Source organism: Bidens hawaiensis, unplaced genomic scaffold (assembly GCF_021521415.1).
Source record: "Bidens hawaiensis isolate Kalapana, Puna unplaced genomic scaffold, B.hawaiensis_p1.1 tig00032505_1, whole genome shotgun sequence".
Classification (NCBI taxonomy): domain Eukaryota; kingdom Viridiplantae; phylum Streptophyta; class Magnoliopsida; order Asterales; family Asteraceae; genus Bidens; species Bidens hawaiensis.
Genome location: NW_027495555.1, coordinates 145945 through 218033, shown reverse-complemented (window position 1 = coordinate 218033; position 72089 = coordinate 145945). Strand labels below are relative to the sequence as shown.

Here is a 72089-nt window from a genome sequence, read left to right as displayed (position 1 = left end):
AAACAAATAACATGACGTCTCTTCAGTTGATATGACAATGACACCATAAAGTATAAAGAAAATGACCCCATATGGTTTTGGTTTTATTAATAAAGTTTTAACTGTTTAATATAATATGTTGCTTTGAAGCAGAACAATCTATATATGCTCCGAATAATTTTATTTTGTTTTCTAGCACAAAACCTATACTTTGATTAATTTTCCATGTTACATTTGTGACATCTCAAATATACCGAAAATCCAATCAAATACTTTTCAATACTCAAGGTTGTATATTGTCCAACTTTTTAATTAATAAAGGTGTTAGACTAAAAATTATTAGTACGCTTGCAAACATAATAAACCAAAGCAGTTGATTAGCTGGGTTTACTACTTTACTATACCGATCAAACTATTATGAACATGATCGTTTTTTCATACATCGTTTTTTAGTAAACATGCATCTCTTTTTGCTGTAAACACCAGTTTATATATAAGAGTAAATGAAAGCTTTTTTGTCCTTTCTTTCTAGGGTTTATGAAAACCAGTAATCTTTTCGAATGGTTTGGTTCAATTGATTTGACAGTTTTAGCCTGTTATTTTTTTTTTCAACCATATAGATGCAAGGTAAACACGCATCTTCCCATCCTTTGCAATAAGCCATTCACCAGTTAGGGTGGTGTGAGCGTGTAACATATGCGGCGCATATGCTATGCCACGTATATGTTTGCTTATATATATAGTTTTCTTGTTTCTTGTATTTTGAAATGTCATTCTAATGTAATAAGATTTTCTTTCCCTATTTTTTTTTGTGTCGTTCTTTAACGTTTACATAGGGAAGATAGCCAATTATAACCAGTGTTTTTAAAAACTGGTTCAAACGGATTTCGCACAGCAGGCCGGTATTTTGAGCACGACATTTTTGGCCGGTTTGCTAGAACATCGTACTAGCGATTTTTTTTTAATTCTAAAATACCGGTTTTTACCGGCAAACCGGTTTTAAGTCCGAGAAAATTTTTACGGTTTGCGGCTTATATTTTTTCAAAATTACTGTTAACCAAACAATTAGCATTCAATCGTGTAAACTTTAAAACTATTTTTTTAAATTGAGTGTTTTTGCATTACTTTTTTTAATATGAATTAATTTTTGGATTATTTTTTGTAATAGAATCAATTACTTTTGGGTTAGTTTTGGACTGAATTTGCATTTATAGAAAATTATAAGGTAAACTATTCAACTGGTCCGGTTTAACTGGTTTGTACCATTTTTTAGCCTAATCTGATACAATGAAAATACCGATTTTAAAACATTTATATAGGGAATGATATGCCATAAGCAATTTATTTTTTAGATATATTATTTATTTATAATTAATATGATAAGATTAAACTTGTTAAACTGTAAGCCAAATCATATAAAAGCCAAATCATATAAAGAAGTAACTTATGTAATTAAACGGGCCAATAATTATTAGACTATTACTATTAGTGTACTCGCTAACTTGTTTTGATTTGACTGTTTCCTTTGGTTGTAAGTAATTCCACATCACATATTCCCACCCAAAAACATGTAAGTTTTTCAAGAATGTAGTTCTAGAAAAAGAGAAGTTGGTTAAACTTAGTTAGCGGGCTAAAAGGTTGTATTAATAGAATTGTCAAAATGTATATAATATTAAACCAGCAGAACACGACACGACATGTTTAAACATGACTAGTTTATTTTGAACACGACATTTTTAACTAATCATGCATGTGATTTTCTTATATAGTAAAAGCACTTCAATAACACGATTCACTAAACATGATTAAAGAACAATAAAACACAGATTACAGTTAACATGATTAAATAAGAGTGTAACAACTCAAGTTTATAAATATTAAGAAAAACTTTCGGCTATAAGAGTATTCTCAACTCATTCCTTACCATATATTTATATATATATATATATATATATATCATATGGAGTAATTACATTAAAAATAACTGTATTTTTTCTCTTATTTTTAATTAAATAATATTTTTATACTTTTATCATTATATTTTCTCTCTCTTCCATTCTTAACCACTTTAACAAACATTAAAAAATATACTTTTAAGAAAAAAATCCCAAATTTAACCTTTTCATATAACATTTTCTCTGCTGTTCTACTCACAATCACTAATAATCCCTACCATATAATTTGCAAATATCTCTTACACTAGTTTTTATCCCTCGTATTACGGGGGTTGTGTTTTTTTTTCGTGTCTAATATTTATATTTTTTGGATTTTAATTTTATTTATTGTAAGAAAGCTAATAATATACTTAAGGTTTGATGATGAAAGGGGTTTCACAAATAATGAGATGTTATAAACCATATAAAAGCTATGGGTTATTTTTAATATCTTTTCCTTAAAAAAATGGATATTAATTTTTAGTATATCCCTATATTATAAGATTCTCATATCATGATATTATTTTTTAATATAATGAGATGTTATAACGCGTTTAAGGTTATATGGTTTTAGTGAGACCAACACCCGTGAATTCGGGTCAAATGCATGAGAAATCTTCATTTACAAATAAAATAATCTGGTGACTTGAGAAAATGTAAGAAGCAACCAGAGATCTTTTAAGGATTTCATATATATATATATATACACACACACACTAGGTTAGCTACCTGTATAGCACACGGGTTATAATAAATACATTCATTTAGATAATAGCACAATTTAAATACAAAAAATATGTTCAAAAATATAAAGATATATTATATAATAGAATAAATTACACATTACACAATATGAAAATAATAGGTGTTAGAAAATTCATTAATTTCTAAATATATCTTTGTACACAGTATTGTAGTTTTATATGTAACTTTACTTTATATATTAGACTTAATAGTTTTACATTAATTCTGTTTATAACTCTGGATAATACAACACATAATTGTCATGAGTTAAAATAAATTGTCTCAAAAACAAACCAACCTTCTATAAAGATTAACCTTAGCTTTTATTAATTTTCAATTCAAAACAAAAATAAAGTGAAAATTTCATCATTTGAAATTAACCATTTTATCTAAAGGTATATGTTTTTTTTAAGAATAAAAGTGTGAGTTCCAATATTACTTTCGGATATGATTTTGGCTTATATAACACGGTTATCATATTGTATTTTCGCATGTAGTTTAGTTTCATTGCATAGACCAATTTTCTAGTTAATATTTTAAGCAACATTACTTCAACGTTGACTTTCAGGACTAATCAATAACTTGACATCCTTAGATTTTGAGGTCATTTAAAGCATCAGGAAACTAATAATTTATTGTAACGTATCATTTTATGACTGATAGAACATGGACAACGAACGCTTGCTAATTTCTTGAACGACCTCATTTTTCGGTGCAAGTATAACTCGCTCACTAAAGAAATCTGTGTTTTTAAAATATTCAATAATAGAAGAATACGCAAAGTCAATTTATCATATGATTTATAGTGTGCTAATGTCTAACATGTGTATTCCAAAAATAAGTTGTTTTATCCACCTGAAAAACCAAAATATATAGTCTAGTATTTATATTTTTATGGATTTTTAAGATGATTAACTTAACATAAATAATGGGTTAATTAAATAGTTAATTAAAAAAAGAAGTTGTAAATGGCTTTTTTTCAAAGCAACCCACAGACCGAACTCATTTTAATCGTAAATTGTTTTGACTTGAACAATATTTGATATTTAACCGGTTAAAGAAACTCACTTGTTTAAGTTAACACAAACACTAAGAATACATCAATAGTGAATTTGTCTTTTCAGGGTTTAAAAGAAAAAGACTTGTAATTTAGTAAATAATCATATATATTTTATAAGTTAAAGTTTGTTGAAATTTAATTTTAAAATTAGTCTTGCCTCTTCATCCAATAATATCATTTCTTATAAAACCTTAATTAATATAATATATTTAAAACCTTCATATTTGGAATCATTATTCAATATCAACGTGAAAATTGGTTACTTATAAAAAAAAGCTAAAACTAATAACTAATATAATATATTTTTATAAAACAAAATAACACATTTATGTTGGTATTAAATTGTTTAAATCAGGAAAAAAAATATTAAAATAAGGAAATGAAAGATTAAAAAGTTAAAAATGAAATACAAAATATATTAATAAAAAAGAATTATCAAAAAGTGAAAATGAAAGATTAAAAGGTAAAAAATGAAATACAAAATTATTAATAAGAAAGAGAATTGTCAAAGTATTTAATATGAGAGAGATGAGGGAAAATTTTGTAAGGGTTAATTTGGTGATGACATGTGTCACTTAATAAGTTTTATTTATTACATAGTATAGATAAGATTTAGATTCTTAGTTCTATAGTTTTTCTTAAATAATATTTTTTTTTTTAAAATGGATATTAATTTTTAGTATATCCTTATTTTATAGGATTTTTTATATCAAATATTTGATAAGATTAATTTTTAACATATGAGATGTTATAACCCGTTTAACGGCTATCTCGGTTTGGTGAGACCCATACCCATGAATTTGGGTCAAGTGAACGAGAAGCCTTCATTTAAGAATAAAGTCAAAATGCATAAACGGAGTTCAAAATGCATAAACGGAGGTCAAAACGCATAGTCGGAGGCCAGAACGCATAAACAGAGGCATAACGAATAAAGGGTGGTCAAAACGCATAAACGGAGGTCAAAATGCATAAATATAGGCAAAACGCATACACGAAGGTTAAAACGCATAAACGAATTTCAAAACGCATAAACAAAGGTAAAAACGCGTAAACAAAGGTCAAAACGCATAAACACAACTTAAAACGCATTAATGAATTTCAAAATGCATAAACAGAGGTCAAAACGCATAGTTGGAGGCAAAATGCATAAGCCAGAACGCATAAACAGAGGCAAAACGCATAAAGGGTGGTTAAAATGCATAAACGAAGGTCAATACGGATAAACGGAGGCAAAATGCATAAACAGAGGTCAAAACGCATAAACACAGGTCAAAACCCATAAACGGAGTTCAAAACGCATAAACGAAGTTCAAAACGCGTAAACGGAGGTCAAAACATATAGTCGGAAGCCAAAACGCATAGTCGGAGGCCAAAACGCATAAACAAAGGCAAAACGCATAAAGGGCGGTCAAAACGCATAGTCGAAGGCCAGAACATATAAACAGAGACAAAACGCATAAAGGGTGGTCAAAAATCATAAAGGAAAAAGTTTCTTTCGTATTACGGGGTAATTTTATATTACTCGTTTCTAATATCTCTACTATATATAAAGAGTGAGTGAAGGACCTCTTAAATTTTAAGAGGCCCAATTAATTATGCAATATGTACAATTGTAAATGCTTATATTTTTCAAAATTCGAGGGTATTTTTGTCTTTACTCAACACTCACTAACCGTAGCTTTTCATTATAATTCAATAGTTACAATAATTACCCTTCTATAGTTAAAATTATTACCCTTAAACTTTAGATAACATTTGTAATATCTAAGAATAGTTACACATCTAACCTTCATCTTTATCCAAACACTTGACAAATTTATTTATGTTTTTGTTTCCGTCTATATCTTTAAATATATTATGTTTTAAAAAAACTTAACATACCATTACAACGTGCTAATTTTTGTCGACGTTTAGGTATAAAAAAATCTTCCAAACCAATATGTAGATTATAATGTACAAGTTAATAAAGCACTAATGTACAAGTTAGATATGCAACTATAAACCTATAAATAAATTTACATTCTCTAACTATAGTTACAATAACTACCCTTAAACTTTATTATTATTATTATTATTATTAAGCTTGTTGGGACCTAAGCTGTCTTTTTCGTTTTTATAATGGGTTAAAGTAATTACTAAAAATACTGTATATCGTTTTGTTAAAGTTTACAAAATCATTCTTATGTTAATAATATATGGAATACCGTAATGCAATTCAAACTTTCAATGACATTAATAAAAAAATGTTATGGTTTCACTGATAATAATGAGATAATTAAAACTATGGAACAAGATTATACAAATTACATTACTAAATCTGTTATTATTGATTGATATTAAATAACATAATTAAAATTATATGAAAAGTATATAATAAATATTTTATATTGCTTTCTATATTTTCTTTTTGCTGTTTTAATCATCTTGGTTGTTTCGAGCTCGAGCCGAGCTAGCTCGACATGTATTCTAGTCGAGCTTTGCTCGGCTCGGCTAATTGACAACCCAACATACATGTATCAACCGAATCAATTCAACAATTAACGTAATAAACTTTTGTAAAACATTAAACGACTAAGAAAACTATTATAAGTATAGGAAAATTGTTAATCTATAAAGGGAGATAAAAACGAATAGTGTGAGAAGTATTTGTGACCTCGAAAGAAACCTATAAAAAATTTCAAGAAAAATATTAAAAAAATAATAACTCAAAATATAAATAAAAAACCATAAAAAAAACCTATATAACATAACGCTGAGAAAAATATAACACAATGTTGATTAACATAACACAATATTAAAAAAATACATTATCAATAAAAAGACACAATCAACGATGAAAATAAATAAAAAACACAATGATATTTTTTTCAACATTTTTTTTGAGAATAAGGAAGACGAGAGGAACATTTTTGTTTTTTTTCGCTTTTATTTAAATTTTGAGTGATGAGTTTATTTTATTATATTCTTTATTCTGTTTCTTTCTTTCTCTAATTTTTATTATATTTTTGAGGATTTTTTATGAGCCCAATTTCTTTGCATCTTTCTTAATGTTATGTCATTTTTATAGAATAACTTGAACATGTAGCGATAAATAGTATACATTATATCATGAGAGGATTGATAAACTAACATAAACAAGTATCAAATTGCAAATTGTTACCGCCGCAGCATCGCGCGGGTTTCATACTACATACTTGATTTTTATTTTATGTATATATATTTGATTTTTATTTTATGTTTATTTCACAAATAAATTAGATGTTATAACCCGGTTTAAAAGTTATATGAGTTTGGTAAAACCCCATGACCCGCTTCTTATTTTAATATAAAATTGTTTTTTAGTTATAAATCATATCTTAAATATATATATATGGGAGGGTTATTTTGAGAACCATGGTGAGTTTTAAGAACTTTAAGAACTCAATTCTAGACCACACATTTAATTAAATGATATGAAACATGTGGTTGAGATTAAATGTAATTAAAAAATGAAGCATGAGAGAGAATAAGTATTTTTGATAATTACACAAGTTAAACGTTAGTTACACACATGTGTAAAAAGTCGATTCAGTGTGTAAAAAAATACCGTAATTTTTTGTACATCACTTACACTTACGTATTACACATGTGTAAAAAAATTTCGGAAAAAAAAATTGTTACGTTGAGTTCTTTCGAGTTCTTAAAACTCAAAGTGGTTCTCAAAAGAAATCAATCCTATATATATATATATATATATATCAATTTTTAGTATATCCCTATTTTATAGGATTTTCTTTTCAAATATTTTGTGAGATTAATTTTAATTTAATGAGATGCTATAACTCGTTTAAGGACTCTCTAGGTTTGGTAAGACTCATACCCGTGAATTCGGGTCAAATGCATGAGAAACCTTCATTTAAAAATCAAACAATCTGGTGACTTCCATAAAAGGGGAGAGCAACCACATCACGACCCGAATGATTTTTGAGCTTTCGTTTATATATATTATAGATATTTTTAGGGAACAAGAAAATGCTCTAAATATTATGGGTGACCAATAACCAAATCGTTAACTTACGAAACCGAACTTATATAACTGAAAACCGAATTAACAAACAAAGGGTGTTACAACGGAAAAAAAAGGTCGCATTTCATATTTCATGTAAAAAATGTCACTTGTGAAAGTGACCATTTCCAACTCCACATTGTTTGCATCTACCTTGTCTTCTCCCTCTCTCTTGAAATGTGTATTTGCTACCCCACCTTTCTTATCATTTTCACACAAAATAAACCACCTTGCTACCTTGTTTTGATTTTAAAATAGGGTTTTTATAATTCAAAGTATTTATTTTCAATTTCTTTTGTTATTATAAGCAAGAAAAGATATTTTTCCATTGCTTATGATGTGTTTTAATGATTTATTAAGTAATATAAGTTTAATAGCAAAATAAAAATGATAGAGGTAACATAACATGGTACATATAAAGAATGGGGCTATATAACTCGATGACCATGCTAAAAAAAGTAATGTTTTTGTGCATTTATTGAGTTTTAGTTATGATAGTTATATGTGAAATTTATAAATAGTTTTGATCTAGTACGTTACAATATGTTTGATAAGGTTTTACTTTTTTAAACGGCTGATAAGGGCTCAAGTCTAGAAAGTGCTAAGAAAATACGTACTTCGTAATTTAAGAACAGAGTTAGAAAATGTATGAGTTGCTATTTAATTTTAAGAAAACTTTTGAAAAGCCAAAGTTTCTATATTAGTTCAAGATTAACCGTATAAAATATTAATTACTAGAAAATCTTACAAAATCAACCAATGCATTTTTTAAAAACTAGACTTTGCAATTCAAAATGAGGTAGCGATACGTATAGCTTATTGCTCACTTGTTTTTTGTCTTGATATAATTAATACTTTTCAGTTTAAATATAATTGAAAAACCCCTTTTTTAATGCAATCAATGCTGCATTATACTATAAGTTCCACCTCAAACTAGATCTTATATATAAATATATAAATTGATTAATAGTTAAATCTTGAATAATTAAAAAATGCAAGAAAAGAACTATTTTTCTAATTCTTAAACCAATTTATACATTATTAATTCAAGAACTGATCAAAAGCAAGAATTTAACCTTAAGAACAAATCCAAATCAACAATAATTTAAATCAACCAAACCATTTTTTTAATTTTCAATTCAGTTGAATTGTGATTGTTGTTCTAACCATGGCCAAAATGCAGATTGATCTTCCATACCAACAAACATATTGCACAAGCTTTCGTCTTTATTAACATTAACCAGTTGATCAAGTTTAAGGGAGTTGAGGTGATTATGATTATGATGATCATGAACATATTCATGTCTTGATGATGAGTTTTGGAAGATCTGATTAGTGATTTGATGTGGCTCATGATGGTGATGATGTTGGGACGATATCGCGCTATCTTTTATGGGTGCTCTTGAAATGTTTAGTTTGATCTCGGAACTGTTTTCGCTTTTGTTGCTACAAGATCCTTCTGTTTCTTTGATGTTGAGGTTGAATGGTTCGGTTGGCTCCTTGTTCTTGAGTGCCATTATCTATAATTTTACAATCATTTTGATTAAATTCAAACATGAAAATGTTGATTTTGTGAGGGTTGATTTTTTTGCAACATTATAGTCATGTTGTAAAGTGACAAAAATAAGTTTCTAAAATTTGTGGAAATGAATTAATATATACATTTACAAAACATAATATATATAATGGCAAATAATTAAGGTCTTAGATCTATGAAAGGTGACACAATATAGAGCTAACTACAATAAATTAAATGTTAGCAAGATCTTAGGAGATATACACATTTAATTTTGTCCAAGAGAACCTCAAAAAGCACCCCTAAAGTTTAATAATATCATTTAGTTTACTCCACTATTTGTCTATGTTGAAATAAAAGGCAAACGTTTAACAAGCTGTGATATTAGTTTTTTTCAATAGCAAAAGTAGGTATTTAAAAAGCATATTCCTAGATTGATGTTGAGGTCACATAATATTAATTACTATGCAGGACTCGACTAAGTAGCTCCACAGCTAGAACGGTCATCAAATCGACCTACTTAATCTTCCATGATGTGAAGATCACTTGTGAAAATTCACAATTAAAAGTGTGAGAAGTAGAATTTTTAAGATCTAACAATATACCTTTTTAAGCACTATATTGCATATATACCATTTTATGTTTATAATTCCACATTTTGAGTGTGTGAATATATGCTTAAACTTACAACAAGAAGAATTGAAGTAATTACCTCAACATGAAGTTTGTGATTTTGAGATACAAGGGAATCATTTTGAGCTTTGATAGCTTCAAACTGCTTCTTGAGCACATCATAATCCTTTTCCAATTGTTTGGTTTTCCATCTAGCCCTTCTGTTTTGAAACCAAATGGCAATCTGTCTCGGTTGCAACCCGAGTGCCTTCGCAAGCTGCGTTTTCCTCTCTGGATCAAGTTTATTCCCCAAAGCAAAGTTTCTTTCAAGTGTCTTCACTTGTTCCATGTTTAGCCTTTTCTTTCTCTCTCCCCCAAGCAATCCATCATCCGATCCTTCGTCTTCGCGGTTGTTGGTTTCTTGATCGCATATTTCGGTTGCATATGAAGACATTGATCTTTTGTCTAGGAATGAGGCAACTGTATATATATTAATCAAGATGGTAGGTAAATGAGTTAACACATTTGGGTGGTGTCATCAAAAACATTTGTGCCATGGAGTTAAAAGAGAGAACTTTTTCAAAAACATATAAATATTGACATTAGAACATTAATTGGTGTTATAGAATTTTATAAGATCTATAGTGAGGATAAATTACCATGAAAGTCCTGAGTTGTGTTGCATGGTTGGAGAATTGGAGAAAGAAAGTAAGGGGTATGATGGTCATCTTCATGAGAAGCTTGTAGCATGAAGTTAGTAGGGAAGAAGGCCATTCCACCATTTTGGTTCACAACTAACTCTTCATGATTTTGCTTTAAGAGAGATCTAATAAGAGGTGTGTGTGTGTGAGGAGAGAGTGAGAGAGAATTATATATGCAAATATATTTCTTAAAGTTGGTATTTAAAGGAAAGTATCATATGAGGAAAGAGCTAGTATTTTTGTTGTGGTGCATACTCATAGCTTGTAAATGTAGCATATAACATGTTTTAGGATTTTTATGATCATTTATATCCATCATCTATTTAATAATCTAAACCTTCAAATCCTAGCTTAATTACAAATTAGTACTAATTAATTATATAGCAATAAATATGGAGATGTCAATCATTTTAAATGATGTGATCACGTGTAATGTGCACATACATGTGGACAAGAGAGAAAAAGAGAGATGCAAATAAAGCTAGATTAGGAAAACTAATTTTTAACCATTTAAAGAAATGACATGCAAATAATATTGGTAACATTTCTTTTTTCTATATTTGTTTGTTGATTTAATAGTTATTTCTTTTTTAAAAGCTCATAGGTTCTATAAAAGAAGACATAAGAGGTTCATATAACATTTTTGAAAATGAAAGAATTCTCAATATCCATTTTGACCAACTAACATAACAAGTTGTATCTCTATTGCTAGGCCATTAAAACGAGTAACCGATAATATTGTCTATAATGAGAAATTTCCTTCTTTTTTCCCGTGAGAAAACATTTTTCTATATCTTCAAATGATCCACCGAATTGTAAGAATAATGCCATGAATAAGCTTTCTCTTCTTGCCAGAAACAAAGACTGAATCAAGCCATTGGTTTAATATTTATGTTCTAGAAAAAGTCTGAATCGACGATAAATCTAGCCATATGGTAATAGCAACCCACACACTAGATGTAATCTCACAATCACCAAATAGACTAACACTGGACACGTTCATTTCAGAATTAATAATATGTTGAAAACTATAAAACCATCTAAAACACAATATATATTATATACTTTGAATTTTCTTAAGCTTTTTTATAGTTTAATTTGAATGAAGTACAAGTTTGTATTATTTGGAGAGGAAAGGAATCGGATTCTCCTGGCAATAGTGGTTGTACATTTTAGATACTTGCATGAGAATGGTGGATTTGAGACTTAGAAGAAGAGCTTATTTTTATGGTCAAACCATATGGGCGAAGACAAAATGGTCCATAAAAAATTTAAATAAAAATCAAATTATACATTTAACTAAGCAATCTAAGTAATAAAACTAATTCTCGAGTGCGTAATATGCGTTAGATGCTAGTCGTGTCACACCCCAACCGAGTGTTTCCACCGGTGCATTGACACAATTCAAGGTTGTTCACATCGATGTCCAAAGATTCCACGTGTTGTTTTATCATGGTTCTGTTCGGTTAATATTTATTAGTGAAAACTAAAAGTCAACGTCTATTTTAATAGGTATAACTAGTCAACTATCCAATTTATATATATTTATTAAAATATGACCCGTCAACTAATGATACATGTTGAGATTCAACTCAAGATCTTTAGGTCATTATATATTGATGTCAAAATTTTAGTTGCATAATGACACTCTTTATCTCGATCCATATCTCTTACTCACGTTTTTGAGTTGGAAATTAAAGATTTTAATTAATTAAGGTTGGAAACGATAATTTGTTTTCTAATTAAGAAAAGTGTCGGTGACCACGGAAAAGACACGTCATCGAGTAATTTCGTAATATCCATCATTGTTTCATTGGTGGCGTTTCTAACTGAAGCAAAAGCGATTGCACAAACAATATATAGAAAAAAGGGTAACGAACTCTTCACATTTAGAAAGTACGGTAACCTAAATACAATAAAGTTATCGTTTAAAAAAAATGAATGAACCATTACAATAGATGCCCTTTTTATAGAATTTCAAATTTTGGTAGGCTCTTCAAAATTTTTAAAATTACAAATTGACTTAAATTCAAAATCAAAACCATAAAAAGACCCTCAAATTATGATAGTTAATAATTTACGTATTTTAAGATAAAAAATAAAAATATTGATTCACACTAAAATTGAGGGAAAATCTTGATTAGCGCAATAGGAGCTTTGAATCATCGAGACTTTTACATTCGGTATTTATGGGCAACATTGTCGTCTCCAAGAAATTATATACCTCGGCCAAGTCAAGGCAAAAGGGCCCGTAGACCCTTACGAGTAGAGAAATATATAAGCTAATTTTTTAAACGACATTAACATTATAACAATAAATATAGTAATAAACTCAAATACAATAATAGTTAACGGTTAACCGATGACTCGTGAAGCTCTTCTAGTATTTTTTACCAAATAAATTTTGGTTTCTGCCCAATAACCTAAACTTTACCAAATTGATTGTGAATAAAAAAAAAAGTTAGAACCCAATAATTTTAAGATGATCAAAATCCAGTTATATTATATAAGGTTAATTTTTTTTAAAAAAATTATACATATATAAAATATTTAGATAAAATTTTTGGCTCTCAAATTAAAAGTTCCTGGGCCGAGGGTGCGGCTCGCACACCTTAAGAGCTGACCCTGATCGACATCCAATAAATATACGATAACTTTTCAAGCTTCCAAACTTTTGGGGTTTATTACAATGTATTAACAAAAGTACATATATATAAATTAAGCATTTAACATTATTATTCTAATAAAAACTTATCTTTATTTTGGTTCAAGACTACGAGATGAAAAAAAGAAAGTCCTTTAGAAGCCTAATAATTGAGGTGTTTAGTTTAATATTCATCAATGGGCCCAATTATAGGTTTCTTGAAATATCATGAAGTTGCCATTTCAACTAATTGTAGACCACAAGAACCCACCACAGAACTTGTTTGTTATTTAGTGAGGGTAACATGACACAAAAATAATCAAATTAGTTTGTTGTTGTGAAGGTTGGAAATGGGCCGGGATATTTGTCGAGTAACTACCGGTTAGTTATCGGCTTATTACCTGTCAGGTATTTGTCAAGTAAAACAATGTCTCATGACCCATGGTGGTGCGAAGTGACCAAAAAACACGGGGATGGGTGAAGCCGTGAAGGTGGGTTGTGGTTAATAGTAATGGAGGCTAGGGTTTTGTGGAGTTGAAAGACGAAGTAGTGGTGTAGGACCCACATTTTTTATATATTATTTCATCATTAAAAAACTCAATCAACAATAAAAACTAACGGAGTTAGTGCTTCAACGTTTTTATGCTACTTTTCATTTGCCTAAGCCTTCTTGGTTCCTATTTTTATGGCTTGAATGAGTTAAAGACTGTTACCTAGTTAAACAGATTAGCTACTGCAATATGGGTGTGTTAATACTAGTTCTAATAGTAAAAGCATTACTAGTTAAATTAGGACATTGATTTTTAATATTGAAGGTTTAACAGTGTAATTCTATAAATATTGAATAATTAAAAATACCTTTAAAAGAATTAATTTCCCAAAAATGTTCAAAGTATAATATAAATGAAAGTAATTACATTAAAAAAGATAATTTTTGATAGGAATATTTTTGAGTATGTTAAAAAAATTTCTTTTTTTTAAATGGAATTTTCTTGCTTCTTATTTATTTCTAATTATGATCTATAAATATAGGCCTTCTTAGTTTCAGAATGAATATACTTATATGATAAACAATCATATCTATAGTTTTTTTTAAAAAAATTTCTTGATTAATAGTATTGGATAATCAGAGAATTACTATTTTCTCTCTATGATATGGGAAACACTAGAGGTGCACAAAAAACCCGAACCCGGAACAAGACCCGAAATAAATACCCGGAACCGGTTTTTCTAATACCCGACCCTACCTATAGGGTACGGATAGGGTATGCATTTTGGCACTAAAACCCGAACCCGAACCGGACCCGATTTGTACCCGTTAATACCGAAAACCCGATTTGTACCCGGTAATACCAGAACCCGGAACCGGGGTTTTCCAATACCCGAAACCGGGTATTTCAAATACCCGAAAAATACCTTAAAAATACCCGAATAATACCCCTAAAAATTGTAAACTTTTAAAAAATCCAATCTATACAAAAAAAATACCAGAAAAAAGCCCGAACAATCCCGTAAATAGGGTTTTTTCAATACCCGGTTTTAGAATACCCGGTGCTATACCCGACCCGAACCCGATGCATAGGGTATGATTTTTAGAGACAATACCCGACCCGATTATTACCAATACCCGGTTCTATACCCGAACCCGGGTATTTAAAAAACCCGATTTGTGCACCTCTAAGAAATACTATTGAGGCACTGGGCCCAAGAGACTGACCATTTAGTAACTTAGTATTACACTTTTAAACCTAACTGGGCTTTTTATATTAAAGAACTGAGCTACAATAAAATCAACTGGGCTCATGTCAAGACTCAGCCCAAAATTAAACTCCCAAACACTTCCAGTTCCCGCGGCGTAATTTTCCGGCCACCCACTCTCCGATGCAAGACACCCATGTAAAGCTCTTGGCTTTCGACTTCTTATCCTTAAACCCAAACACCCTCTGCCGTAGCCCACCAGATGTTCGACGAATTGCCGAAGCGGGTTCGCAACGTTTGTTCAGATTGGGGACTCGGTTAGAGTGCGCGGGAAGGTGGGTGTTTATAGAGGGAATGTGCAACTTACTGTTGCTGATGTCGGTGTTGAACGTGACCCGAATGCGGAGATTGTTCATTGGCTGGAGTGTGTTAGACTGGCTACAAAGTGTTATGATTGTGTCTAATGTGAATGATGATGCTACTGGATTTGATTGTGTTGTTAGTGGAATATGCAAATTCATGATCAAATGACAAATCATGGTTGTAAAAATCCGTCTAAACGTCGATTAATCGCTAGTCCTTACCCCCACTCTTAAGTATATTTGAAAAATTGCATCTAAATTTCTATCCGATTTATCCCGATTAAACGCTAGTTCCTACCCTATTGTCCGACTATCGCCTAATAATTTCTACAACACTGCATACCAGAACATCATATGGGTTGTATTGTATGATGTGACATACTAACCTGTCATATAGGCCGTATAATGCTACATGGGCATTGTAAGTTTACCAAAATTGGCGACATTAATGTTAAGCGAGCCTTATGATATAAGTTTACAAAAAGTAAACATTAATGTTACGTGGTGTCCAACAAAACAGTGTACATTGTTTAGGAAGTGACGCTATCGGCTTTCACACACTGCAACATCATTACACTTCCCGTCACGCCCAACCATTCAGTTTTCATAAACCTATTTTTGGAGATGTATTATCAGAATGTATTATATCGCTATTAGGTCAATACAAAGGTTACAAGTAGAAAATGGTATGTTTAGGTATTTTTGATAAAGTCAAAAAGTATTTAAATGTTAAAGTATTAAAATTTTTTAATTATAACTCTGAAAATGAGAATGCATTGTAAATTAGTCAGATGCCGATTGATGTTTTAACTTTTAAGTTTGTTGTTCATAAGATCGTCCACTGCTAATTGATAGAACAATTATTCATCAACACTTTGTTACAACTTTAACAGTCAAACCACCACAGCCCGTAGCGTTTAAGCAAAAGCACGGCTGCCCCTCACCGGAGCTTTAAAGAAAAGCTTCTTATGTTGCTTCTCTATCACCCTCTGCACCTCTCGCGCTGGAAGACCAAAAGTGAGCTCCAACGCTGTATCTTCCCACTGACTCATCACATTATCCCGCCCCGCCAGAGGGAACCACTCATTTTCATCCGAATTCAACCCAAAACCAACCGCTTCGAGATTATGCTCGCCAAATGCTTCAATTACAACAGGGTGACCCGCTGGAATTACAGCCTCCATCCCGCGTCTCAGTTCTGAGCTCACTTTCTTGTAACGCGGGTGAATTTCACCGCTACTAGAGGCTTGCTCTGACAAGTGAGGGCACGCCATTTCAAACCGACCAATACCATTCGCCACCATCAGAACCAGAGTCGCCTTGGTGTTGTAAAAGGGTCCAGCCATTGATCCCTACAAAAGTAATTTCAAGATTTTAGCCATTTTGTATTCAATTCAATCGGATCTGCCCATGAATTTTAACCAGTCTCAACTTTAATAATCAGAAAATTAAAAAGCATCTAAATAATTCTCATTTCTCACTCATAATGAAGTAATGTAACTTGAAAGTATCTATACAATCCATATTGAAAGCTAGTTCAACAGAAACAGTGAAAGCGAACCTGAGTTATGTTTAAGAACGTCGCCTCTTCTACTTTCTGTTGCCCGAACACTCTCCCTATCGATTCTCGTTCAACCTACAAGAATTTCAAGACATTAAAACACTCGTAACAAATTATTATATTAATAAACAAACAAACGTTAAATCCAATACTATCTCAATCATAGAGTAGGGTCTGGAAAGATGAGATGTGAACGAAACATATTCAAGACGTTACTTATTATAATTAAAATACAATTAGGAAACATAACCACTATGACCTACTTGTCAATATTGGTCCCTCAAGTTTACCGACTTGTGACTTAGAGTCTGAAATTACTTCCAACACATATCTTTTATCACAAGAGATAGAGAGATTGCTCACAATAAAACTCGGCCCAACAATACTTACTTCAAACGCACCTTCAAGAACTTCCTGACTGAAAGCACTAAAGAAACCATGTCCCGCGCTGAAAAACTGAAACCGAACGTTTAATTAGCTTTAAAACCTCTATATTAATTGGTTATTAATTGTAGTAGTTTTGTTCCCCACCTCCAGTCACCTGGAACAGAGACGGAACGCATAACATTGGTCAAAACAAACCGTTGATTGTCGTCAGTGTTGGTTAGATAAATGGTGATTCCAGCGAGTACTAGGAAAATATCACCTCGCTTAATATTATAGCTTCGTCTTTTATTTCCTCCTATCAGAGTCATCTTTGCCCGACCTACAAAACCCGTTAATCAATCATTATTTGATTCATTGTTTATTTATAATATTTTAAGCCTTAACCCATTAAAGCATGTTTGGGATTTCTTCTTAAAAGTGCTTATAGCTTTTTGGAGAGACAAAATATCCAAAATGTCCCTCCAAAAGCACCTAAAAGCTCCAATTTGGAGCTTTTATGTGCTGGAGCTTTTAGGTGCTTTTGAAGGGACATTTTGGATATTTTGTCTCTTCAAAAAGCCATAAGCACTTTTAAAAAATAATCCCAAACACCCCCTAACTTAAAAAAAACCCTTAGGTTTGTAAGTGTGACATTTAACAAGATTTACACCATCATACCGTTGCAAACGAAATTTAGAGTATCCGCATCCCAATGACTTGGTTGTACGAACACCTGAGGCTCAAGTTCAAGATATGCAGAACGGTACTTCTCGATGCCCTGAAAACGATCGTCGAATTTCTGATGAAACCGACCTCTAGCGTGCTCGGTTTCTAGTCGAGCTGCGAAGTGATCGAAGACATAAGGGTTGTTGTTGTCGTTACTCCGGCCTGGTTCGGGTTGGCTTGTGGTGGTGGTGGTGGTTTCTGTCTCCCACTTCCCTTCTTATCTATATGGTACTTTTGGCAGCTTTGCATGCACCTAGGCTTGTCGTCTTGGTTGGTACCGATAATCTGCTCGCACTTCTTCTTGCAAATCACCATTTCCTGGTTCGAGATCACTCGAACCAGAAGTTGTGGAAAAAAGAAAGGTGGCTACAAGTAACAAGAATGAAATACAAATCTTGCATTTAGACACCATTCTTTTCCAATTCAGTTTGATCAGAGAACGAACGTGTACGGGCATTTATGCAATCGTTAGCAGCTCATCGAATGAGGTGGCGGGTGAGAGGATGAATCAGGACATGCATATTGACAATTGTTAACGTGGCAACAACATTTTGAACTTCAATGTTAATTCGTAATGCCGGACCACAAAATGTTTCATAGGAAATTATCTGTGATTTTTTAAATTCGTTTTAAAATGAAAAAAAGTTACTAGAATAGACAAGGTCTAAATTCATTATAAAATGAAAATTCTTTTTTTACTAGAATAAACTAGGTTGACCAACAATTTTCAAAAAACACATCTTCATTTAGTATATAGCATTTCCAACTTTTGATTTGTCACCCACCACTCCCAACTTTCACCCTTTTTTTCCTGTACCACTCCCCGTCTAAATGAACACTAACCTCGTTAATGTTTTGGACTAAAAATGTCTTTCAAATTAGTTGATGGGATAAAACAGAAATTTTATTTTTAACACACAACCTCCATTTTCGGTGACCTTGTTTTTCCAGCGACCTTGTTTTTTCCGGAGATATTATTTTCTCTTCTACGTGATATAAATCGTGACCAACCCATCCTTCTCTTCCACTTCGTGAATTAAAGCTATCAAACTATAATATCAAAGTTCCGTTGTTTAAATGGTTCTAAAGTAATTATTTAATAATTCTCATTTGAACACGTTAACCAAACAAAAACCTTGTTTCCAAAGTGACTTAACAATAAGACATAGCCACCAATTGAATTTACTACATCAGGGCCGGCTCCGAGAAAGCAAAAAAAGGTTTTAAGCTGAAGGCGAAGTTTCTTTTTGGGTCTTAAGGAAAATAAGTATTTTGTTGGGTTTAACCAATTTAATTTTTATATAAGTATACTTGGTTATAATTTGGGTTGTGTAAAAACTTTTGTATAAAAATAAGGTTAAATGTTACACCCCAACCTACGACGGAAATGTCGGGGCGAACTAATTGCTCACAGCTTTTCAAAGGTTACTATCAAGTAACATTATAAGTTAATATCTATTTAATAATTTCAAAAAAATATTCATGTACATCAAAGTTATAAATAAACAATTACATAAAGCATCCCAAATTAAGTTCTTGTATCTTTTCTCTAAAATGTATCCTAAGTTGCTTCAAACAATCTTGATAATCACGTCACACGATAACCTGCATATGCGTTGAAAATAATATAGTTTGTCAACACAAGGTTGAGTGAGTATAACACCAGATTTGAGACACTATATAATAATAAGTAAAAGTGCAAACTGTTCCCGTGAGATATACAGTTAAGCCATAGCACATAACAGTCAAACAATTATAAAGAAAGCAAATCATAAAGAAATCAACCATAAAGAAAGGGCTCAACCAATCCATATAAATGGACACTCGTTACCAAGTAAGGACTAAACCGTGCCATAAAAATGGACATCGGTTGCCGAAGTAAGCATACAACGTTCAAATAAAGCAAGTAAGCAAATAGCAAGTTAAGCATAAACCGATATACACACAAGGATAAACAGTTGTGGTTGAGTACTATATAATATAAAATATATACGAACGCATATGTCCTCAAAACAGTTAAAATAAGTAAAAGATGGGAGTGAAATACTCACCTGATCGGATGAATGAAATAAAAGAATGATGATGTGAGATGATGAACCCTTCGGGATATACCGTCAAAGATTCCTAGTTAAATAATATTAATATGAGTTAATTAATAATGAGACAACACGTATAATGAGTTTAGGATTTTGATTTGATTTGAGTTATGATAAGGTTTATAATATTATAGATTTGAATGATTGACTCCTATAATAAAGATTAAGATTATTGATTAATATTTATAAGAAGCATTACTTTTTTTTATTATTTATAATATCACCTTTGTTTACACTTGACGTGAAAGATATATAATCAAATTTAATTAATAATTTATATAACTATTTTAATATAAATTATACTTAAAATTACTAGAATAAATAAAATACAATTATATAAATATTCAAATAAATAATTATAATATAAAGTAATACTCATAATAATATTTAATAAATATCTATTTTGAATCTTTAACGAGATTAAATGGTAAAAATATAGGTAATTCGTTTAATATTTTATTATATTTTTATTTAAAAATAAGGAATAATATAATGTAAATATAGGAAGTTTGTAAAAACGATTAACGACAAGAAACGTCAGTAATGATGTTCGGGTTTAATAAAGTAACGATGATCTATTATTATTAAAATATACTTGCAATGCATATATATATATATATATATATATATATATATATATAAACGAAAGCTTTTAACGAGATTTTGACAAAAGATGTAATTTATTGATGTCGGTTTAATAAAAATTTCATTATCATATATTAGTTATGATACTTTATAAAATCATTAATATGCATAAAACAACAAAAACCAAAAATAATTAAACAAAAAGGATCTGGCTGGGACTCGAACTCCCGTCCAAGGCAGGCAACCATGAGGTATAAACACACGCCAGACTAGCTGTGCTGGAGTGCTAGTTGAATCTAAACTGAAAACGAAAATTTAGATATCCACTTTGAAAAACCCCAAACTCGACTTAAACCCTAGGAAATCAAATCCATTAATTGGTTAATTGTTTGCTTAGATAATGTTAGGGCTTTTGGAATTGGGGTTAAGACGAACAGAGAGCAATGATCAATTACCTGTAACAGTGTTGATTGGATGGTTTAACTGGACACGAAGCAGTCGGCGAAGAACTTATTACGAACTGGTATCTTGAGGATCATATTATGTAATTAAAGCTAGGGGTTTTTCTGGCGTTGGAATAAAGATTGTATCTGTAGAAGCAATTGTATTATGATGTTCATTATCATCTCTAATCATAAACGGGTTGTGTCGGCGTAGTTTAATAGGAAATACGAATTCGTTTTGATCAATTAACATATTAACGTACGTCGGTAGGCCGCATTAGGAAAGGTTAACAAATCTTTTGATTTGATTTCCAAGATTATAACGTGAATTAAGGTGCAAGCTAAAGAACGAGTTCGCTATACGGGTCATGGGTTTGGGTTAGATAATGGGTAAATGGGTTATCTAGTAATAAGATGCAGAAACTGCACTTTAGTCCCTAAGGATTTTAGTTGGGATCTCTTTGAGGTTAAACTTTTGTTTACGGTTAAAAGTGTATATTTTCTATAGTAATTTATAATAAATAAATATAATAAACAAATATAAATAGAAAAATAATTGCTCGACAAACACGATTTATTTGCTGATAAAATTTTCCAGAACGTAGAACAGGTCAGGTTACGGGAAATATTTTAAATTGGAAAATCCAAGTTGTTACATTAAACATCTCATATGAGACTAGTTACCATAACCTTTTGGTAAAAGTAATACACATTTGCCACTAAACCAAGTTAGTGCTTATGTACTTGAGTATAAACATTAAATATACATATTGTATTTAATAAAAATACATATAATTTAAAAAAAAATTCGGGCCTAGCAGGATGTCAAACATGTGACACCCTGTCAAACATGTGACACCCTGCCACCCCCAAGGGCCGGCCTTGTACTACATACATATTGTACATTCACTTTGTATGTATCAATTTCCTTAATTTCCAAACCATGGTGTAAAACTAAACCCTAGTTGCTGCATCTTCACCAGAAAATCAAGTACTAAACAATTTACATTCTCACTTCAAGACCGAGCTAGTATACCCGAGTTCCTAACAATGTACACGACATAACCAACTTTTCGGTTGTAAAAGTCTCCATAATTTGAAGTACTTCAAACCTAATATGGATTTGACATGCATATGGAGATGTTGCAGTACTTGTTCACAACATTAACATGTAACAAGATATTATTTGTTCACATGGGAGACACATTAAACATATGAGCGGTAGACATATATGACTATGCACACCTCCTCTTTCAAAGAACTATCAACTCAAGGTACAAGTACTAGGTACAACATGTTAACTTCCTACGTACATTCACACTTTAAATTTGACATCTACATACACGTTACACCGCTAATGAAAACATACCTTATTGGTTAGGATTATTACAAAGTACTCTACACAACATATTACACAAAAGTACCATGTTTTTTTCCCCTTAAAGTAACATATTTTTTATTTTAATAAAATCTGACGAGTTCTGGTTAGCTACGTTTGTCTTAACCCTTCATTGACTCCGTTCATCGTTACACCCACCTACAATCATCAGCACACTTGAATCTTTAATCACGTGCTACCCCGGAAACCTAATTAGATTAGTTTAGTGATATAGATTTTTTTTATCACGACTAAAGATTCTAAGAGAACAAGAACGATAAGAAATATGCATGGTTATTGGAAAGCCAAGTATATTGTTTATATGAAATTCCCTGAACCCAATGTGTCTCGGTAGTTGAGTTTACACATGCATTTTAGTTCCTAAATACAAAGATTTCATAAAACTTGTAACGAAAACATACCATCATTCAAGCATTCATATCTAAATGTACTCTACCCATATGCACAAAAAAAAAGTATATAAACACAAGCATACTTGGGATGTCAGTCTTCCGCGAGGTAGCTCGCCTCAGTTGCCACCATGTGTGTCAAACATATGCCTGCTAACCTGACGCACACACTTAAAGCAGCCTCGTTAATTATGTGAGTTCTAGCGTTCAAATCTTCCATCATTCATAACAATTATCAAGTAATTTAATAACAGATACGTGTTGCATAAAGTACAATTGTAACATACGATACATATTTCATAAGAGGTCCTGTCCCCCTTCATACGAATGATTGTCATCATTCAACATCACACAATTATACAATTGTCAGAAATGCCACAAAGGCATTGAACCTCATTGTCACGGTTACATACACCTTGAAGGGAAAACATACGTATGTTACAAATATAAACTGACGTAACTAATTATTATTTTTTTAATAGTGTTTGAAACTATCTCCAATACCCGAGTTAATATTTCTAAAACATGATATTAATCATTTATGCAGATTTTATTCTCTAGTCCTGACTTATTAAGAAACATCATTAAGGAGAAATCACATCCTAAGTTGTTTCGAGGTGTTTGGAATATGCATGCATGCGTATAGGTATTATTTATATCTTATACTAGCAGATGAAAAATATAAAGTTTTAAGGCTAGGCCAGTATTCATATTTCAGTTTTTTCTTTTTCCATTAATATAAACAATCAGCCTATAAAACGTAAACACGTTTCTCACATGTTACTATCATGTTCCATTGTTTTAAATGTAGATGCATTAATGGATAACACAGTTGACAAATGAGACTAGAGTAATCGCAATTTATGTGTTTCATTATTATTATTATTATTATTATTATTATTATTATTATTATTATTATTATCTTTGCATGTCACGTTTTATATGTATATATATTGTCTGGATTTGTGGTCAAGATAAACAATGGACAGTGGCATAGATAGAAATTTTCTTATAAGTTTGGTATTTTTTGATGTTTGAATTTATTATTATCAGACGTTAAAGTTTTCGAGTAGGGTCGTGTTCTTTTGAATATATCGCCAACTAAATATAAACATATCCACCTAATGTTCTTCTACCTTTGTCCCATTAAAAGTGTCATAATTTGAAAAAAAACAAAGTTTAAGATAGATTGAATTATTATTTTTTGTTTACCAAATGATAATAATGTTCTTGGAAATTAGGTCTATCAATATTACTTATTAATGCTAGTTGTGTGTGTTTAAGAGTAAACTTGAAAATTGACTAATAAATTTTGAAAGTGAACATTTTACATTTGTAATGAGACAAATAAAAAAGGAAATATAGACACTTTTAATGAGACGGAGAAAGTAATAAATTAAGCTTAAACATATTATAATAGTTAGACTAGACAAACAGACACAATCGAACCCTAACAAACGTGATCAAACTTAGGAGGGGCGCCGTTGGTCAAGGGGCAAGGGCCGCCGAAGCAACTGATCGGTTTTTTATATGTTTTTTGAATTTAAGATTTTGTTTAACTCTATTGTTCAAATTTTAAATGTTAATTAGGTTATCGGATCACTTCAATTGGGTTTAGTAATTTATAGTAATCTGGCATAGGGCTTTCTTTAATATAGTTTTCGGGCCTATCTAATTCAGTTTAGTAACTTGTGTAGTTTCTTTAAAAATTTTATTAAAAAAGAAAAGTTATTTACTAAAAAAATTGGATTATTGGATTTAAATACTTCAAACTTTCACTCGTTATTCGGAAACACTCCCAACTAACAAAATGTTTATCATTACTCTCGACTTTCACCTTATTTTCTACCGGCACCCCCAATCTAACGTGAAACTTAGTTTTTTTTTTGGTGATGTGACATTTCTAAAATTGCTTCAGAGTGCCTAGAAGAAAATAAGATGAAAGTTGAGAGTGACAGTAAACAATTCGTTAGTTAGAAGTGTTTCTGGTCAACAAGTGAAAGTTTGAAGTATTTAAATCCAATAACTAAAAAATTATCAACTAAAGTTTTCATAATCAGTGGAAAGGATGAATAGAAAGCTAATATGTCATGTTAATTAAGTCTACATGTGAGAAAAAAATGATTGGGAATAGTCCAAGAAGAGTGTAGTGCACTATTATACATATTATACAATTGATATGTCTTATATTTTGTGACATGTTTAATGCAAAAACTACTTTTCAGTAAAGAACTACATGATTAACCCTATTAGCACTTGGTACATGTAATGGGAGAAAGATCAAAGGAAGATGTATACAAAAACCATCTTATTTATGACATTTAAAAGGTGATTGATACTTGTTATCACATTTTTCTAGCTACTTAACTTTGATTCATAAAAAAGTTATATATTGTTTTAAGTACCATTATAGAAACCCTAGAATGTGTGTGCAATCTATGAGGAATTAGGCTCCAATAATAAATTTTAAAAAAATCTTAGCACATTTGAACACTCAAGCAAAATGTACATGCAAAAGAAATTAAAATGACACTGATTAATTAACATGCATAAAAATAAATACTTGATAGAACATATACTATATATTAAGGTGACATAAGTAAGGTTCTAATAATGGCTGCTTGAGGACTGTTGGTGTCCATTGACTGCAAAAGCTCTGATAGCCTTTGGCTCAAGTCTTCAACTTCTCTTTGTAACCTTCTAACATAACTACATGTCTCCTCCAATACCTTTGCACTTGACTCCTACACACAATATTTAACTTATTGAAAAAAAAATATATCAACTGTATAACAAAATAATTGAAAATTAAGTGTTGTGATACGATATATATATATAGGGTTTAGATCGAATACATATGAAATTAATGTGTTAAACATGAGAATCAAATAGAGTAATTATATATACAAGTAGAATAATCATATAATTACTCTATGATGTAATTATATAATTACCCTACCTGATTTTCACGTTTAGCACGTTTATTTTATTTGTACGTTAACCTTCCCCTATATATATAATCTTTTTACTCGGTTTTAACACGTCTCTCTCGTGATGATATATATCTTGTTTTGGACTCCGTTTAGCACATCATAACAAAATTAGTTAAAACATGATGTTTAATGAAAATGTACTTTAGTGTTCATGTATAGATAATAAGAAATAATGGAAGAACTTATAACAAACCTTGTGATGATGAGAATGGGTGGTGTGGATTTGATCATTCGGAATGAGTTGTTGTAACTTGTATACGAGATCAGCTATTTGGTCGTCGGTGATCCTTGATGGTGGTCTGGTTTGCCGGTAACGCGATCTTGAGGTAGACATAGATGAGTTATGGAAGAGTAGATGAGGCAATAATTAAGAGGGTTTGAGAAAGATATATATGAATGTGTTAAATGATTCCGACAAGTTATGGGGTGAAAAATAATAATGGAGAAGATGAGAATAATAAAGACACTTGGAAGTGATCAAACTCAAGTGTGCATGGAAGAATGACAATCATCGTTCGATGGGTTTTAAATAGAAGTTATGTGGAATGGGGTGGGGTGGGGTGGGTGGTAGGGGTAGATGGTTTGAGATCCTTTTATACTTTTAATTATGTTTGTGTCGATACTTGTAATACATTTAAAACAATACGAGAAATAAACAGTATCAGTGATGCGCACTTCTGTCAACAGTCTGTCAGTCAAAGATCTTACCGACGAGTATCATTCAGTGAATGTATGTCGGTTATATGTGTATGGTTAGTTTATTTGATGACAAATTACCGAGGATTTACCAACAGAACATGTACCCGTGGAGCTAACACTATTAACCAATATATAACCTAATATATCAGTAAACTAATTCCAACTAAAATAATGAATTAAATATTTAATCAAATTTTCTATGATACAAACCTAAAAATCAATACAAAATCTAGAACTAATAAAAAAATGAAAATAAAACAAAATGTGTAAATTAACACAAATTTAAAACTTATTACAAAATTACAATTAATATAAAATTATAATAAGTAAAAATAAATTAGTGTTATGAGAATATATTGTTTTTTTGCATTGTGTTTTATTCATCAATCGTGACGAAAAGACTCATTTTAGCACATCTTTCATGATTAACATTTCCAGAGGTCTAAGGGAGTGTTAAAAACATTTTGGTACCCTTTTATTTTTGAAAGAAACCACACATTATATTTGAATATAATAATTGGAACTCCCATAGTCAAGGAGCGACATGATCGATAAATTACTTTAGTTTGCTAGGGTTTCAGGTATATACATTTCATCCCACATGAAAATTAGTTCACTTAAAGTACGGATTATATCAAATAAAATATAATACATACCTTTCTTGTCTAATAAACCTTTATTGAGTTGGAGGCAATTTATAATCATAGACTTTTATTCTATGCATAGGGGGCGACATATTGAATGGATTTTGGGTGACAAAGGACGACAACAGATGTATTAACTAAAAGCATGGATGGTTAAAAAAAATTTAACTAAACAATCAAACAACATGATTACATGAAAAGTATAGGGTTTGAAGCCACTCTGTCCAAAATATTTTAGCCTTTTTTATTTCTAGTTACGATCCAATTAAAAAACAAGAAATGTAAATTAGAATCAAATATTATATTCGTCTTAAATTCGTTGAGTTTGAAAATCGCTTCGTTCCTAGCCCCAATGGCCCACCAAGTAACAAAGAGAACTAATCATTCCACGAGTAGTTTCTTTTTCTTTATTAAATGATTTTGATCAATCCAAGTATGTATGTTTCTTGGTTCCATTGTGTTCACCCCGACTAACTGATATATGTTAAATGATTCGTGCCCTAATAATAATAAATTATTATAAATATCATAAAGCTTTCATATAACAAGAAATTAAAAAGATAGTTATTAATTACATCAACCAAATATGACGTAATTTACCTTAGTATAGCTTTTCATTTTTTTATAGTTATTAAAGAAGTAGTAATATATTTTTTTAGTTACTAGTAATATAAATATTAGTTAGCCAAAAGTTAGAAGATATATATAGCAGGAAAAACAAGAGTGTGATATTAATACAACACATTTAAAGCCGTTCAAAAAAAAGGTACAACATGTTTAAAAGGGTAAAGTGTATTAAAGTTCATGTTCAATAATGTAAGAGTATGATATTTGCAACAAGAGTATGCTCTAGCATACGAAGTAGAGGCCTTGAAGAGCCCGTGAAAGGGCGGGAAACAAAGTGGCCGGCCAAGAACACTATCTGGCCCTTAGTTTGTACCGACTATTTTTCCATGGATCGGGGACTACTTCATGGTTTATCTCGGTTCAATTTTTAGTGGTTTTGGGTTTTAGGGAGAAATGAGAAGAATCGGGAGAAAGTGGAATGCTACCATAGTGTTAGGAGAGAAACGAAAAAATTAATCAGAAAAAACAAGAAAAAAGCTTATGTTGCATCTGAGATAAAACGGGAGGACTCTCTACACACTCTTATGAGAACTATATATATAATTTATCAAATTCGGTGTATTGTGTAACTTGCTTGCATTGCACCTTTTATCATTTCAATATTACAATGTTATGTACTTTAGTTGATCATAAAAAGGTACTACATGTACATTATAAACAACTCTTGAATTTGTGAACAAGTTTTTATTAAAAGACAGACGTTGGTGACTGTTGATGATATATATATATATAGAAGAAAGTTAATGTACAAATTAAATTAACGTGTTAATTGTGAGAATCAAGTAGTGTAATTATATATATAAGTAAAGTAATTATGTAATTATATCAGTGTAATTACATTACACTATAATTACACTATATATATAACTACACTACCTGATTCTTACAATTATCACATTAATGTAATTTGTATTTGATCCAAACATTATATATATATATATATTTCTTTAAATAACAGCTCTCATTAATCTTTATTATTATGATTTTAGTTGTTCAAATAAGAGAGAGAAGCCATACTTGGTGTTTCCAAAATGGGGTCAATGTTGAAGTGGGTTAGAGAAGGGTTCAAACCCACTTTGTGTCAATCTGACCACTCAAACCCATGTTTTTTATCATCTTCTCTTCCTCTTTGTCTTTCTAAAATTAAAAATATAGAATATAAAATAGTAAAACTACTTAACACATGTATACAACACCATGGTAGTTATTCTGGTGTTGAAAGATTAAGTTTTAACTGATTCATGTTTACTCTCAATTAAGATGAATATGTTTGACACATAAAAAATGTACATAATCTTCTTTTTCTAATCACCATATAGATTCATAACATATTTAAACACAAGTGGCTTGTATACTCTAAAGAACACTCAACTTATTTTCATAGTTCCAGCTATCTTGAAGGTGTTTCTCGGTCTTGGTTGTTGAAGAGGTATGTACCCGCCTCAACACCAAGCAAGGCGGGTCAACCCACAAGATAAAGACATTATGAAGGCACAAAGCCAAAACCCAGGCGCATCGCGCATACAAAACATGCTCAGGCATCATATGCTCGCGCATCACATATGCGCGCGGCGCATATCGCATGCTCTTGCACATCACATATGCTCGCGCGTCACATATGCGCGCGGCGCACCAGCGCGCGGCGCATATCACACGCTCGTGCATATCACACCTGCGCATGAAATATCTGCGCGTGAGAATAAAAAGAAGACTTCGCGCATCCTCAGGATGGGCGCATATCACACGTGCACATAATCAACCTCGTCCTTATCCAAATCAGGATCAGGGCAACCTTAATTGTGCACGTCAGACACTCTTCTAGAAGGCATCTTTTTAAGGAGTAAGAATATGCTGATGTTGACAGCTGCCAAATGAAAGGTCGACAACTCAGCATGACACATGTGCTACCACATGATTTCAACCAACGAGAAAGCGCCAGGTGTCCCAGAGGACACGTGGCGCAGTGCGATTGGAGGAGGCCAACGAGGCTGAGCCCAGCCAGTGGAAACCCTAGCACTATAAATACAGCATCAACTCCACTTTGATGACACATTCATTCACACTCAATCATTGACAGTTACAAGCAGTGATATCACATTCAATCATATTGAATTATATTCACTCACAGTCAGTTACAGAAAAACACACAGTCACACAATCAAGAGTATTCAGCGATTCAGCAATACTCTTGAGATTTCACTGACTCACACTTTATTATCTTCTCCACAAAGATACTGATTCTCACGCCGGAGGGTTACCCCAAGGAGGACCCCTCTGTCCCTTTCTGAGGGGTAAGTAACGGCGCTGTTCATTTTGTAGGTGGAAGAACACGGATTCAAAGGAACCATCGGTGAAACAGTTTAATCATACCCGAGGAAAGTAGATCTGCTACCAGTGAGTAGATCCACGTTTCTTCATTGGCGCCATCCACTGTTACAAACGGCAATCAGATCTCATCCAGATCTACGAAAAAAAAAAAAATCAATCACCATGGTTTCTGGAGTTCGTAACGTTGATCAAGCTCTGGAGGATATTGAACGTGAGGGTGTTAACGACGGACAGCAGGTAAACTCCTCCAGACGATCACACGTTACAAAATATGGCCGGCGCGAAGCTGAAAGGACCAATGGGTCCAGAAGATGAAGCAAACGATCCGAATGAATGGCTCATAAATGAGCAGCGGCGTCTGATGGAAAAGTACACTGAAATGATCAAACAGAAGAAGCTAGCCGACCAAACACAAAGGCAAGCGATTGATAAGCAGCCTACAAAAAGGCCGCGCGCGCCGGAAGAAGGGCATTCTGTTCACACTGCACACACTGAGTTCAGTGATGAAGAAGTGCATAGCATGAGGAAGACAAGGGATACTCATGCAGGAGGCTCGCAGCTACGCGCGCCTGTGAACATGGCGCCTGGGGCCAGAGCAGATCTGGATCTGCACATGCCATACAGCCCACCGGTCAGAGGGCAAGTTGACGTAACCACACCCTACAGACCAGCCATCCTGGTAAAACACTCAAAGTTTACTGCGCGCATCGCGCAGGCTCCCATCCAGCACAAGACCAAGATGCCAAGTGGTCTGGGCAAATATGATGGCACAACAGATCCAGATGACTTTTTGCAGGGTTTCTATAACACGGGAAACCTAGAGAGCTGGACGATGCCAACATGGTGTCATATGTTTGCTCGCTGCCTCACGGGCGCTGCGCGGGTATGGTTCGAAAGCTTGCCGACAGGGCAAATTGATGGGTTCGAGGAACTATTAGAAGAGTTCCAAGCCCACTTCGTACAGCAGCGCAGGCACACGCGCGATCCTGATGACATCATGCACTGCATACGCAGGAATGATGAAACGATTGAAGATTACATCACTCGTTTCAATCAGGAGTCCCTGGCAATCGGGGGCATAACTGAGCAGCTCCTGCGCGTGGCCTTTATACAAGGCGCGCGCAAGTGATCAGTTACGACGAGCTCTCGTAAGCAAAGATGGTATGCCCACCACGTGGGCCAAGTTAATGGAGGCATCGCGAGTTTTCGCGAGAAATGAGAAACAGATTGCCCAAGATAGGGCAAGAGAAAGAGCGCATCAGGCTGAATCACCGCGCAGCAAAGAGAAGAGGGCCAAACTGAACTCTGTATGGTCCAGGTTGCAGCCAACAAGTTTTTCTTCCGCGGAAAAACAAGCGCAACCAAGCTCACCCCAGCCCCAAAAGGATGCTCGTAAACACGGGGAGGGTGACAAGAGGGAGGGCGGCCGAGATCCCAGCAGACCTCTGCCAAGAATATGGACTCCCCTCACTAAAACACCTTCACAGGTGTTAAGTACTGAGAATGTCCAATTCAAGCCTCCCAAACAACTACACTACAAGGGACCGCAAAACAGTGGCAAATATTGTGAATTTCACAGGTCCCCGGGCCACAACACCGACGCATGCCATCATTTAAAGGATGCGATCGAGAAGGATGTAAAGTCGGGCAGGCTGGCTCACTTGGTAAAAAACCAAAGAATAGAAGATGAGCAACCGAGGGAGCCTCTGCCAGCAAGAAGTACAAAAGAATCTGTGTGGCTGAGGGGGGACGACAAGGGCAGACGTCAAGAAAGAGAAGCGTGCAAATTCACGGAGATTGGCGCGAGCAGCAAGTCATCTCCCAAGAATCAGGGAGGCCCTTCAATAAGCAGTCCTCTAGTCATTACCACACACATTGCTCATTACGAAGTGTCAAAGGTCCTGGTAGACACTGGAAGCGAATCTGACATTATGTATGAGCAGTGTTTCAGAAAGTTAGACCCGGCAGACCAAGCGCGGCTCGAAATTGTGAACGCACCGATCTGTGGTGTCTCAAATGAAATCATACATCCCCTAGGCCAGATTCAGTTTGAACTAACTATGGGGGATGATGAGCACAAGCGAGCCGAAGTTGTCAACTTCTTGGTCTTGCCCACCACGTCATGCCACAATATGATCCTGGGTAGGGGAACGATTGCCCAATTTAATGCTGTACCGTCGCCAGCGCACGGCGCATTGGGGATCCCTACACCAACAGGCGTAGCATTTGTTTACCGCGATCATTTGTGCGCAGTGACAAGCACGCCGCGGGAAGGGAGAATGAAACTTACAATGGCTGACAATGCGCCAGAGAAGTGGATTTTAAACCCAAAATTCCCAGAGCAAACGGTCACAATTGGCGCTACCATTTCAGACGAAACGAGATTGAGAATGAAAAAGTTGCTTACAAAATACACGTCGGTTTTCGCGTGGCAACACTCCGATATGACGGGGGTCCCGCGAGACTTGGCGCAACATTCTCTTAACACGTTTAAGTCGGTGGAGCCAATTGCACAGAAAAAGAGAATCATGGGGGATGAAAAGGCGAAGGCCATGAATGAGCAAGTGGAGGACCTGTTGCGCGCAAACATCATCCGCCCAATTCGATACCAGACATGGGTAGCCAATCCTGTGATGGTAAAGAAAAGCAACGGGTCATGGAGAATGTGTATTGACTTCAAGGACCTCAACAAAGCATGTCCGAAAGATTGTTACCCCCTCCCAAACATCGACGCAAAGGTGGACTCCGTGGCGCCATTCAAGCTCAAATGTTTCCTGGATGCCTATAAAAGCTATCACCAGATTCAAATGGCACCACAGGATGAAGACAAGACGGCCTTCAGAACCGACAAGGGTGTTTTTTGTTACACAAAAATGCCCTTTGGTTTAAAAAATGCGGGCGCAAACCTATCAGAGACTTATGGATTCGGTTTTCAGTGAACAAATCGGAAGAAATCTAGAAGTCTACGTCGATGATTTGGTGATCAAGAGCAGGGAGGAGAGACAAATGCTCAAAGACATCGAGGAAACCCTTCAGCGCCTAACGGAGGTTAACATGAAGCTCAACCCAAGCAAATGTACTTTCGGCGCAGAAGAGGGGAAATTTCTTGGTGTAATGGTCACTAAGGATGGTTTCAAGGTGAACCCTGAAAAGGTGGAAGCCATCCTTGACATGCCTTCACCATCCACCATGAAAGAGGTTCAGAAGCTGAATGGTAGATTGGTGTCAATCAACAGGTTCCTAGCGAACCACGCCAGCAAATCTACTCCATTCGTTAACACCTTGAGGAACTGTTTGAAGAAGAGCCAATTCAAGTGGACGCCTGAGGCTGAGCAAGCTTTCACTGAGATAAAAGAATGTCTCATTAAATTGCCAGCGCTCACAGCTCCACTTCCTGGCGAGACCCTTACATTGTACCTGTCAGCTGGAGACCGCGCGATCGGCGCAGTATTATTGGTGGATCGCAAGGGGATACAAACGCCGATATACTATGTGAGTCGGGTGCTCACAGACCCTGAGACGCGCTATTCCATAATGGAAAAGTTAGTTTTGTCACTAACACACGCGTCGCGCAAGCTCCATAGATACTTCAATGGTCATCCTATTGAAGTTCTGACTGGTTACAACATCCAGCAAGTTTTGCGACGCCCCGCGCTCTCCGGAAGGCTGACAAAGTGGGCGCTGGAATTAGGTGAACACACGATCACTTATAAGCCCCGTCCAGCGATAAAGGGTCAAGTTTTGGCGGATTTCATCACGGAAATCCCAGACGGAAAGATTGAAGAAGCTCAGCGCGAGGTAGATCCTCCGCGAGCAAATGATGAAGAAGATGTTTGGAGGCTATTCACTGATGGAGCCTCCAACAGCGAAGGGTCCGGCGCAGGCCTCAAACTGATGGACCCTGATAATCGTGAATATACTTATGCTATCAGGTTGGACTTCAAGAGTACCAACAATGAGGCTGAGTATGAAGCCCTGCTGGCTGGTCTGCGCATCGCGCGCAAGTTTGGGGTTAAAAGACTAGAGGCGCATGTTGATTCTTACTTGGTAGCTGCTCAGGTCAACGGCCTATATGACGCCAAGGAGAACACAATGCCTCTGTATCTAGAGCAGGCAAAAAAGCTCGTTGAGCAGTTTGACTTCTTCAGAATAATACACATCTCGCGCAGCGAAAACAAGTCCGCTGACGCGTTGAGTAAAATGGCATCAACTAATTTTGATCACTTTGGCAAAGATGTCAGGGTGGAGGTAATGAGCAGCCCGTCAGTGCAAACGCAATCGGTCCTTGTAATTCATACAACCCCTTCATCCTGGATAACTCCAATAACAGAATTCCTGATGAAGGGGAAGTTACCGGACGATCGCGCACAGGCGAGAAAGATAAGACACAAGGCACAGAACTATGAATTACTTGATGGTACATTATATCGGCGCTCTTATCTTGGACCGCTCATGAAGTGCCTGGATGCTGAAGAAGCAACCTATGTGATTAGGGAGATTCATGAAGGAATCTGTGGAATTCACGCTGGCCCGCGCATGGTGGTTGCCAAGGCGATGAGCTCAGGCTACTATTGGCCAGGCATGTACTTGGATGCGCTAAAAGAAATCCAAAAATGCAAGGCATGTCAGAGCTACGCGCCAAACACCATGCGTCCAAAGAACAACTTGATTCCAGTCACCTCCGCATGGCCTTTCCACAAATGGGCCATTGATATTGTTGGGCCCCTGCCGCAAGCGCAAGGGCGAGTGAAATTTTTGGTAGTGGCGATAGACTATTTCACAAAATGGGTTGAGGCCAAGCCACTAGCAAAAATCACAGCTGAGGCGATGAAGCAATTTATCTGGAGCCACATCATTTGCCGTTTTGGCCTTCCCATGGAAATTGTGAGCGACAATGGCAAACAATTCACTGACAGGAAGATATCAAGCTGGCTCAGAGAATTGCACATCAACCAAATCTTCACATCCGTCTACCACCCTCAGGGGAATGGTCAAGTGGAGCGCGCGAATCAAAGTTTGCTAAATGGGCTGAAGAAAAGGTTGGAGGGAGAATCCCATTCTTGGGTCGAAGAGTTACCTAATGTCCTGTGGGCGCACAGGACATTAAGCAAAACTAGCAATGGCGAATCCCCGTTCAGCCTAACCTATGGGACAGAGGCTATGATCCCAGCAGAAATTGGATGCCCATCCCATAGGGTACTCATGATGAGCAAAACTGATAACGAGCGCGAAAGAAGATTGGACCTTAACTTGCTTGAAGGGCGCAGAGAAGCGGCTATCATTAATGAAGCCAGATACAAGAAAAAGCTGGAAAAATATTATAATCAGCGCGTTAAAGAATGCCACTTCAAGAAAAATGATTTTGTCCTTCGAAACAATGAAGCTAGTCGCGCAATACCCCCAGGAAAAATGTCCCCCAATTGGGAGGGACCTTATCAAATTTCAGAAGATTTGGGGAAAGGCGCGTACGCTTTAAAAGATTTGAATGGAAAAAAGATACCGCGCTCGTGGAACGCGGCACAACTTAGAAAATGCTTCATGTAAAAGTTCAAATTTGTAATGAAGGCTTTTAAGCCATCATGAATGATGATTCGCGCTATCTTTCAATATTTGTTCTATTACCTTTGCATACATGTTTCACACTTCCTTTATTAAATTGGAACAATATGACAACACTATATTGACTTCAAAACAAAATAAAGCGAAGTAAAACATACATGCGCGAGCCTTAGCTCAAACGCGTTAACGAGTCTTAACTCTAAAACGTCAGGGCCTTAGCCCAAACTTACGAGCCTTAGCTCAAACACGTTAATGAGTCTTAACTCTAAAAACGTCAGGGCCTTAGCCCAAAACAAAGAGCCTTAGCTCAAAACACTCACAAACATCCATCTTACATCCCGCGCAGCCTGATCATAAAAATCCTTAAACACAACTAAGGCAAAGTACATGCCATATCATGTTAAGGTCTCAGGTCGAGGCCGCGCGCGGAATCATAGTGGATATCTGAGTAACACAAGCTGACATGTAATGGCTAAACTCATACTTCCAGCCCGCGCGACAACGACGCGCGAAAAAGAAAATAACGACAAGTTAGCGCGCATGTCAGCATGAGCAAGATACTGCGAGAACCACAAACAAAATAGAACAGAGGTTAAGTGAATAATTTCCATACAACCTTGTTCTTATTTTAACGTGCAAGCATATCTTATATCTATACAACCAAACATGAAGAGATGAATGGAAATGCGCAAGATATGAAAACGAGAGAACAAGTTTCATTCCATTGGATCGAAATTTACAAGTATGATGAGTTACAAATTACAAGTATAAAAAATAAATATACAAAATTTGATGAAGGGCTTCTCAAGTCTCCACGTCGACGTCAGCCGCTTCATCACCCTCATCATCTCCCGCAGCATCTGGCGCGGTCTGCTCCTCATCCCCGAACTGACCATAGTCAAGTTCTTCCTCCTCATTGGAATCTTCGATCACAACGGTGTCACGAGCAGATTCTTTCGCCGCGCCAGAGCCGCTGGCAGGGGCAACATCCCCCGCGCCACCATCATCGCCACCAGCCCTCTCGCAATCATCAAGCAACTTCTTTAGCGCGCCGAGGTCGGGCTGGTCAGCAAGCGCAGCTATCTGTAAATCATTAGAAAAGTAATGAGTACAAAACACTTAGAAAAGTTAGTCAAGAAAAACTCATTATGATCAAGGTACCTGCATAAGGATGGGGATGGGAGTATTCATATACTTTTCCCCCACCGCGGCCATGTCCGCGCAGGCCGCATCGCTCTTGTAAGGGTACTCGGATGGGTTCTTCCTCAACATGCCATATTCATACCCATCCGTAAACCCTTCAGCTCGGCCCACCAAACGCGCGGCGGCATTGCAGTCCATCACAAGGGCTTGAAACTCGGCGGAATATTTCATCGCCAAAGCGCAGCGAGCCATGCCCTGTGACACCAACCATTGGCGATCCTGCGCGAGGCCAGCAACAGACGTCTCGAGGGCAGGAACCTGAGAGTTTAATAACTCAACAGTTTCCTTAGTCTTTTTTAGTTCTTCCTTATCAGACGCTGCTGCCGCCAAAATTTTTTCTTTCTCCGCCTGCGCAGCACCAAGTGCTTCCTGGCTAGACGCCGCCGTCGCTAAGGCCTCATCTCTATCGGCCTGCGCGGCCGCCAAATCCCTTTTCAGGCGCGCAACCTCGCTCTCCAGTGATGATTTCTCAGTGATACTCTGGACGATAGCTTGGTCACGCGCCTCGGCCTGCTGTTCCAAGACACGCACTCTGCGCGCGTACTTGGCAACTTCGGCCTCCGCCAACTGCTGCTTCTCCCGCGCAGCTTGGAGCTCATGCCCGCGCTTGATGTATGCGGTGTTGGCACTTGCTCTGTTTTCACTGAGCTCCGCCTGGAGTTTCTCAGCTCGCGCTGCGAGCATCAGACAGGTTCCAGGCGGCCACCTTAGCCTCTCGCTGGGCTTCCACAAGAGCGTCGCGTACTTTAACATAATCACGACGAAGCTCTTGGGAAGCAGCGAAGAAAGCCGACCCAGCGAAAACATGGTCGTTCAGCAAGTCCGCGCGGGTGCGCTCCTCCTGATACCTCCTTTCAGTAGGAGGCACGGCATGAGCCCAGAAGTCCTCGCATACGCCCATGGATTGAAAGGAACTCTCTTCATTAATATTCCATCTCGGGCGGTAAACGGGGACACCTTCCTGCAAAACACAAGAAAAGTTCTAAGTCATAAAACATACTTATATGGAGATACGCGCAGCGGACCAACAAATCAATACATACCTGCGGGGATGAAGCAGGAAAGTCAGCGCCAGCCCCACCAGAGGTCTGCGCTGCGAACACTTGCGGCATCGCAGGGCTGGCGCGGTCTCCCAAGGAGTCTTCAACTTGAACCCCCTCGTCCTCCTCGTCTTCTTCAACAGGCCTCTTCTCCTGCGACCTGGAAGGCTCCAAACCAGCCTCGCGGGGAGGGCTGCGTGCAGGAGGAGGCGAGGGAGGTCTCGACGCCGCCAGTTCGGCGCGCAATACGGTTTCCTGCTCCTTGGTAATCCCAATAAGGGGAGATTCAGCACTAGCAGGAGCAGGACCAGAACCAGCGGCGCCGGAAGTGCCGCCGGGAGTATCACCAGCAACTGTTGCGCCAGCTACAACTCCTATGAACAAATAAACAAGGAAAAATTGTTTATGACTGACTCCAAAGGGAAAAATTTAGAAGACATATGTGCAAAACTTACCTTGGCGCAATTCTGTTCGCGCATCGAACATCGCCATAAAATCCATTCTACCCTTTTCAGAGGGTAGAACAGGGGACTTCGATGGAGTCCCCGGCGCAGCCGTGGCACCTTGTGGCGCCTGCGGCTGATCTGTTACCGTCGCTGCCTCTGCAAACATTTAAAGGAGCAAAGGTTTAATAACAATTCAGCCAGATGAAGATAAATAAAGTATACCTGTTGCAGGCGCGGCACTGCTTCTCTCTTCAGCCGCGCGAAAGGAGGAGGCGACGCCACCATACCTCAAGTGGACAGGAGGTCTGCCCACTCTCACAGGCAGAGAAGCTAAAGAAACCTTTGTGGTAAACACCTGGGTTTCCTTAGGTCCCTTCGTTTGAGCATGGGGATGAGCGACAGGGGTGTCCTCTTTCTTCTGTTTCTTACTGGCCCCTGCGCCAGATTTCCCCTTAGCTTTGCGCTTTAGTAGAGGCGCCTCCTCTTCCTCCTCCTCCTCTTCCGCGAGCTCTAGCTCGTAGTTTTCAAGCGCATCTACAAAAACAAGCGACAGAAATGTTAATAAACTTGGGTATTCTAAAGGAATGAGCAGCAGTGCGAAGACTTACCAGGCGCGTCACCGTCAAAGTCAAAATCCAGATCTACTGGGATGAACAGGTCATCGAAGCGATCCGGGAAACCAACCTCCCCAGCGCCAAGTTCGACGGAGCCGCCCTCCACATGTTCATCATAAGCGGCAAGGATGTAATCCTTGGTGACTGCGCAAAGCCAAGTTAAATGATATCAGCAAAAGAACGATGCTCGCGCAAATATAAAAACAAAAAAAAAAAAAAAACTTACACAACCCGTCGACTTGGATAACGGGCTCAAGCGCGCTGTCGGCCCAGAGCCTGCTCATGCCGACCCCAACCAGCGCCTCCTCGCAAATTTTCTTCGCGGGGGATGGTTCGGCGGTCAGTTTCTTAACCCATGCGCCAGTTGGGTTCTTGAGGACACCCTCATCTGCAGGCGCAGAAGTAATAGAGCGCATGGTCATACGGATGGGGATCACACCGGCCTTAATGTAAAAAAACCTCTCAGACCAGTCATGAAGGCTCTTGAATGAAACAGTGGAGCACTTCACTTTCTGACTGCGAGGAATAAAAGAGATCCAATTGTCTTGGATCTTGGCCTTATAAAAATATTGAAAGCGCCGAGGAGTGGGTTCCTCGCGCTGGGATTTGCACATGAACTCAAAGTGAGTCACGCGCACGAGTCCAAACGGATGGACTTGGGATATGTGAATCCCATAGAACTTCAACAGTGCACCCACAAACCTTGTCATCGGGAGACGAAGGTTGCAGTGGGAGAAAAAGTGGCTATATAGGGATATATAGCCGGCAGGCGGGTCCGCCGCCGTTTGCCCGGACCTAGGCAACATGCAGCCAAACAGGGTGGGAAAGCCCTGAGAGGTGATCAGGTTGTCGAGATCTGCCTGCTTCAATTTGCAGGGGATTTCATTCCACCTTTTGGTGGCCTTGGTCCTCCCTACTTCCTCCGATGTGGTCTCAACAACCTTCTTCCCCTTCCCCTTTTGCTTCAATGTCGACATCACCACAGATTTCACACGGCGTCTTCGAGAGGCAACGGAGGTGATTGAAGGGCTAGACGAGTATGAACTATCAGACATACAACTGTAATAGCCGATAATCGAGGATTCGAATCGATGTAAACACTCAAATCAGAATGTGAAAGCAGAAATTTGAATTTTAGCAACAATGAAGATGAAGATAAAAATTTCCTAAGGGCCTGCTTTTATAGGCCCAGGAGAGAGAAATGTGGCAGCTGATCGGGTTTCACGCGCCCCCACTCGCAGGGGCAACCCAACGACGGCGCGACACGTGTCCCTAACAGCTGTGTGAGGGGACAAAAAGATGTAACCGACCTGCCACGGAACAGAGACGCGCCCCCACTCGCAGGTACTAACCAATGCGAGTGCGACACGTGTTCAAGACAGCTGTGTGAGGGGACGTGAAAGGCAACTGTAGCACCTCGAGCACACGAAACGTCTGACACGTTTACGGCGCACGTCATCACCAACCAACCACGTGTTTGGACCTTTCGTTTTCAACCAAATGGATAGAACTTCGCGCGACGATGGAAACAACAAAGAAAACGACAAAACCCCCTATAAAAGGACAATTCAGTGAGTCTAATATCTATCTTACCACGCTCGCGCAAGATAAGACACACATTAGACTGGGGGGGCTTGAAGAGGTATGTACCCGCCTCAACACCAAGCAAGGCGGGTCAACCCACAAGATAAAGACATTATGAAGGCACAAAGCCAAAACCCAGGCGCATCGCGCATACAAAACATGCTCAGGCATCATATGCTCGCGCATCACATATGCGCGCGGCGCATATCGCATGCTCTTGCACATCACATATGCTCGCGCGTCACATATGCGCGTGGCGCACCAGCGCGCGGCGCATATCACACGCTCGTGCATATCACACCTGCGCATGAAATATCTGCGCGTGAGAATAAAAAGAAGACTTCGCGCATCCTCAGGATGGGCGCATATCACACGTGCACATAATCAACCTCGTCCTTATCCAAATCAGGATCAGGGCAACCTTGATTGTGCACGTCAGACACTCTTCTAGAAGGCATCTTTTTAAGGAGTAAGAATATGCTGATGTTGACAGCTGCCAAATGAAAGGTCGACAACTCAGCATGACACATGTGCTACCACATGATTTCAACCAACGAGAAAGCGCCAGGTGTCCCAGAGGACACGTGGCGCAGTGCGATTGGAGGAGGCCAACGAGGCTGAGCCCAGCCAGTGGAAACCCTAGCACTATAAATACAGCATCAACTCCACTTTGATGACACATTCATTCACACTCAATCATTGACAGTTACAAGCAGTGATATCACATTCAATCATATTGAATTGTATTCACTCACAGTCAGTTACAGAAAACACACAGTCACATAAGCAAGAGTATTTAGCGATTCAGCAATACTCTTGAGATTTCACTGACTCACACTTTATTATCTTCTCCACAAAGATACTGATTCTCACGCCGGAGGGTTACCCCAAAGAGGACCCCTCTGTCCCTTTCTGAGGGGTAAGTAACGGCGCTGTTCATTTTGTAGGTGGAAGAACACGGATTCAAAGGAACCATCGGTGAAACAGTTTAATCATACCCGAGGAAAGTAGATCTGCTACCAGTGAGTAGATCCACGTTTCTTCAGTATCCATCCTAACCATTTTATCATGTATGTCTTGACCTTAAAACTAAAAACAAATATAGAAGATGAATACTAGAAATAAACCCCAAGAAAATAAACAACCACATCCCAACACAAGCTATTATTCAAAATACGATTTTATTCATTATCCAAAGAAAACAGTAACATGATCCAACACTTTCCACAATCACATTACACAACAACATCCTTACTTAATTTCCACCACGGAGACGAAGAACAAGGTGAAGGGTGGACTCCTTCTGAATGTTATAATCCGCAAGGGTACGTCCATCTTCCAACTGCTTACCCGCAAAGATCAACCTCTGCTGGTCCGGTGGGATACCCTCCTTATCCTGGATCTTAGCCTTGACATTATCAATTGTATCCGAACTCTCCACCTCCAAAGTGATCGTCTTCCCGGTCAAAGTCTTGACAAATATCTGCATACCACCACGAAGACGGAGAACCAAATGAAGAGTGGACTCCTTCTGGATGTTATAGTCAGCAAGGGTTCGGCCGTCCTCAAGCTGCTTGCCAGCAAAGATGAGCCTCTGCTGGTCCGGTGGGATACCTTCCTTGTCTTGAATCTTGGCCTTGACGTTGTCGATGGTATCCGAGCTTTCGACCTCTAGAGTGATGGTTTTGCCGGTAAGAGTCTTCACAAAGATCTGCATACCACCACGGAGACGGAGGACAAGGTGAAGGGTGGATTCCTTCTGGATGTTGTAGTCGGCAAGGGTGCGGCCGTCTTCAAGCTGCTTTCCGGCGAAAATAAGCCTTTGCTGGTCGGGTGGGATTCCCTCCTTGTCTTGGATTTTGGCCTTGACGTTGTCGATGGTGTCCGAGCTCTCGACCTCGAGAGTGATTGTCTTTCCGGTTAGAGTCTTAACGAAGATTTGCATCTGTGTAACCAAAATTAATCAAAATATTAGAGATCTGATCAACAACATGCATCGCGTAAAAATTCATAAAATATTCGGTGATGAGCGTTCATATCATATTATAGTGAAATAATATGGCACAAAATTATAGTATTAATTTTGAGATTTTAATGTTTTAAAATAGAAGAGTGTATACACATAAGTCAGTGAAAAGCCCTCGCTACTAGTCGGACAGATATGGAGATTAACGATTAATCAGGATTGATTAAGATTAATTGGATAGGATTTTAATATATAATTTTCAGTTTTACATTTTTATATGTAATTTTCAGTTTTATACATGGATAAAAATTGGCCAAAATCTCACCGAAAACCGCTGATTTTTGCCAATATCTCGCCAGAAACTGCCGATCTCAGCGGTACCTCATCCGAAAATGCCATTTAAGTCAGATTAATCTTGACTTTAACCGGATTTGATCATTCTCTGATTAATTGGCTGATCAGCCCAAAATTAATCAGTGAATTTAAGACTAACGGTTACTTAGGGATTAATCAATGCCCGAGTTAGGCTTATTGATTGCTTGTTTCATTTATACAATATGATAAATTAGAACAAAATAATAAAATTAATATAGGATTATAAAGATCAAGAGAAAGAAAAAATAAGAGATCATACCTTGAAATTTGATGAGTAGATTTAGGGTTTTGAGAGAAGATAACAATTAAGTGTGAGGAGAAGGGTGTGATTTGGGGTTGAATTTATAGGAAAAGAAACGGAAGTCTTAACGATAAGTAAAGAGAGGCGGTCAAAGACATCCAATTAGGTTATGACACGTGTACAAGGCTTAGGTATTTGGTTGCTGCACGGAATCTAGTGAGAGTTTGTCGGCTTCTATAAGTTGCCGTTGGCTTGTTTCCAATACTTTTCTTTTGTTTTTGGGTTCAACTTTGTTAGATTCCATTTCTAGAAGATGTATTTTTAGTGAAAATAAGAAATAAAAATGATGAATATCTTTGTTTTCTTTTTTTATCTTTTAAATGAAGTTAATTATGATTTTATTTTCTAGTTCGGAAACGTAATATCACGGATAATTAGAAGGTTATGGCGTCGATTGTTGCCCCCTTACTTGTTTTTTTTATTGTAATCGGTTTTCCCAAAGATCAAATATAGTGGATTATTAAAAACACTTTTAAATTGGTTATATTTTCACTATGTAATTTTAAGAAATTCATATTTTAACAAAATATTACATACTCCAACCATTAAAGTTAAGTTAGGAGACACTGTACTTTCAAAATACATATGTGGAATCACGAAATAATATAAGAACAATAATATAAATTTGTAAAAATTAGACACGTGAAATAGAATTTTCATTTCTCCTTTCCTAATTTATATTTATCATATCCATATTGATAAAACAAAAATAATAACAAAATCACGTTTCTTAAAATCAAATATTGATACAATCGTAACTAATCATTCTATGGATTGAATGTTATCTTTGTCATGTTATTATTTTAATTAGTTTTAATCAGCAGCCACTCGTATAAATAAAAGTTGATAAAGGTTATTTAATGGAGTAGCAAATAGTTATTTAAAAAAATTGTGTAATTATTAATGTTCAATTTATATTAGAAAATTGGATTGGCGTATCATAATTACTACGGGTTTTCCATCAACAAGTGGGAAATAAATCAAATACTTTTGGATTTTTTTATGAGCAAACAGGAAAGTGGACAGCAAAAGTTAATAAATTATATGCATAGTGGTGATGGTGGGCAAGGGATGAGGAGTTTTAGAGGATTTGGTGAGGGTGGAAGGATAAAGACAAATATTTTTGGGCAAAAGAAAAAAGAGAGTTTTGACTTTGGGGATCTTCATGAAAACATTCACAATTCATAACGGTTTTAAATGATTTATCCAAAGCACTCTTTAATACATTTTAATAAATTGGTTGTGGCTCAATAGTAGAGCACTCACTTTACTAGTGAGAGGTAGGGGTTCAAACCTCACTATCACCAATTTATATGGGAGATATGAGGGATGACCCTGACTTGCCAGGGTTTGAGTCCTGATCTTACCCGGTTTTACCGGCTCCTCGCTGTCATGCCGTTTGGCGGGCGTGGGGGTCGGGTTTCATCTGGTGAATCCCTCAATAGGTGGACCGCTAGGGGCTCCGTCCGTCCGGACTAGTGGCCGGCTTGGGCTACCTTTAGCCAATGGGGGTCGCGTACGGAGTACCCGGCGTTAATTAGTTGGTCGTTCAAAAAAATACATTTTATTCAAAACTCCAACTGTAATTGTTTCTTTTTTTTTAACAGCTAAAATTTTTGAACTACTAATATTGTATACTTATTTAACACTCCAACCATCTTACCATCCCATCAGAATGGAGATAGATAACATTATCGGTCTAGTACTGATCTAAAACAACACTTGAAGAAGAAATATAAGTTAAAGTTTTGAGATTGAAGATCAAGAACTTGTATGGGCAGTGGATGAGGCACCAACCAAAACTTATTACCCTTATTTAGGTATGTTTTGTTTCTTTCATTTCCAATACCACATCGATCATTAATTGTCCGTTGATCTAAAACCTGACAATCGTCCAGGTGAAGTTCTTGAGAACAACTGAATCTCAAAACATCCTCAGAAACACGCATAAAGACTGGAACATTGTTAGAAATATCCGTAAAGGCGGGAAAACTCTCATAAACTAGCAAAAATGTTATACAAATGAGCATTATGAGGAATGGAAGAAACATATGAGCATGATGATTGTAGTTCAAACCATGAGTGGTTGTTAACCATGTCGGTGCATATACGAGTTCTTGCTTGCTTCTAAAACTACAACCATATATATATAAACACTCACAAAATTGGCAACTTTTGTGATTTTCTCAAAAAAAATTACGGAACACCAACGATCCATGCTAGATCTGACCAATTGCCCATCCTGCATCCTCTACATTCTTTATGTTGCATACAAAAAAAAAGGTTAAGAAACGTTACTAACTTCTTTAATAGCCTTAACATATAACAAGTAGATAATTATGAAAATGTTCGGATTACACAAGTTAGCTAGTTTCGTCAGTTTTTTCTTTTTTTTTGGGTGTCTAAACCATTATAAGCTTATTTTCAAGTTATTGAAATCAAATTAGAAAATTTCCTCATTGTTTCTCTGATTACATAATTTATCCTAAAAAAATCAATATATACATGATAAAACGTAACGTTTCTAAGGCCAAACTTGGCCCAAAACATCCCTCTTCTTATATTGTCGATCCCACGACCAAGGAACATCTGCATGATAAACAACAAATTCAATGTTAACGGTTAACAAAAACGAGTCGAGTAGTTAGTCAAAAGTTATTTTGTTAAGTAATTTGTCCAAAAATGGCTTTAAGATTACTAAAAAAAAATTATTCTAGTAGGTTTTACACATAAATATAAACTTTAGATAACAGTTGGCCCAATTGACCATTTTACCTTGTCATCTGTATATTTTGTATTTAATAAAATTTTAAATTATTTATAAGATGAACTCGTAACCTTCTGAAGAATAGCGTTGCGGAGGGAGTTCATATGGCACAGGCAAAGTAATCACGTCTGGCAGATGTATTTTCTTGCTGTGTGGTGAAGCCAGTGTTACAAGTTTTGTTCTTTTAGCTTCATGAGTTTTCACAGGGGACCCAAAATATTTATTCTGAAACGACACGTTCAAGTTACATAACAGTTACAAAAATGACATATTCCTTTATTAAAATGGAGAAACATAAAAAACAGAAACAAACATTTTACCTCAGATGTGCTCCCACTTTCGGTACAAGAAAATGCATGACCATGGCTGATTGATGATGGTAAAAACAGCACCCCAAGCTGCAAGGGTAAAATAGTAAATTCAAGATACAAGATAGAGGCCCATATGCTGCAAGTGCAAAATAGTAAATTGCAATCGGACTTTTTTTGTCTTTCTGATTATACACGACACATGTTGTAATTGTCTATATCGAACTAATTTCTCTCTTCTAATTTATCAAACCGGAAAATTGATTATGTGGCATAAGTAAATGTATCCAATTCTGATTATGTGGTATCGTTTTAATACATAAATTTTTTTCACAGAAACGAAATAGTGGTTGTGACTTCTGTTATAGGGGTTGTTGGTAATAGTATATGTGGTTTCCTCTTATTTGTTACAAGTTTGAATATAGAAAAGAAATCATTTGACAATCAAAAGTCAGAAAATGTAAGGTTGTTTAGGACACAATATATAATACCTCGTATGAACGAATCATTAGCTGAGTGTTGTTCTTCTGAAGTGCTCCCCAAGCAGCTTTACTGAGATTTGATGATGTCAGCAAGAACCATCTGTAAATTTTAAAACAAATCGATAATATATCTGTCGTAAAGAACCAAAAATATATTAGTGCTAAATAAAACTAATAATCCCAGCCTCGTATGCCTTGAAATTTAGAAGAAAAATAGGCAAGCTGGGCCCAAAAATTCCATTTTTCAATTTTAAAAAATAACAACAAAGATTAAATTATCAAAACATTAATCTAATTTACTAAACAAAAACAATTTAAAATTTGAAATATAAGATTACCACCTAAATAAAACCCATTCATATTTCATACTTTCATAGGCACTTACGCAAGGTTTTGACCGTTATAACGAGCAAACGTCTTTATATGAGGCATTGCACGACTGCAACAAATAAATATGCATATCAGTATCATGCACAAGTAATTAATTGTGTAAGCTGCAAATATAATCACGGGTTCACATTGCATACCAGTGACCAGTGTGGCTCGCTTTCCATTTTGCCCAATATTTTTTTTAAAAATGCTTTCTCTACATTCTTTTGAGGGCTTGGAACACAGCTCCCAGCTGCATAACCCTATCAAATACAAGAAAAAATACAACATATTTTAAAATAACCCCTTGTAACCTAGCACATAAGCTATAACATAATATTACCTCTAGACAACATCTAATATCCTCGACTGTGGGACATACAATTAAAGGTTCCCCAGGGCCCAGAGGCTTCTTATCCTCTGATACTCCCGATGACATTGAGAACGCAAACTCAGTCATCCACTTTTCGTCTAATGAACCCAAAGACGAAAACTGTAACAGTTTAAAAACATTAGTGCAAAAGTTATATTCATAGTAATAATTACTAACTTATGAATAAAATGATTTAGGGGTTTTATGCTCAGAAAAAATATACACTGGCAACTTTTGACACGCACACGCCTGCGCTGATAGTGGCATGTAAGATAATCAACATTAAGGGCATTCAAGTACGTTTTTACTCTTTTCAAATTCCCCACTTCTTTTAAATGTGAATCAACTTTTTCATACGGGGATATTTTTTACCAAAAAAAATTAGACTATAAAATCAAGCATTTTATATCTTTAATCTGGGTATAAATTTTTTCTTTCTTCCAGTATTGTGTTGTATTCCATTATAGAAAAATTTGTGTTGGTTTACCATTATAATGGTACCAACACAGTTATAAATGATAACAGTAAAACAGCACGGTTATTGTAGTAAAACAACACAACTTTCGCACAGATATATGATATCAGCACAACGCCATTTTTTTCTAAATATAACAAATTAGCAATACTAAATTCAAATTAAAGATAAAAATATGCATGAATTTATGATGTAATTTTTTGTAAAAAAATAATGTTGAATGAAAAAGCTATCCATGTTTTGTATTTGAACCTCCATCTATATATTACATGTTTGATCTGTTATTGATCAAACATAACCCAAATAGAGATCAAACATAACCCAAATAGACGCATTCTTAAGAAGAACATGTCGAAACGGCCAAAGTAAAAAAGCGGATACGTGCTCCCTACCTGATATATAAGGGGAGAATTTTGAAACTCTTTATCAAAAACACAATCCTGTAGAACTGAACGGATCTTCATGTGTCCCCATTTCTTAATATTTGAACCCGAATGATATCCAGGTACCGAAGCTATTAACCTTACCTGAAATTTGTTGTTGCCCAGTTTTAATAAAAATCTTTAACTAATGTTAAAAACATCAAAAACATTTTTAAAGAAATACAAAACAAACATTACCGTAGCCTTGCTGTAATCAAATCTCTTAAAGAAAGATGGATTGATGGTGATGTTGCCTCGTTCAGGAAGTTGAACAGAAAACTCAGGCCACTGCAATTATCAACAATGAGAAATCTAGCAGTGACTACTAAAGCAAATGCCAGAATTATCAGTTTTTCATCAACTTCAGAAGTTTTTAAAAAACAAAACATTAATTAACACATCTCTAAAAAGAGTTTTTTTTTGGTCATATACATCAAGCTGTTTGATAACTAGGGATGTGAAAGACGCAAGTCGCTTGAAGGTACTCAAGATCGGCCCACTGAAAGCATATTTATATACATATTTATATAATAATTGTTCACTTAAATTTATGATAAAAACAATTAAATATGTTAGATATAGAAACCTTAACTAAACTATACATAAAATAAAGTTAACATATAAAATTAATTAAAACTAAAAAACGAGCTGAGCATAAGCTTGAAAAACTATTAGCGAGTCGAGCTCAAGCTTGAAAAAACTACTAAAAAGCCGACCTCGAGCTTTAGAAACAAAGCTCAAAACTCAAAACGAAACCAAAAAACCACACCGGAATCACCAAACCCAAACAAAAAACAAATGGTCTGTTTTTTTTGTTTTTGTATAAACCGAATTTTTGGTTCTGTTTGACTAACTTAGACTAAATTTACCTCGGTTTCTACAAATTTAATCAGGATGCAATAATATAGTACCTTCAGTGCACCAAGATAATCAACAAGGTCAGATTCAAATCGACTTCCTTTATCTGAACCACCATTTTTCCATGGAAAATCTTGCATCCACAAACCCTGGCTTTTGTTATTCCAATCAACATATATTAAGTTTGCAGTATGAACAATAATTCTAACTCCTTGAGCGTACACCAGAAACATTGCTTTGGAATGGTGGGTCCCCCATGCAATTGGTAATGGAGGTTTGTGCAAAATCCAATTTGCAGGTTTGTTTCTCTATAAAAAGATACAAAATGAAAAAAATAAAGAAAACATATTGGTTTGTTCAAATGCATAATATGATAACTTAGATTGATGAAAACCTTCATATGTTCCTGCCTACCATCACTTTCACCATGAACCACCAAAACATGAGGTATGTTCTTTAGAGTTGGACATGCTACACCACAAGCAAAAACATGATTAAAAAGAAGATTATGTATCACTGATTCATTGATGCCTTAATTATGATTGAAAAACAGTATTAGTGCAATAATAATAATCTAAATCTCTAAATATAAAGATTCAAGAGGTTGTATATGTATGCATTAAGATACACTCTGGGTGTTTCAAGTTGTTTGACCCGATACCATTTAAGTTAACTTTTTTTAAACATGACTTACTCATAGAAAATACACTGAAACATGTAAGTTCTAAATAAACAAAAAAGTCCTAAAAGTGAGTATACATAACTTTTAAACAGTTTAAGAACTTTGAGATCTCTAACAACCAATCATTTTATTTATTTAATAAAATGTTAGGGTAGGTTTGTTATTTATTATATGTAATTTTATGATTAAACATATGTAATCACAAAATGACAAAATTGCATATAAGAATGATAAAACGACCTTCAAATTAAATATATATAAAACTAATAAACAAAATGATTTGTTGTTAAGAGTTATTGAAGTTCTGAAGATATCTAACCCATATGCAACTTACATGCAATACCAAAACAGAACCGAAAATTTGCTTGTATATATATAAAGCACTTGTATGGATGTTGCTCACCTGACATCAGCCAGTCAAGGTCAACCATGTAATTTGAAAGTACAGCAACTAGCACATTCCCCTAACCGCCATACAAAAAACTAAATCAGAAATATTAATCACACTGCAAGTGTCATAATACATCTGAAATCACTTCTTTTCTGGAAAATATGGAGAATAATTGCAATTTGCTAATCACCTGAATCACATCCCCAATTGACACACAGTTAGTATTAGCCCATGATTGCAGGCCTTTCACTCTCATAAGCCGAAACGTTTGTGGAACTTTATCTTTTGGAGGCTTGAACTTGCGAATTGCCTCACCAGATATTTCATTATCTTGAATATCATTATTCATCTCACTCTGCATGTAAAAAAGTAAAAAAAAAAAACTAATGCACATGAATTATCAAAATAAAAACAAATAACTCATTTAATATAAATATTACCTGCAACTTTCTAGCAAGGGCCTCATCTTCAGAAACTTGTCGCAATCGCTTTTGTGAAAGGGAATCATTTTGAACACCTTCAATTAAAGGTCTTTTTTGTGTGCTTGGAGAACTAGAATCACTCTTTTTAACACCGGTAAGCGCCTTATACTTGAATAAGTAATGCCCAGGGATTAATTCTATAATATCACCATCTTTAATTATTAGCTTTTCACGAGACAAAAGCTTCTTCCTTTGACCCTGAGATCTAACGACAACTGGATTTGTTCCTTCCTATAAGTCAATTTAAATCAAAGAAAAGTTGCATTTTTAACATATTTAAAGCATTACAGGGTACATACACATAAAAGATAAAGATATGAAGATAAAAAACATGAAAGGGATAAAGAACAGATTCGTTTGCATATGTAATTAACTCTCAATGTGTATTTTACTGAATAAATTAATACAATGCATAGTTCTCCATTATATAGAAAACTAAAATACAGACTAACTGAATGTTCAAACTACTAATGCCTATGTAAACAGAAATGTATAAACAGAAACTGCACTAGCAAATGACCATATATAAGACTAATACTATCATAAACCCAAAACTCTGCAGGTTATGGTGTTTTAGTAACTGCAAATCTCAGAATTCTAAATCCTGCTAGATAAAAGATAGCCCACTTCATGTTTTCCTCTTTAGTTTCAAGTAGATACAGGTGCGTGTAAACGAATCGAATGTTCATGAACTGTTCAGCGAGAAGTTTGTTTATTTAATAAACGAACGAACATGAACATAATATTTTTTGTTCGTTCAATTAAATGAACAAAATGAACACTTGTTTTGTTCCTTACATTTATGTTCATAAACGTCTGTTTATGTTCGTTCATTTATGTTCATTTTAGTCCGTTTATGTTCGGCTATGATTTTAACGAATACATAAGTAGTTTATGTTTGTTCAATTATGTTCGTTTATGCTTGTTTGTGTTGAGGTTTCAACCCCCCAAACTTCTGAAACCTCCTTCATGACCCTAAGAAAAAACAAATTAGAAATGTTAAAACTTTAAATACAATTTTAATATAAACACTAATTATAAATATAATTACCAGTATCCAAATGTTAAAACTACATTGGTTTAACCTTTACTAGCCCAATTACCATAAGCTTAGGCCCTTTACCCTTAGGCCGTAGCCCATGATTTTAGAAATTTAAACCTTATTCAAACAAAAGGAAAAATCTAGCCACAATTGCAAAGAAAAAGAACAAGTAGCGACAGACAGCGCCCCCTTCGTCGGTCGATTTACAGACAGACTTCCGACTTTAGGTAACTTATTAACTTATTGCATTTTCTGGTCCGTCACTGGTTTCGCAACCGGTTAAAGTTAAAAATGAACGGACACGAAGATGCCCCTGTTCATGTTTGTTAATAATACCTAGTTGCCACTCGTTCATGTCTAGACAGAACCACGTTAAATCTAAACGAACAGACAGAACGAGAATTTAAAATGCATACCACGGCTACTTCAACCGAGCCGTCAGCTGAGACGGTGACGGATAAGTGCTTCCGGCTGAGTCTCTTGTCGGTGATAGGTATAACATCACGGCCTAATACGTTAACGCCTTTGGTGATTTCAACTCTAGGGATTGAATTCGAAGTGTCTTCGTCTATATTATTATTACTATTATTATTTCTCAGTGGCACCAAAACCCCAACCTTGTAAATTGAAAAACAATACAATGCGTAAGAAACAAAAAATGAGTGTGTGGTAATTGGATAATAATAATACGGTGGAATTGCGTACCTGAGAAGAAGAAAAAGAATAACTTGCCATTGATGAACCGGAAGAAAACTGTGAACCCTAAAAACCACGGTGTGATATACTATTTGATATTTGATTTTTGTTGTGCAGAATCGGGAAGCAAATAAACTACCAGAGATAGTTAGCTCGTGAAAAAGCTCGATTAAGCTGAGCTTAAACAAGCCCGAGCTCAAGCTTCTCGAGTCAGCTCAAAAGCCTAAACATACCTGTTATTACAAAAATATATATATAAATAATTAGAAAATCCCGATGTTTCACTCTGACTAATCTATATCAAAATATTATTTAACTAGGTTAGATCCCGTGTAATACACGGGCTGGTAATAAATATAAACAAAAAGAAGAAATTTTGATACAAATATATTTACAAAATAAATAAATATATATTTAGTGTATAAATAAAAAGACTCGGCTAACTGATGATAAATATTTGGTTTCTCCTTAGAAGAAAGTTAATCCATTTATATAAAGCGAGAAGGGAACTTCGTCTTCTGAACCATAGTAAACCACAAACCATAACCTCCTACAAACTATGAAACGATAACACTTGAATTAAAAAAATAAATGTAAACGTGATTATATATATAGACTTGTATCTACATATCACAAACATTACTTAGTGAAATAACAAATATTGCAGATAAACAAAAAGATATGAGCAATTGAGCAACTTATCATTCACTTCAACTTTAAGTCGAGCTTGACGCTTGTTAATGATCAAAATTGACAACAGATCACTTTCAATGTCTTCAGCCAGAAATTAACAGGGTCTATATTTCTGTTTCAAGAATTCAATTGCTGAGATAAATTTATAGGAAAATGTATTAGCAAATGAGAGCTTTATCTTAAAAAAGTATTGAGGAAAGTTAGTGGTTTGTGTAAAACGGTAACTTGGAAGTTGATTATGTTTTTGTGTTCCCAGAACAAATCAAGTCAATGCAAAAATGGATTGTTTTTATTTCAAAGAGGGTTTAATTCTTTTGGGGCAAATGTTGTTTTGCTTTGCCATATAAAGTACTGTGCAACTATGATATTATATATGTTCAATTGTTTATATTTTGCAGCATCCCATATTTTATTTTTTCTAAATAGCTTTGTAATAGTCGTTAATTATCAGTTAAGTTATTATTTAATTAGTAAAATAATAAAAACTAAAGAAAAATAACAAAATACTGACCATAAGACTGTTTGCTCCATCAAACTCGTTTGCATACAATTCGGTCAGGGCTTCATTATAGTTTGCATCCTTCAACCGGTAACTTTTGCACAAAAGCCACAGTAAATACACTTTATATCATCAATTTTTCTCATTTGTTAACTAATAATAAATAAAAACAAAAAAAAAAGAAATATTGAATAATTATATACATTTCCTTGTCTCCAAAACTGAGATTTGAGTATAAAGCTTCTCGAAATGGACCGTAACATGGTCTGGCATATCTGTACATAAAAAACAATCTTGTTTTAAGAAAATCAATATACGTTAAACAAAGAGTTAGTAGAAATGAAGATTAGAAATTTACTTCACAGTAAGGACACAAAAGACATGTGTTGAAAATATTCAGCATCAAACGTTGACCGAAATGCCCCTACACAACCATCCGTCCTGTCAAAAACCAAATTATATACATTCATAGTGAGAGCTACATTAAATTGGAATATAAATAGCAAACACAAAATATACATTAGAAAATAGAAAACAGAAATCCCTAATATTTAATCAAAACTATACATTTAGAATCAATCGATTTGTATAACAAAACACCAAAACAAACCAAAATACTAACTGATTCTTGAAAATAAAATCTATGTTTTGAAGCAACATGACATTGAAAACAAAATATGTATATGACTAATCGAATTACATATCAATATGAATAATCGAATTGTTTAAATTGAATCCTTAAATTGGATATGTAATCATCATAGAATTAGGGTTGAAGTTTAAATTTAATTTAATATGTGAATTAGATTACATTTCGACATCAGATGAATCGGATCAGATGATGGATTTCAAATATTGATAAGATGTACTTAACTATTGATATCAAGTTTGATTTGATTGATGTTGAATCGGACTACATCAGAAGATGAAGACTGATTGATTTTTTAATGATCAACATGTGGTTTGACACATACCTTTAAAGTTGAAGATTGGTCGATTTGAAAGCAATTCCAAGCGTAATAAGACGATGCTGATTAGTGATTATCTTCATTGTTAGGGTTAGAGATATTGATTATAATTGGCCGCCGGAAATTAATTAGGCGCGATTTTGAATTGGAAAAATAATTAATTAAAATAATGAAAAAAATTAGAAAATGCAACATGGCAATTTGAAGACATTTGGTGAAAAATCCACTGGTTTATTATATAGAGAGATAGGATAAATGCTAATATTACAATGTAAATTAATAATACTCTAATTTTATACCCGTTTTAACTTATTTAAATCATCAAAATGGTAAAGCAATAGTTGTTGGGAAATGGCAAAACACGTGTGTGGTATATAGTCGAACTTTGATGAATAATGTGTGGCTCTTACTCAAAGATTGATGCATAGTAGATTTAGTAAGACTGGCAAATTTTAGGTTTTAGTATATAAAGAATAGAATAGAACAAAATAGAATGGCAAGTGGACGAAGATTCTATAAGATACGGCCTCAGTTTGGTTTGATTTGCATGAGTCACTAAGAATGTTTGGTTTATTCAACTTTCTTAGAACATATTTAACAACTTTTAACAACATTGCTTGATATGGTTTGTTGGGTCCAACCAACCCAACTAACCTAAGCGATTTGCTTGATCCTTACAAAAATTGTGCATACACGTTCGGCCTAGAAACCTTGTTAAAACGGTCAAAGAGGACCGTGAACCCCATAGCTTTAAATTTGTGTGTTAAATACTACGTTAACAATGCATAAGTTAGTGAACAGGTTCTATGGGGGTTGTCTCATCACATGATCAACACAATTCAATAGGTAACATGCTAAATTATATCTTTTAAAAGCAATATATGCGTGCATGATGCATCTAACAAATCTTTTAGATCAATGTAGATTTATGCAACCCTAGAGCAATCACACAATAAACCAAAAACTCACTTCATCATTCAAACATAAATATACCTAACTGAGATGTAACAATCTTTTAATAAAGTAAGATAATAGACTGTATAAAGTAAAACTACACACTAGACGAAAAATCAACATGTTGACTCATTTTTTTTACGCTAAGTATTCCGATAACGGATAGTTTAAAACAACAAGCAACCCAAATCTGGGACTGCAATTGCGGTATAAACTTGTGAAAACAAAAGAAGTAGCCATAAAGGCATATTAGACTAGAGCTTGCTTAGTATAGTAAGTTCCATGATATTTCTTGATAAGAAATCTTAAAGTAAAATGATGGAGACTAATCTTTAATCTTCTATAGTATTCCAGTTTGTAACATCAAAGTCAAACATTTGACTTTAAAAGTTTGTTCACCTTCTTCGCTTTGACTCTTTACGCATCTCCGAAACGTAAATATCCAGGTTGGACTTCACCCATAACCGCCGGTCAATGAGATCTTTCTTGGTTGCTTCATCTAACAATTGCAAACTTCAAGTTAACTTGGATAACATATATTAGGCAATAAAAAGATGATGGATAAGCTGTTAAAATAATTATGCTATGGAGCATTTATACATGAAAGAAATCACATACATATAAATACATAAATCATTCATTTTCAAAATTTAATTTTTTTTTAAAATACAGAAAATGTTATAATGCAAATTTTATTCGTCTCTTTTAACATTCTAACAAAAATACATCAACAAAAATTTTTTATTTATACAATCTACACACGTATAGGTTATGTGTATCGTGTGTAGGTGTATTTCCTACACATACGTAGACCGTAGTAAAGTTTAAAAATGAGAAACAAGCATATGGATAAATTAGTTTATTGGGTTTTTAGCGTACATAACATAGATATTTGTATGTTGAAGAGGGGGGGGGTCTGAAAGCAATCTCGCTATCCTCTGGGAAATAGGTACGGTTTGCCTACATCCCACCCTCCCAAGACCCTCCTAATAGCCTTGCTATTGTTGAGATTTTTACTAGATATTTGTATGTAAGAAGTAAAACTTTTAATTATATGAACCTTTGATATCTTAAAAAATTAGGTTTGTTCTTTTTGTTATTGTGATATTGCAAAAGAGCTTAGGAGAGTTACCAAGATATTCCCATGAATCACGAGGTGCCCCGAGAGCGCGTCTGGTCAAATAAGACGCATCTTCCCAAGAATACGAAGTTCGTTTTATCTTGTACCTCCAATACCACAATCCATACCATAAAACTAGCTGCAGAAACAAGAGTGTTAAAATCATCAACTTAACAGACTTTTTTAAATCTAAATTTAAATTAAACAAATATAAACAATAATATATATTGAACAACCTTTCCAAGAGTATATGGCAAGAGTATAAAACGAACACCAAGAAGTCCCCACATTGATGGTTTTTCAGCACCTTTTATCTGCAGTTCAAGTTCCTTACTGAGATCTTCCTGCATTTTCCTGTAATAAAAATATTATTATTATTATTATTTTCAAAATTTCCAAAAATATTATTGTAGCTATTACACAACAATAGTTTCATACTTGTCGATCTTGTAACCACCCTTCTTTTTGCTTGCAATTGCCCCCGTGCGTTCCAGTTCCAACGCCTTCAACTTATTTTTATAAGCCGGTGTCCTCTTGACCATGTCAATAGCCTATAAAATAATAATATATACAACATAATTACCAAATGACCTTTTATTACATGTACACGTGGCAAAATGGGAGCTTCAGACGGGTTGGTAACGGGTCAAAACATATTCATTTCTTTATCATTGTAAAGAAGATGGTTGTAGTGAAAGTAATGTTTATTACTTGAAGGTGTGAGAAATACATAAACAACTACATCTATTTATACACAAATAAACCCTAGCTATCAACCCATAAAAGGCCCATGGGCTTTAGCCAACTATATGGGCTAAAACCCTAATTATAACTAAATACAACTAACACTCCTCCTCAAGTTGGAGCATAGATGTTAATCATGCCCAACTTGTTACAAATAAAATCTATCTGAGCTTTCCGGAGCGGTTTAGTTAGAATGTCTGCTAGCTGAAAATTTGTCTTCACATGAACTGGTTGAATGGAAGGAGGATCAGTTTGTGTGCCTACTACTCGATCTCTGATAAGGTGGCAGTCGACCTCAATATGTTTTGTCCTCTCATGAAATACTTGATTCTTGGCTATGTGAATGGCTGACTGACTATCACAGTATAACCTCATCAAGTCATTAGAAACAACCCCGAGCTCTCTGAGAAGACGACGAACCCATGTCATCTCTGATGTTACATCTGCCATGGCTCTATACTCCGATTCGGCACTCGACCGGGAAACCGTGTGTTGCTTCTTACTCTTCCATGATACAAGATTTCCTCCAACAAACACACAATATCCGGTGGTAGATCGTCGAGAAATCGGACAACCTGCCCAATCTGCATCTGAGAACCCTGATATCCGACCATCTCCTTCTTCCGTGAAGGCACCTACACGACAATGACCCTGATCGGAGTATAATATACCCAAGCCAGGTGAGGTCTTAAGATATCTTAAGACACGAAGGGCAGCATCCCAGTGACCGGTGTATGGTGTAGCCATAAATTGGCTCAGAACACTGACAGTAAAGAAGATATCCGGTCGTGTGACGGTTAAATAATTAAGTTTACCAACCAACCGTCTGTATCGCTTAGGATCTTTCATTGGATCTCCTTCCTTTGGGAGGAGTTTCTTTGTAGGAAGCATTGGGGTATCAACAGGTTTACAACCCAGTAAGCCACATTCAGTTAACATATCAAGAACATACTTTCGTTGGGAGAGAAGTATTCCTTGTGGAGAGCGGGATACTTCTATGCCAAGGAAATACCTCAATCGACCTAAGTCGCTGACCTGAAACTGAGACTGAAGAAACTGCTTGAGTTCGATAATCCCGACCTCGTCATCACCTGTGATTATAATGTCATCCACATAAACAACTACGATAATCCTCTTTCCTTTCTGGTGTCTAAAGAAGACAGAGTGATTGTAGGCACTCCGAGTCATCCCAAACTGTCCCATAACACTAGAGAATCGACCACACCATGCCCTGGGAGACTGTTTAAGACCATATAGAGAACGACGTAGCCTGCAAACTTTCAAGGCCTCCTCCTCAACGACGAACCCTGGGGGCTGCTCCATATATACCTCCTCCTCAAGAACACCATTAAGAAAGGCGTTCTTGACATCAAGCTGGTGGAGCGGCCAATGATTAATGGCAGCAAGAGCGATACAAATACGGACAGATGGCATTTTAGCAACTGGAGAGAAGGTTTCATCGTAATCAATGCCATATGCCTGAGAATACCCTTTTGCAACCAACCGAGCCTTTAAGCGGTGTAAGGAGCCATCCGGGTGTAGTTTAACCGTAAACACCCAACGACAACCAACAATACGCTTCCCTTTAGGAAGTGTTTCAAGATCCCATGTATGATTGGACTTTAGAGCCCCAATTTCATCTTCCATAGCCTGTCTCCATCCTGGGTAAGCGAGAGCGCCCGTCACATTATTGGGAATCGGGTAGGAATCAAGGGTAGTGGTGTACGCATGAGATTCAGGAGATAGGTGGGTGTAGGTAACATAGTCCTGAATTGGGTAACGAGTACATTTCCAGGGTTCCATGCGAAAGGAAATAGGTATATCGGGAAGTGGGGCACCAGGAGGATCATAAACGGGAGTATCAGAGGTTGTTGGATCGGGTAAGGATGTATTAGTGAGAGGTGTGGATTGCTCAGATGTAGACGGAGTATCGGAGGGTATTTCGGGGTCGTGGCCAGGGTGTGAATCAAGAGTCGCTGATGTTTGACCCCTACCCCGCCTAGCATATGTGAAAAGCAGTGGCGGAGATTCTGTCGGTGGGTCAGAATCAGTAGAGATTGGATCGGTAAAAGGAATTGACACGGGAATGGTGGGGATGAAGAGAGATGTGGGTATATCGAGGTCGGGAAACGGGTCAGAAACAGGAGTGGAACACTCGGGAAAGTAAGGAGACTCGTGAAAAGTGACATCGGCACTGGTAAAGTATCGGTGAAGTGATGGACTATAGCATCGATACCCTTTTTGAACCCGTGAGTAACCAAGAAAGACACAACGAATGGCTCGAGGATCAAGTTTGATGGTTTTTGGACTATGGTCATGAACATAAGCGACGCAACCAAATACTTTAGGTGCGAGAGGAAATGGATCATCGTTGGGAAATAGTACAGAAAACGGTGTTTTACCATGAAGAACGGTTGAGGGCATGCGGTTAATCAGATATGTGGCAGTGAGAACGGCATCTCCCCAAAAACGATGAGGAACACGTGATTGGATCATGATTGTGCGAGCAACATCCAATATGTGACGATTTTTGCGTTCGGACACACCATTTTGTTGAGATGTATAAGCACACGATGATTCATGAATAATGCCGTTGGTTTTTAAGTATGAAAAAAAGTCGGTGGAAAAATATTCTTTAGCATTATCAGATCGTAAAGTTTTAATGGTGGTGTTAAATTGGTTTTGAACATAAGCATTAAATTCTCGAAATATGGAAAATACCTCACTACGAGATTTCAACAAATAAACCCAAGTAGTGCGAGAATAGTCATCAATAAAGGTAATAAAATATTCAAAACCCAACGTGGATTTGATAGGGCAAGGACCCCATACATCAGAATGCAACAGTTCAAAACAAGAACTGACTCGATTGGGCACCCTAGGGGGATAGGGACGCCTGATATGTTTACCAAGTTGACACGACTCACAATGAAAATTAAAAGACGAAAGTGGTAAATCTGGTCGCATTTGCCTCAGAACCGCTGTAGAGGGATGACCTAACCGAGAGTGAGCCTCCCTGACAGCGGAATCACATAAGTTTGCTACAGGATGCGAAAACGGGGATATACGATAGAGACCTCCTGATTCAAAACCAGTACCAATTACCCGATTTGTTCCTAGTTCATGAAAAACGCAGTGAGTTGGGTAAAAGGTCACAGAACAGTTGTTTTGTTTGGTAATCTGACTCACTGAACAAAGACTGGTAGGAAATTTAGGAACAAATAGGATAGAAGACAGTTTTAGGTTTTCCGAGTTACTGATGGATTCTATGCCGAGAACGGGACATGAAGATCCATCGGCAAGACGTACCGGTGCATGGGAAACATTTTGAAGACTAGAAAAAATACCCCGATTCCCAGTCATGTGATGTGTGGCTCCAGAATCAATCACCCATGATAAGTCAAGGCTAGAAGGTTTACCTGAATGTGCCGAGCTGGTTTGAGGATGAGGCAACTGGGAGGTAAGAAACCGTTGAATAAGATCATGCTCCTCTTTAGTAAATGTATACATGTATGTATTTTCGCCCATAGTGATACACGAAACTGAAAATTGACTGTGAACAGTAACAAGTGCGGGTGGAGGGCGGGAACAGATTCCGGCGTAAACAGTTACTCGTCGTGAACAGTTAATCCCGGCAGCGAACAGTAATTCCGGCAGCGAACAGTAACTTTCCGGCAGCGAACAATAACTTTCCGGCAGTGAACAGAAATTCCGGCAGTGAACAGTTACTTCCGAGTGAACAGTAATTCCCGGCATGAACAGTGTTTTCGGCATGAACAGTAACTTCCGGCGTGAACAGTGTTTCCGCAATGAACAGTATCAGTGAACAGTGATCCGCGTGAACAGTGCTCGTCAGTGAACAATAGTTTCACGGTCGAAAAGAGAAAAAAAAAACAAAGAAAAGATTTCGTGACAGGACAGAACAACAAGGCAAGAGCTTGTTTCAGATCTGAAGGCTGCTGGTGACGGCTGGTCAGACTCAGGTTCGGGTCAGATCGCGGCTAGGGTTTGGATCGAGAGCCGTAGCTCTGATACCATGTAAAGAAGATGGTTGTAGTGAAAGTAATGTTAATTACTTGAAGGTGTGAGAAATACATAAACAATTACATCTATTTATACACAAATAAACCCTAGCTATCAACCCATAAAAGGCCCATGGGCTTTAGCCAACTATATGGGCTAAATATAACTAAATACAACTAACAATCATTTCAAACAATGCTCAAACTGATCCGAAAATCAAATGAGCAGTGCACGAGGCACTTGTTATTTAAAAATTACTAAAAACTATTTAGGGGGTGTTTGGGATTGCTTATTTTACTTCCTTGTGACTTATAACTTTCATAAAAAAGTCATAAGGTGTTTGGCAAAATTGAAAGTTGTGAGGGGAATAGGTTATAAGTTACACTTTTGTAACTTATAACTTATGAGAATAAGTTATAAGGAGGTGGAAATAAGGAATCCCAAACACCCCCTTATATATAATATTTTAAGTTGATAAGTTTTAAACACTAATATATAATGAATTAAAATAGATAAATTCAAAAAAAGCTGTAGTAACACCAAAGAAGTTTTGTGTACAACAAAAATAAGTGTTTAACCCTATGTAATTATGTATACAAGTAGTCTATGCATAAGCCAAAAGGTAGAAGTAATCTATGCAGAAAGTCACTTTAACTCAAGCGTGAGCGCATTAGACCGCATCCCGCATTATGCGACTTAAACCAATTGCTCAATTCAACAAAATTAAAGTTATGTTTGAAAATTATTTACCTGATGATACCGTGTCCATTGATTTAAATACTGAAATCCCGAGAGGACTAGAAGAAGTCCAATTAAGACAGCACGAGGATCCTAAACAATGAAAAATTAGTAAATTAGTATTGTCAATGATTAATAAAAACGCGCTAAAGCTTTGTTACAATCTTCAAATTGAAAAAAAATGTCTAAAACTTACAGTTTTGTGCCCATAGTATGCATGATAATAGCGAGCTGTATTGTAGAATACCTAAAATCGAAAAAAAAGGGACACTAACATCATTATAAGTTGATTAGATGAATACAATATTATATGTAAACCAGATTTGAACAAAGACATGAAGGATTTCCAAGTGGTAGCTTACCTCCTCAGGATGCTCAATTGCATAATCATATTGCCCTCTTGTAACTTCATCTTTTAATATCTATGAAACAAAACAGAAAGTAACACGTAACTACATATCTGGATTACAAATTTACACCAAAGATTCAATATTCACTACATTTCAACAAGTTTTGATGCAGCTAACATTATATCAATCTCAAACTTAACAATTAACTTATTTAGCCTCAAAACTCAATTCGTGTCTTATCGTGTTGAACAGGTTAGAGACGACACAGTTAACACAAGTATCCAGAATGCGAAATAATGAACCCCAGCCTCCTAAATTAAATTATTATTAAAATACTATAAAATTGCATAGTGTGCCCAATTATCATACAGAATTGAAGCTCATTTAATAAAGAGTTTGGATTCGATACCTCATACGCATTCGCAATCTTAACAAACAACTTCTTCGACTCAGGATCGGGGTTTTTATCCGGATGACTACAAAAACAAACAAACAAACACACATCTCTCAATTCAATTCAAACAACTCATCAATTGCATAATCAATAACTAAGAAACAAACAAACTTACTGCTTTAACGAGAGCTTGTAGTAGGCTCTCTTGATTTCAGATGCATTTGCATTTTGCGAAACCCTAAATAAAACAATTGAAACAAATTCAGCTAATTATTAATTAATTAATTAATTAAAATGAAGTAATTGGTTATTATTGAAATGTTGTTGTTTACCCTAGTAGATCGTAGCAATCGTCTTCGTCACAGTAGATTGATATCGAAGGTTGAATGAAGAAGATGATGAGAAGCGATACGACGGCGTATGGTCGAAACGACGTCGTCGTAGCCATCATCGTCTTTGATCTGAGAACTCGTCTGGGAGAACTCGTCTGGGACTCGTTTTGTGTTATGTAAACAGGGGATGTGTCTAATTACGTTTTTAACCTTCTAACTTCGTTTAATTATTATTATTATTATTATTATTATTATTATTATTATTATGTAGTGAAATGGTTGGGCCTTGACTGCGTTTTGGGCTGTCTAAATCTGGGTCTTGGATGATTGGATCCGGTCCAGTTTCGATCCGATCCGTTAATTATTTCGGTCAGGTTTGTAAGACTTTCGTTGTGTTATGTTTATTTCAAAGTTTAAGAACTAGTCTGCATGTGTAAATCCAACATACTAGACTTTCTAAGTTAAGGGCGTTTCATTTTCTGAAAGATCTTGTTCAAGGATCGATGGGAAAAAACAAACCGGATCTTAGAATTCAATGCCATTGCGGCATTGCCCATTGTGGGTAAACTCTTTGTGATTGGCGATTTTTTGACTTTTGAGCTAAAGCATAAGGATTGGGCCTAAGGTTGTTCGGCAATTTTGATTGAGCCCAAGTATGAGGGTCGGACTTGTTGCTAATTTTTGGGCTTATTGAACGATGAGTTAGCATATATGGCCATATGGGTGTTCAAAAAAACCTGAAAATCTGAAAATACAAATCCGAATTTTCGGATATCCAATATGATATCTGAATCTTAAATATTCGAAATTTCGGATTCGGATAGTAAATTTGGAAAATTTTCTAATAGTGAAATTGTGAAAAGCACTATTTAAAATGTTCGGATATTCAATTTTAAACACCTCTGTCGCCGCACCCACACCGGTAGAGATAAGGACCGATTCTAATATTTGAACAAATTCAGTTTAAATCAAACGTGGAGATTTTTTTTCTTTCTATTATTAAAATACTGAATAATACGGACAGAGTTTTTCATTAATTATTAATTCAAACGTGTAACCCATACTTGTTCGTCACCTTACACTATTCTTTGTACACGTGGATTATAACCTATCCATTGCAGTACTAATTATTATCATTTCATTTTAACACACTGTTTTATTTCAACGAGCACACTGCACACACCGTCCGTTATTTTACCCGCTAACCAAAAATGAAAAATTAAAAAACAAGCAAATGAAACCAGCAATAACTGAACCGGCAGCAGCTACCGTCGGCAACCCGACGTCACACCGTTCTCTGAGCTCTCAACTGAACCGTTGGTCCAGAGCTCGAGCGATCAGATCCGGCCGTAAGCTCGACCGCCATGCTCAACCTAAGTCACCGAAAACGTTGATGTACAGTTCATTCGATCAGAAGGTGGTGAGGCGGTTGTAAGTAGTTCGTCGGAGGAAGATGATACCGGAGGAACGAGGGAGGAAGCAGTTGTTGTTGTTAAAGGAAAGGAGATATACATGGTTTCCGACGGGTCAGGACGGACGGCGGAGCATTCAACGCGGCGTTAGGTCAATTTGAGCATTTTATGATCGACGGTGGTTGTCCAGTTTATACTCGCTTGTTTTCCGGGGTAATTATGAGTTTGGATCAAATACAAATGAAATTAACGTGCTAATTGTGAGAATTACATCATAATGTAATTATGTAATTACTCTATAATTACTCTACTTGTATAGTTGAATATATGATTACTTTACTTGATTCTCATAATTAGCACGTTAATTTCATTTGTACGTTAACTTTCCCCTATTCTAATTATTATTCCCAAAATATGGTAGTTTTTTATTACAGACCTAATGTTTTACATAATTCATTATGAACACTGTTCTAAAATTGGTACAGATTATGTAATTGTATCCTGTGAATGCGAAATTAATGTGTAATTGAAACTAGTGTTGATTCGAAACTAGATCATTTTTTCTCATATTTCAACAAAATTCTTCGCATTATGAACTGGTAATGTAGCAAGGTATGTTGTATGGGCAACAAATGTGCGGTTTATATCTTTTGGGTTGAGTTTATTCGTTTGGGCTCACTCTGATGCAATTATGAAGTTGTACATGCTTATTTAATCAAAAACTAGGGGTGTAAACGAGCCAAGCCAAGCTTGACAATGCTCTAGCTCGGCTTGTTTTGACTTACAAGGGCTTGGGCTCGAGCTTGGCTCGTTTCAAGCTCTTTCTCTAAAGCTCAAGCTCGGGCTTGGCTCGTTTATTTTTAGTAATAAATTTATATACAATTTTTTTATTATTTTGATATATTTTGGGAAAAGCAGTAAACGAATCCTAATCTCAGCCTGAGCTCGTTGAGTACCTTAAACGAGCCAAAGTTCGGCTTGAGCTCTAGAAGTCCAAAAGAGGTAAAACTCAAAATTACCCAAGGTTCGTTAGACGAGCCTAAATGAGCTTCCCATACAAGGCTCGAGCTCGGGCTCGATAACTAAACGAGCTTTATTTGAGGCTCGGGCTCGACTCAAGTTCGTAAAAGCTCGCCTCGGGTTTGACTGAAGTTCGAAAAAGCTTGGCTTGTCTCGAGCATTTTATTGGCTCGTTTGCACCCCTAGTATCTGAGACAAACTTTGAGGAAGCCAACCGTAACCAACGATGACGTAGGCTCTTAATAGTCTTTTGGTTTGATTTCTTCTTTATGAGCTGTAACAATTTCATATTTAGATTCGTCTTAATCTTTAATTCTAAGCTTAACTGGAACTTCACATTGCAGATTAATGATATGGATCGGCTTATGGAGATTATAATGCAAGCAGCCAAACAAGATGCAATCCTCATATACACATTAGCAGATGAAAAACTTGCAGATTCAGCAAGACAAACCTGCAAATCATGGAACATACAATCAACAGATGTTCTTAGACCAATCACAGATGCAATTGCATCCTATTTAGGCCTCTCACCGTCCGGTCTCCCTCGTGGGGCCCCCGGGAGACAATTCCCACTAACCGAACAATACTTCAAACGCATCGACGCCATTGAATTCACAATTAAACAAGACGATGGAGCTTATCCACAGAACCTGCACAAGGCTGATATTATTATTGCGGGTGTCTCGCGATCAGGTAAGACTCCATTGTCAATTTATTTAGCTCAGAAAGAATTCAAAGTGGCAAATGTGCCTATTGTGAAAGGTGTTGACTTGCCCAAGAGTTTATTTGAGGTTGACCCGAAAAAGGTCTTTGCTTTGACTTTGAATCCTGTTATGTTGCAAACTATAAGACGAGAAAGAGCAAAGAGTTTAGGGTACCTTGAAGATGAGAGAAGTGATTATGCTGAGATGGTTCATGTGAGAGAAGAGTTGGATTATGCTAACAAGATTTTCACACAAAATCTGGCCTGGCCCGTTATCGGTGAGTATATCAGTTTTTCTAATGAAAGAAATGCTTTATTAACTGGATGTGGTAAACTGGCAGGTTGAGTGGGTAGGATAATGGGTCTAAATGGGCCCGAGTGGCAAAGTTGCAGGTCGAGTGAGTTGGATAACATGTCAAATGGGCCCGATTGGTAAAATGGCGGGTCAAGTGGGTTGGATAACGAGTCAAAATGGGTCCGGTTTGAACTTTTTTGTTGGTCGTTTTTGTGGTTAAATCGAACCAAAAACTGATAATTCGGTTTTTTAGCCTTGAAAGCCGTTCCACTTCGATTTTTTTTGTTACATTTCGGTTTTGTTTTTTTGTTTTTTATGTAGTTTAGGCTTGAAATATTTGAGCAGCAAAAAATTTGGCCCAAAATAATTTATTTGGGCCTAAAACTATTTGTCAATTAATGATAATATAAATATGGGCTAAAATACTTGGGCAGTTGGGTTACAATATTTATTAAATTCTTATCAATTACTGAACATTCAAAATAAGAATAAAAATCCATAAACTGGGTTCGATTTTAGTTACATGCAAAACCAAACCAATCCAAAAGTTCGGTTTTTGATTGATTTTGGTTATTTCTTGTTTGGTTTTTTCAATTTTAATTACATGCAAAACCGAAATCGAACCAAAAATTCGGGTTTTGTTTGGGCCCGATTATTTCGGTTCAGTTTCATGCACATCCCAAAATTAACCGTAAGTTCATAACCCGATTGACATATTCATAAATAATTGTGAAATTGCCACCTATTATTTAGCTTGAAAATACCATGGTTTATATCTACTAATATATTGATTATGTGTTATTGAATGCATCAATCCTATGTGTGATTCACATGTTTTCTTAAAAAAAAATCTTACAATCTTATGATTTTAAGGTCAGCATTATGCTTAGTTGGTCAACACACAGTTGATAACATCCCCTTCTTTAGTGATTATTAATGTGGAGTTTTTAATCATCACAGAAGTAACTGGTAAAGCAATCGAAGAAATCGCTGCAATCATATTGAGAATCTACCAAGATCGCGGGTCATTCATGCCAATAATCTCAAAGCTCTACTAGACAATGTCACAAGTTCTTGTTAATAAAGTGTTGTGTTTCAAATGACTACCAACTTTTCACAATATAACATGATGAAATAATATTTCCATTATATATACAAAATAACAAGAAAAAAACTGACCCTATATCTTTCTCAAAGTTTTAGATTCTGTGTGTAATGACAAATCATATAATTTTTTTTTCACTCATATCACCCTTTGAAAATTTGAAAATGTTCTGTAAATAGTTGCCACTGATCAAGTGCTGGATACGTGTATAAAACAAAGAAAACAAGTAATATATACACCAGTAGCTCCTTGGTAGATCCGCTCAGTCAATCGAGTAACTTTTGTCAACGTTATACTTGGCCATTGAGAGGGTGAAGTATATTAGTAGGATGGTTCCCATGCTTGACCTGGTAAAATAGGGTATGCATAAAAAGTTAGTTCGCGTTATAGTTGACATGATAGGCGTGACAGATGGGTTGAGTAACGCGTTATAAATAGGTCAATAAGTAAAAAACAAGTCAAAATGGGTAAAAATCCTTGAAAAGATCATGTCAGATTGGGTTGAACCTAGGGGTGTCAACCGTTCAATCAAAAACACGAGCCTTATTTTTTTTGAGTAGAAAATATCAGTCATAAATTGTACACGCTTAAAATCATGTGACATGCACACGTGCCCTTTAAAAACTTGTTGGGTTTTTAAAAATGGGTTAAATGGATCATACACGGGTTAACGAATCAACATGTTTAATTACATGGGCGGATCTAGGTGCATGGGTGCGGGTTCACGGGAACCCACTGAGTTTCGGATTTTATATAGAGCGTCCATATAAAAGATGAGAGTGAACCCATATATAAATTGTGAGTGAACCCATACATTAACTAGAAAAGTGGTATGGTGGTAAACAATAAGCCTTTCAATGTAAGAGCCCATGTTCAATTCCCTCTTAAAGCCAACCTTTATTTATATTTTAATAACTGGTTACTTCCGGTTTTAATTTTTATTTTAGCTATATGGTTATTAAGTAATTATGGTTGTGATGCACCATGTAATATCATTCAACCACAAATTGAACAATGGTTATTGAGCTTTAGTCCAGTACTCCATTTTGTTTATGTTGGTATGCTTATAAGCCATTTCTGATACAATAAAAAAGAATGAAAATTATGGAGAATTTCCCAACCCCTGGTCTCCTCTATTAGTTTCTTGGGGACAAAATGATCTGATCACGCAATCACAAATGATGTTAGTGTATATATGGTCATATATTGTACAATTCTCATATAATTGTCTTTCATGATTGATGCAGTCGATGATGCTACCATCAAACGTGTAGCATACAGATTTGTATTTGACCAATTTAAACCTCTTTCTGCACGTCATTTGCAACATGGTTATAATTTATAATCTGTATATTTAAAGTTTTGTAGCCGTAGTTTTAGAATATTCATTGCTTGATTGACAGATATGAATTTTTATTGATTATCTATATGTTGTGTGTTGAAAAATTGAATATTTATTTTGAGGTATCCATGTCCACAGAATGAATCGGGCCGCCAGTCATGGCCAAGGAGGCGTTTACGTAAGCCAAATCGATTTAAGCATAAGTCCATGATCATACTTTATAAATTGACATTGTTAATTGTATTTTTTTCACATTTGTTAACGTCTAATCACTTTGCAAGTTTATTTGCGTGAACATGTTTGTTAAGTTTGACAATTATTAATATCAGCTTCTAATGATGATGTTTGTTTTTTATTACTGTAACGTATATTTATTATGTGATAAATCTAACCGGTGATAACCTTCGAAATGACCCGTACCTTCGAACGGACTCGAACCGTCAACCGACCCAAACAGTGAACCCATTGAAAAAAAAACCTTGGATCCGCCACTGTTTAATTAAATAGATTGACAAGTTGACCAGTCTAATTAAATGAGTCAAACAAGGTAACTTGAAAATGACTCATTTAATTAAACATGTCAACTCGAACACGACCTATTTATTAAATGAGATATGACAACCGAAAATATGAAAAAGATGGTTCATGTTCTTACAAGGTGGCAAAGAAGAAGACAATTCTTGTGGGGTTGATGATGGATGCTTGTCTAAAACTAGATGATCTTTTGCCGATGAGTTTGCCTTTTGTCGGTGTTCCGGCGGAAGTAACGATGCTAATTTGGTGGTGGCTTTGTGGCTCGATGGTCCCTATGGATTCTGTACTCTTACATTAAGATGTAACAGTTAGACATAATGGCACCCTCGTTGATTCAAACTGGTAAAGTGTGAGGCCTCACCCAAACTAACTGTGTGTTTGATTGGACCACTTTGACTCTATATCGAGAACTACAATAATTGAACACTATATGAGATTGATATGATCCATGTCTCATTTTTCAATTGATGTCTTATACAGAAAGGATAAATGACAACGATTACTATAAATTCATTATCTTGCAATAAGGTATTCCAAGATACTTTGGTTATGGATTTAAAATGTCATATTCGGTTGGGGACAGCTATGTGTAGCTAGAACGCCTCTGGCTGTCAGCGTTGTGATACTTGACCCAAATACGTCCAAGTGGGAGACTGTTGGATTTTATGGTCGTTTCGGGTCAAGTCAATGTGACCGATCCGAATGTGACCCGGACAGAGTTACACCGGGGTAACGAGACAAAGGCCTACTTAAATAATAATTAGGCCCGACACAATATATATTAGGTGGACTGGATGTTGATTAAAGGCTTTATTTGGTTAATTGGGCTTAAGCCCAAATTGGTTTAATTGTTAAACCCTAAATGTGTTATCTATAAATACATAATATTATCTATTTATGGAACTTCAACAAACCCTAGCCTCCCTTTTCTCACTAGTCCAGCCGCCACCACCGCCGGCCGTTTTTCCGGCCACCGGAAAAACGCGCCGCCACCTTCTCCGGTCTTTTGACATCACATACCACCATCTCAGCCTCCCATAGCTAACTGGTGCTTCTTGTCCGTCTATAACCGAGCTGCTATTGCTGTGTTGTTGTTATCGGAGACCCGCCGGAAAACCGCTGCTGCTGTTTGCTGCTGCCGGAGACCCGCCGGAAAAACGTGGCAGCCACCTGACCACCGCAGCAAGCCACCGGACCACCACAGTTACCAGCCACTGCTGTTTTGTGTTGTCTGCTGCCATTTGCTGCCTATTTCCGCCGTTATATAATTCGCCGGAATCCGCCATCGCCGCCGCTAGCCGCCGCTAGCCGCCGCCGTTGTCGGATTTGCTTGGTGTTGTTGATTGTGTCATCTAGCTCATCTCGTTAGCCTTAGGTGTCTTCCCGGTTTGTGTATAACCGAGGTATATCGAATACCCATCTATGGTTGTTTACTTTATGTTTATTCGTACTCGTATAATGGTTGTAATCGGATCCGGGTTCGGGTTTCCGTTTTGGTTCGATTAAATCGTTTAACTTTCTGCTGCGTTTTCATAACTCGTTTTTATATTTGATTATTAATATTGATTAATAACTATTAAACGAATTATTAACTTAAACGGGTTAAAAAGGTTTGTCCGTTTTCGTTCCGAACCACCGTTGAAACCCAACAGTGGTATCAGAGCTGCGGTTACAACGTACGAGTCTATACCGGTTCGTTTAAAAACCGGATCTACATCTTAAACTTTAAATCGTTTAAAGTTTTGATCTAGATTTATTTTCGGGTGATTTTGAGTTGGTCAAAGTTTTGTTTATTTTATTTGACCAAGTCAAAACGACCCGAAATTTTATTTATTTTGAATATGTAAATCCGGCTTCGACCTATGTGTTTGTTTGGTTGTGTTTGGTGTTTGAGCTTGTTTTGGCCATATGGTTGGTTCAAAAGTTGTAAAAAGGTTATTATTTAATTTTCGGTTTTCTTTCGGCCATAAAGATGGTTCAAATTTGTAATAGGACATATTATTGTTAGTTTATAAATTTGTAATTAAGAAGACGCGAAGATAACCAAGGACGAGCTCAAGGACCTTTTGGAGTTACTGGGAGTTCGGACAAGATGACGGGATGCACGGAGAAGTCCATCCTTGTGGTTGTTTGTGTTTTGAACCCCTTGACCCGATCGGTCTCCCTAATTGGCTCTAGCGAGACCGATCAACTTTTGGCCATAAGGATTTACATATTATTGTTATTTGCTATATGTGGTTGCTTGGTTTGTTAATAATAGGATTGTAATATCAC

The 72089-nt window shown here is 35.9% G+C and overlaps 4 protein-coding genes and 3 pseudogenes across 7 annotated transcripts; 1 reads left to right on the top strand and 6 right to left on the bottom strand.

Moving 5' to 3' along the window:
* Positions 1-8842: 8842 nt before the first annotated feature.
* On the bottom strand, positions 8843-10733 carry LOC143583766 (homeobox-leucine zipper protein ATHB-23-like). Its single transcript, XM_077065988.1, has 3 exons — positions 10550-10733; positions 9991-10370; positions 8843-9282 (listed from the first exon to the last, which is right to left on the bottom strand). Exons 1-3 carry the CDS (start codon positions 10662-10664, stop codon positions 8902-8904), a joined length of 876 nt encoding a protein of 291 aa, XP_076922103.1. The 5' UTR covers positions 10665-10733; the 3' UTR covers positions 8843-8901.
* Positions 10734-16212: 5479 nt separating this feature from the next.
* LOC143583756 (vicilin Jug r 6.0101-like) lies at positions 16213-18483 on the bottom strand (annotated as a pseudogene). Its single transcript, XR_013144239.1, has 5 exons — positions 17901-18483; positions 17388-17562; positions 17247-17334; positions 16857-16931; positions 16213-16647 (listed from the first exon to the last, which is right to left on the bottom strand). The product of XR_013144239.1 is annotated as a vicilin Jug r 6.0101-like (transcript).
* A 6919-nt stretch (positions 18484-25402) lies between these two features.
* LOC143583765 (transcription factor ILI6-like) lies at positions 25403-26350 on the bottom strand. Its single transcript, XM_077065987.1, has 2 exons — positions 26047-26350; positions 25403-25604 (listed from the first exon to the last, which is right to left on the bottom strand). Exons 1-2 carry the CDS (start codon positions 26185-26187, stop codon positions 25446-25448), a joined length of 300 nt encoding a protein of 99 aa, XP_076922102.1. The 5' UTR covers positions 26188-26350; the 3' UTR covers positions 25403-25445.
* A 15380-nt stretch (positions 26351-41730) lies between these two features.
* Positions 41731-43293, bottom strand: LOC143583746 (polyubiquitin 11). The gene is made up of 2 exons (XM_077065973.1): positions 43198-43293; positions 41731-42542 (listed from the first exon to the last, which is right to left on the bottom strand). The coding sequence occupies exon 2, from the start codon at positions 42540-42542 to the stop codon at positions 41853-41855; it is 690 nt and encodes a 229-aa protein (XP_076922088.1). The 5' UTR covers positions 43198-43293; the 3' UTR covers positions 41731-41852.
* A 2366-nt stretch (positions 43294-45659) lies between these two features.
* On the bottom strand, positions 45660-52781 carry LOC143583745 (tyrosyl-DNA phosphodiesterase 1-like; annotated as a pseudogene). Its single transcript, XR_013144237.1, has 16 exons — positions 52596-52781; positions 52307-52507; positions 50807-51079; positions 50557-50721; positions 50379-50439; positions 49688-49764; positions 49347-49601; positions 48634-48723; positions 48406-48540; positions 47509-47658; positions 47324-47428; positions 47182-47235; positions 46806-46896; positions 46327-46404; positions 46078-46231; positions 45660-45828 (listed from the first exon to the last, which is right to left on the bottom strand). The product of XR_013144237.1 is annotated as a tyrosyl-DNA phosphodiesterase 1-like (transcript).
* A 2247-nt stretch (positions 52782-55028) lies between these two features.
* On the bottom strand, positions 55029-63542 carry LOC143583764 (chaperone protein dnaJ 50-like). Its single transcript, XM_077065985.1, has 10 exons — positions 63402-63542; positions 63245-63307; positions 63085-63151; positions 62688-62747; positions 62522-62572; positions 62338-62418; positions 57259-57371; positions 57057-57174; positions 56833-56959; positions 55029-56199 (listed from the first exon to the last, which is right to left on the bottom strand). The coding sequence occupies exons 1-10, from the start codon at positions 63518-63520 to the stop codon at positions 56096-56098; spliced, it is 903 nt and encodes a 300-aa protein (XP_076922100.1). The 5' UTR covers positions 63521-63542; the 3' UTR covers positions 55029-56095.
* A 1093-nt stretch (positions 63543-64635) lies between these two features.
* On the top strand, positions 64636-68068 carry LOC143583755 (putative pyruvate, phosphate dikinase regulatory protein, chloroplastic pseudogene; annotated as a pseudogene). Its single transcript, XR_013144238.1, has 3 exons — positions 64636-65026; positions 66178-66817; positions 67795-68068. The product of XR_013144238.1 is annotated as a putative pyruvate, phosphate dikinase regulatory protein, chloroplastic pseudogene (transcript).
* Positions 68069-72089: the final 4021 nt, after the last annotated feature.

Coding starts and splice junctions, on each gene's coding strand:
- LOC143583764 (XM_077065985.1), bottom strand. CDS start 63,520: ATGATGGCTACGACGACGTCGTTTCGACCATACGCCGTCGTATCGCTT. Junction 63,308..63,401: donor GATTGCTACGATCTACTAGG/GTAAACAACAAC, acceptor TGTTTTATTTAG/GGTTTCGCAAAATGCAAATG. Junction 56,960..57,056: donor TGCCATATACTCTTGGAAAG/GTTGTTCAATAT, acceptor TTGTTTCTGCAG/CTAGTTTTATGGTATGGATT.
- LOC143583765 (XM_077065987.1), bottom strand. CDS start 26,187: ATGTCTACCTCAAGATCGCGTTACCGGCAAACCAGACCACCATCAAGG. Junction 25,605..26,046: donor CCCATTCTCATCATCACAAG/GTTTGTTATAAG, acceptor TATTGTGTGTAG/GAGTCAAGTGCAAAGGTATT.
- LOC143583746 (XM_077065973.1), bottom strand. CDS start 42,542: ATGCAAATCTTCGTTAAGACTCTAACCGGAAAGACAATCACTCTCGAG.
- LOC143583766 (XM_077065988.1), bottom strand. CDS start 10,664: ATGGCCTTCTTCCCTACTAACTTCATGCTACAAGCTTCTCATGAAGAT. Junction 10,371..10,549: donor CACAACTCAGGACTTTCATG/GTAATTTATCCT, acceptor ATATATATACAG/TTGCCTCATTCCTAGACAAA. Junction 9,283..9,990: donor ATCACAAACTTCATGTTGAG/GTAATTACTTCA, acceptor GTAAAATTATAG/ATAATGGCACTCAAGAACAA.